The sequence below is a fragment of the Ischnura elegans genome, chromosome 4 (assembly GCF_921293095.1).
Source record: "Ischnura elegans chromosome 4, ioIscEleg1.1, whole genome shotgun sequence".
In the NCBI taxonomy this organism is placed as follows: domain Eukaryota; kingdom Metazoa; phylum Arthropoda; class Insecta; order Odonata; family Coenagrionidae; genus Ischnura; species Ischnura elegans.
The window spans coordinates 26,037,450-26,099,211 of NC_060249.1; the positions used below are offsets into that span (position 1 = coordinate 26,037,450).

The 61,762-nt window shown below is 37.4% G+C and overlaps 1 protein-coding gene across 2 annotated transcripts; it reads left to right on the forward strand.

Moving 5' to 3' along the window:
• The first annotated feature begins 17,489 nt into the window (after nt 1–17,489).
• On the forward strand, nt 17,490–60,343 carry LOC124157164 (carbohydrate sulfotransferase 11-like). Of its 2 annotated transcripts, none has more exons than XM_046531683.1 (6): nt 17,490–17,630; nt 36,915–37,194; nt 44,805–44,953; nt 48,284–48,455; nt 53,928–54,266; nt 59,611–60,343. In XM_046531683.1, the coding sequence occupies exons 2-6, from the start codon at nt 36,961–36,963 to the stop codon at nt 59,854–59,856; spliced, it is 1,140 nt and encodes a 379-aa protein (XP_046387639.1). In that variant the 5' UTR covers nt 17,490–17,630; nt 36,915–36,960; the 3' UTR covers nt 59,857–60,343. The 2 variants fall into 2 exon arrangements, with proteins under 2 accessions (XP_046387639.1, XP_046387638.1); XM_046531682.1 differs by lacking the exon at nt 17,490–17,630 and adding an exon at nt 27,780–27,942.
• The last annotated feature ends 1,419 nt before the right edge of the window (nt 60,344–61,762 follow it).

The following is a 61,762-nucleotide window of genomic DNA, read 5'->3' on the forward strand; positions in this document are numbered from 1 at the left end:
AAATTATAATTAGATAAAAATTGGTACTTACGACAAAAAATAGAGCGAAATAATAAAAAATATAAATGAACATACATGTAAAAACTTATTTGCCTTGTAAATAACATTCTAAATGGAATTACTTAAAAATGCTTCCATTGATGTTCTCAATTTTTAATTATCACGCTTCTGCTAACACAAACACACTATCACACTACAAAAACAAATGAGTATCAAAAATTATTGTATAGTCAAATGGTTGGTTGGAGTAAACGTAGTTTATCGGGACAGCCTCCCTAAGCGTCAATTAATAAGAAAGAGGCGCATCTCTCCCGTTTTCGGCCTTCACTGCCCCCTGACGAAACTACATAAATTCGCACTCAATGCAAAAAAAATAGACGGCTTTGGTTAATAGAGTGATATCTTTGTAGAAATTTTACAGACATGAAGGAAACTTCAGGCCCATTTCTGCATTATATTTCAGGACAATAATAAAAACCCGTCTAGTTTCACATATATTAAACATAATTTAACTACGTAAAAAACGAAACCGATGTTAAGTATATTATCACTCGACCGACTTATCAATCACGATGTAAATTGAAAATTTGTAATCTAAATAAGACATGATACGTTATTGATATCTACTCGTCCCTCCACAATTATCTTCATCGGGCCACCATGTCACAAGATAGCACATATTGGGTTGTTTTGTTTTCTCAAGGTTTTCTTAAGGCTTCTCTTTTCTCCTACTCTTCTTAGGATGTTCTCATTAATTACTTGGACGATCCATTAGATCGTCGTTTTTCATCTGTAGCACCACATCTCAATTTCTTTGCTGCTTTTCCATTACTCTCTTCAATGGAGAAGCACACTCTACATATTAAGTCTGTAAAATTGTTTACTCACTTCCACGCTTAAACTTCCCGCTGGAAAACATCTTTCTTTTGGTGGAATGCTCCTGAGATATTCTATTAATAATATCTATAGCATCCCCTCTATAAACTTAACTGCCGGTTAGTATCCCACATGGAATGTCGCTGAAATTCCCTAACTTTCATTCTACAAAATTAGCACCATTAAATTTCATAGAAGTGAAAATGGGGAGGGGGTAAGTTCTCTGGCCTCGCTTCGATGACGACATTAGTCTCTCGTACGACTCCACTGATATAGATTGCGATTCGGATCGTGGGACGAGCACGGTCTGTCCTCTGAACGAACAAATGAGCTACTCAGCAGAGGCGAGGTCGAATGAACTTGGAGAAGAGGGGTCCAAGTAGCCCTTTCTGCAACTTTCTCACATCGGATGAATGTTGTGTCCTTTGGATAAGTGCTCGTGAAGAGATCATGTATTCGTCTCCCTGCCAGATCTTCCACAACGGTAAAACCTGAATTTTAATCAAGAGGAAGCAATACTCCTCAACCGATCGTATGTTACCACTTTCTTTATCGTTTCGGGTATTTTCCACATTGTTTCAATTTGGTGGACAACAGTTTCGCCTGACTTCCAGCTGGCGTCGCGTCGCCAGGATCTGAATGGAATGAAAAGCGTTTCCTTACTGAAAGTGGATTGAATTTGAGTTGCAGACATTTCCCGAAAGTAAAAACAAATAACGAAACAGAAAAGAAATTAGTATGGATCAATGACCGAATTTTCTTCGGGTTTTCTCCCCGTTGATGGCGAATTTCCCCGTTGACCTCATCCAGTTACATGAGGTTCTATGTATTTCCTATGCTTTTTCACTTCTTCCAGTTATAATTTTGTCATTTGTTAAGTATGTATATTGTATTTTAAATGCATAAAAGATCTGAGAGAAGATAATTTTATAAAAATTTGTACTTGAATGAAAAAAATAAAATATCAAGAAAAGAAAAAAGGATATACTATTAGAAATGAAAACCTATTTATACGTAAATAACTTTATGAATGCAATTGCTACAAAAATGCTTCAATTAATTCTCTCAATGTTTTATATGTAAGCTTCTGCTAACACAAACAACACACTACTCACACAACATGGACAAAGGGGAATAAAAATGTATTGCATTTTCAACTGGCTGGTTTGGGTGAATATGGTTTTCCAGGACAGCATCTGTACGCGCCTGTGACCCAACAATTAATGAGAAAGAGATTTCATTCAGGAATTCAACTACTCCAGCTGAAAGGCAGCCGAAACTGTTCTCTCCCCCAAAAATGAATCAATGATTTTTTTAAACCGATTCGATAAAAACTTGGTAAGAAGGATTATTGCGTCCCCTTGTTTAAAATCATATTTTACCACCGTGGAAGATCACGCAGAGAGTCGTAAACGGGATCTCTTCTTGATCACTGACCCAGCAATCACCCGCTGACACATTACAAAGCGAGAAAGGTGCAAAACAAGCCACTTGGACTCCCTGTTGTCCGAGTTCATTCGACCTCGCCCCTGCTGAATAGCTCGTTTGTTCGTTCAGCGGACAAACTCTGCTCGTCACACGATCCGTGGCCCGATCTGAATCGCTGGAGTCGGCCGAGAGACTAATGCCATCATCCGAAGCAAGGCCATGCGGAAGAGAACCGCGCGTGAACATGCGCTACCGTAAATTAGGATTTGTAAAAAGATGTCTCTCGATAAACGCCATAGAGAGATGAAAGAGATAAGTTACCTGACTCTAGTAAGGCCTCCACTTGGAATATGCTGCTAGCTTGTGTGCCCCTCATGAAGAGTAGGACTGAGAGCTGAAATCAATAGATAACATCGCAGGGCAGCCAAATTCGTGTTGATTAGTTACGATCAAAATTGCAGCGTTTCCAAATGTTGGGAGAGTTAGGATGGGAATATTTACAGGGACGTAAAGTATAGGCTAAATTTTTCTTCGTAAATTCGCATAAGATATCTTCTTCGTCGACCGGAAACATATCCTTCGTTTACCGTCGTACTATGGTGGACATGATCACGAAAATTAATGAAATAAGATAGACAGCAAACAGAGAGATTTAAAACGTCATTATTCCCTCGTATTGAGCAAAGGTGCCAAGATTAATTAAATAAATGGCGTCACTCGCTGGGACGACTCATTTCATATTTTTATTCTTCAATTGCTCTAGCCTTGCACGCATTTGCTGTGGGAATTAATAACAGTTGGCAAGTTTTACATTTGCATGAATGTGCACGTATTTGTTTTATTTTGCGTATTTTTTAATTGCCGTACGGTTTGCATGAGGGGTTTGCCTCGCATGCTTCATGAAGGTGATTGGTCACCCCTGCCAAATATCTTAGAGGTGGCTCGTAGGATATTATGTACATGTAGATGTATCAAGACTACTGGACCCACAGATATATAAACTAGATTGGCAGTACCTATGTTTTCCTCACAGTGGCGCTGAAGCCGGCCAGCAGAAACATTTTGCGCAGAAAGCCATCTTGCCTCTACCGATCGCTACTCGTGTGCCATTAGCACCCGTGTATTAGAGAGGCTACTTTTCCTGCTTTTGGAGCTTTTTAAAAGAAGAATGGTGAACCACTGCGTTGTATGGGGGTGCACTTTTAAGTACACTTCGAGGAAAAAAGTACCTGGGGGTGAAAATGTGTCTCTACTCGCGCAAGTAATAGATATAAGGAAAGTATGGTTTGCGTTAAGTAATGTCTCCGCTTCCATCTCACACCGCATGAAAATTTTTTCCAATGCCTCTTTTTCAACGTATCGCCACGAAATTTATATCACGTGAAGTGCAGGTTATGGTCTACCTTTTCAAATTTATTGTTGGCAAAATTCACATAGTAGTAGAAAAAGTACCATGACACCTAATTTTTGCCGAAATACAAAATGTTCTCGAAAACAAATTCAAAATGTGTTTGACGGAAGCGGATATTTACCGGAGTTTCTGAAAGCTATATCATTTCAAATGCGATTGCTTCATATCTCTAGCATCGTTAATTAATAACATGTGCTATCTCGGTCTCTATCTTCGTGTTTTGATGACGGAATCCTCATGATGATTATTCAGTTGTGTTTTTTTGTGATTAGTGCAGTGACTATATTGATCAACAGTTCATTTAATTGTTGATATTTTGTGATGCCTGCCTCTCTGACTTTCTGAAAAACCGTCATTAACTTTGCGATTTTGCAGTGACTATATTGATCAACAGTTTATTCAACTGTTTACATTTTGGCTGTGTAAAATTTAGAATTTTGGTTTTCCCATTGCTGTAATTTCACGTTCTACTGAATCTGTTCTCACACTTTGTTCATCATTATGTCATTAAAATGTACAATGTATGAATCATATTTCTTCTAATTTTCCCGTTTTTCACATACTATTGTCTTTTTATAATTAGTTGTTTCAGGCGTGAATTTATGGAATCCCTTTGACATAATGAAAAGTAAAGAAAACTTTGTAATTCCACGTAAGCATTAAATGAACGACCTAGGTTTTGCCATGGCATATCATCGTCTGATACCTTTCATTATTTTGTGTTTTTATTTAATGTTTCTAAGAGTTAGAAAAACAATCTTTTGAATACTTCTTTTTCTTAAGATCTCATGTCAGTAGTGCGTAGTTAAAATTTAATAAATGTGGCCTTCAAAATCTTTTTGGAGTATGAACTGCCTTCTGAGGTACCTAACGTCCTTCTCCCAAACTTAAATCATCTGTTGCCAATTGGAAATCCACAGGATAATGGTAAAATGAATGGCTACCTTGTAGGAACTGGTTGAGAACTGAGTGAAATTTGAATTGGCAAGGGGGTGAGGCTTACAAAGGAAACCTCTTCATTGAACTGTTGATATTGGACAACATTTGGTGAAGTCTGTTTGTTTTTTGTGAAGCTTCCATGCCAGACTTCATATGCATCGATATCAATTCCAGTTGACCAAGATTTTATAACATGTTTTTATATTTTGTGCTGACCCTTTTTTGAACAGTTTGAACGCGTATTGTCACTTTTAGTCTCCTCCAAGGTCAAAATTATTGTGTGTGGGGAATTCATCATTGATATGTTAAAGGGAGTGAACTCGTGGACTTGAGACAACCTTGTGATATCTGTTAACATGCATTGTGCCAACTCTAAACCTACCAGAATTATGTCCTGTATGTATATTATCTTTTTACTAATTATGAATCGTCACTTAATGGCATAGAATTAATAGACCACGTAGTACATGACACGATTCACCTGGCGATAGAATTCTAGGTTAAGGGAATAGCCAAACTCATGAGGAATAAATATAGAACAGATACCTCTCAGGTCAGACCTATAACACTGCATAGGTTCTAGAATTGCAAGTGCTTGGTGGCAAGGATGGATTGGAAGTACATCCTTCAGTGTTCTGAGGTAAGTTATCCCTTCACAGCATTCTTTGAAACGTTTGGGAACATTATTGGATACTGTATTCCTAAAAAGTTCATGAATGTTCAGCCTACTAAAAGATTTAGAAACCCTTGGTTTAGTGATGACCTTCTGCGGATATAGGGGGCATTACTCCTCTAGTCCCAGTCTTACAGTTTGAATAACAGTGAGGTGGATAAGGAGATGGTGAGGAAATGGTGAGGATGATAAGGAAAGCTAAGGGTGAACAATACCATGTATTCGCGATTGTAGGCAAGCTTCCTAGACTAGCAGACGACGTAGTTTTCCATTTTCCCCATCTGCTACGCCCATTCTATATTTGCGAACAATATTTTTTTCGAGATAACTCATGCATTTGGATTCAAATTCCAGAATATTGAGCAGGAACCGAATTAGTAATCTTAGCTCAGCTTGTATTACCTATTTCATAACTTCGTCACGGTTATGTTCCGCTCAAAGATCGGTTAATTTACCACGTAAGTGTCACGATCGTTCCCTCAATTTTTAATTGGATGTATCTTAAACGAAAATGACAACGCTTTCTATAGTTCATAGCCTTAATCAAACCGCCATTATCTTTCACAATGTAATTTTCCTCCAGTTCCTTACGTACGCAAACTCATATGTGGGTGAAGGCAACATGACCGCCAGCAGAACGTCACGGCTTCACCCCACCTCCCGCCACTGCCAATCTAGTTTATATATCTGTGACTGGACCATCAATTGAAATCGAACTTCCATTGGTCGCCACGGGTTCGTTGACTCATACTCTTAAGAGCTATTTATGATATTGTAGAAAACTGTTAAGAAGTTATCGATGAAGGACATGGGGAAGGGAAGAATCTCAAAGGTAGGCCTCGTATTAGACATGTACATAGATTGATGTGTCGACCACTATCTGGGCAAGAGATGCCAGGGCACCTAGACCTGACGGTCCACCCACCAGTGAATATGATCATCCTTAGATTCCGAAGTTCTTGAACCTTTTACAGGAGCACCGTGCAACGTGTAAAGCTTCGTAATTAATCGCTAGCATTTGCGCGCTAGTTTAAATTCCTGTATTTCCTTTCTTTTAATTGGAAACGACAGCAATTTCACTGGTTGAAATGCATTAAAGGGGTAGGTGTTGATTAAAAAGCATTAAGTCTGAGTCACACGATCATTTGTCCCATCGCTCAGAGTGATAGCTAGAGCGATAGCTTTTCCGGGCCCAAAAAAGAAATCGCTCAACTCATCATTTTCTGATAAACGCGGTCATTCCGCCGTCCCATTTTCAATCACTTTTTCCATGTTGACAACTATTATTCCATTAAAAGATTAATGTGGCAATACGATAGCGGTCGTGCGATATGATAGGCTAAAAGATGATATCCCTAACTGTTTACGCGACGGAAAAAGGGATGTGCCGAAAGATGGAATAAGGGATGGAATATCAATACATATTTCCATCGTTAGTTCATCCTTTGTTCTTTAATAAAATTGATACTCGAAACTTTTTTCTACATAAGAGGATTCCCGTGTGTATCCCGTAGACGCTCCATTTACATTGTTAGTTGATGCACGATTTAAAGGGTATTCAAAAGCGCTCGTATCCCGACGATGAGAAAAGATTGATGTATTTGTAATCATTACAATATATTTCATTCAATGCATTATCTGCAATCGTGAGAAATAGCGTGAAAAGGAAATGAATTTGATATACGGAACATAAATTTCGGTTAACATCCCTAAAGTTTGCTTATTTCCCCGTGATTTTGCATCGCTTGGCCACTTTTTTAAAGCCGTATAAATTCTTGTTGAGTGGCAGCTGAATGGAGAATCTTCTATGAAGTTTATTTTCCCATCCCTTACATATGAACTCACCGAAGCTTTCCCGTTTAAAAAAAATGGGCCGAGGTCCGTTTAGTACATAGTCCCCTTGCTATGTCCAATGAATGACAATACTCCACCTGATGCGAAATATGGCGATAGTTAATCCATTCTATGGATTTATGAGCTCTCGTCTTAACTTATGCTTCTAATTTTGAGTCAACTCTATCGTATGCCGCGTGGATGGCTGGTATTTTATCCCTCGCTTCATATTGTATTTGGCCATGCTCTCGAAGGGATGAATTAGTCTGGATTCCGTAGGAAGGCATCATGAATAACCGCCAGCATTTATACGTGCGTTTAACACGACGCATCACTCTCGATCAACCGGTAGTATTTGCTGTAATGCCTACTACCAATAATGCTGTGAACTGTGGTCAAGAACTAACCCTAGGAAGAGGTCGTGTCTTTAGGCCTTCGGCATGACGCAATTCAGAGCTGAGGGTGGAGAAAATTTCGGATCGGTGCAAAGCCACTCAGAGTATAGTTCAGTTGCTGGATAACCATGTGATGAGAGTATTGAATTTTTTTCCGAGTGGCGAGCCTTTTCCGTCTAGTGAAGTAATTATTCCCGATTTCCAGTATCATGAAGGAAGTGGTTTATATATCTCAAATATGTGCGCATTTTGAATATGTGCATCGGTCAATGTAGAGCAAGAAAAAATCTAAAATGGGAAATCATTGGATCAGTGCACGGCATAGTATTGAATGTGTTCGATGGTGTATCTGTGGAAGCATCTTGTGGTGATTGTGTTGCACAGTGTCGCTTGTTGTGATACCAAGAGAGTGAAAGAAGATGAATAACATCTAACGATACTCGGATACTCTAAGTACTTTGCTTCATTCTCGAGGAAAGAGTCCAATGGCTCCAAATCCAAGGAAACAACCAAGTAACGATAATTTTCATCTTTAAAAATGATTTTTTTATATCTCTACAAATTCTCGCGAGAAAACAACTACATTGGCTTTATTTATAACAGTCAGTGTATTTAAAATTCCTTGCCTTTACGGTGCCGCGTTAGTACAGTACCAGACAAAAAAAAACGGGGCAGTCGTGGGACTGGCCGACAGAAGTGAAAACTGAAATCATTATTATCCATTTATTAGCTATGCTGCGCATATATAAAGCTGCAAAACCACATTTTCATCCAAATTCGCAGCCCAAACTGTGATAGGTGTGGATATTTGGCTTATTGGACGTAAAATTTAAAAAAAATTCTTCGGGAGGAAAATATCTGAAAACCTTAAATTTTTTGGTTGATTTTTTGGTACGGTTGTCATGGCGACCAATTGATATTTAGTATTTTTTATTACGCTTGAACGTTTCCAATGCTTTTCTTATGGGCTAACTTTGGGAATTTTTTTGACCAACTTGCAATAATCGTAGGACAATTTCCTTGACTTATTTGGTGGAGTGTTTTGGTCAATTTTTTGGCTATCTTGGAATTTTCATGTGTCGAAACAATTCCGAGTAATAAACGATTTTGATTTTACACTGTCGTGATGGGCGAATTTTCGAAATCGGTTTTTGGCCTTGAAACATGTGCCATATGAAAATTTGGAATCTTCAGGAAAAACCGTAGTAAACTTCGTAGTAAACATCGCAGCGATGAACATGACTGGAGGCGAAGTACAAATCGTGCGAACGATTCCAGAAGCAGGGGCACCTGCAAACGTTAACTGGAGAAACACCACCGTCACAGCAAAGGCAGCCTACTCACTGTCAACAGCAGATATCGGCGCAGCGTACTTCTGTGGTTTCCAACTTCACAAACCAGTGGGTGAAGGAGCGAACGCAACAAAGAGAAGCAGACGACTCCGTGCGTGTAATTCATTATTTAAAAATGTTTTACACAAGAATTGTATGGGATTCAAGTATTCGGAAATCGATATTTAATGAAGGTCGCGTAAGGCGTCGCAATAAATGAATACCATAGCCCAAAACTGAATATTTCCGGCGATGATAATTTGCTGTGAATGTGTAATGATTATGAAAATATCTTGCGCTTCCGTTTGAGAAAACCGCCTATTTCTGAATTGCGTTCGTGGCGCCATCTATACGGTAACAATAAAAACATGTTTTAAATACTTCCACTTAAATTTCACTCCACTACGTACGTATCTGCGGCTATGTGAATGTTCCACATACTTACACTCTTTCAAGTCTTCCTCTACTTTCGTAGGGATGAATAAAAGTAACATAGCTAATCTCAGGTCGAACACAAGCGGTGAGTTATTCCGTTTATAAAACAATAGAGTTGAGTTCTGAAGGCAATAGAAATACTGGCAGAAAAGAAACGAGAGTACTGGATATAATTAACAGGGACGATCAATTATCCACAACAAAGAGCACTAGGTTATCATTAGTAATCAAGTGTCGTAGATTTCGGTATAACATCGCATATTCAGAGGCTTTTCGAGTCAGCCATCCTCAGAAATCAAATTCTCCAATTTAAATAATGATACCGTATGAAGTTTCACTCTTTCTAAAAAGTGAATGAATTGTTCAGACGGACGGACAATGAAAAAATAATATTTATATAAAGAAAGCATTATTTTTCATAGCCTATTTGAACCAAGAGTACGTTCTCTTCCCTAGGGTCTAGCATTGGAAAGAATTTCCGCGAACAAATTCTAATACGATTTAATTGACTCTTGTGTCATCTATGGGTCTATAGGAGAATGTAGTACTCATTAGTCAGCATGTTCACATACCATAATTTATACATTTTTCAATCTAATGAAATTCAAATTAAAATGTTATCACCAGCACATTAATTGTGTCATACATATTACCACCATGTAGCAGCGAAAATGTAGTTTTTCGATCTCCATGCTCCAAAGGGTGTGTTCTACATTCGTACTTAAATAAGTATAAAATATCTACTTCTACAAGCTCTTGAAAAACTTGTGAATTACTCCTTGCGTACGTGAAATTTACTTTTTTATTTTTATTACAAGATAAGTTTTGGCGTGCATATAAATGTTATATGAGATTTCTCACCACTTATTTCCAGAACAACTTCGGTTAGAAAACCGCCTCACGATACCAGTCCTGAGAATGTTATTTTATACGTCATTCGCTCTTACAATGGAAGCTCCATTACATAAAATTAAATGATTGAAATTATTTTCATGAACTCTTTGTTAACCTCGCATTCGCTTAGCTTCTTTCATTTTAGAAAATACAAATATATACCATTGTGATGGTCCAAATGTTCAGAAGCTAAATTACATTACTTTTCGCATTTTTTCATATCCCATGTTGATATATGCTAGGACGTAATCATTTAAATCAAATGCACTATAGTATCTTAAATTAATTTCCACTAGGTTGTTTCAAGGGTCACAACTAGTTGTGTTTTACACTGATACGTTTCCATACTATTGTTGAGTAAATGCCATGTTGTTTTTCCTTTAGGGGGAGCAAGGCAGCTAGCGATCATGGCCATGAATCTCCAGCATTAGGAATAAAATGAACGTGGGGTGCGTGTGCATTGACTTAGTGAAGTGACAAAGAAACTCAATATATATAAGAATGGAACAGAATATAGAGTGACTCTGAAGAGCCTAAGCCAGAGAGTTGAAGACACAAGAGGAACTAATTGAAGATTAAAGAGATGAAGAATAGCGATCTGCAGTGTGAAGAGCTTGGTTTTGCTTTGTGTTTGTATTTTGTGTATATTTCAAATGTATATGCCATTTTGTATTTATTTGATGACTTTGATTGCGTGTGAATGATAACATGTGATTGGTGTGATTGGGACGGTGTAATTTAGTATGAATGAAAGAATGCAATTTAGTTTGAATGAGATTACAATTTTTATTGTGATTTGGTGTGGCTGAGGGAATGTGTGAATGAGAATTTTGTACAGTGTATATAAGAGTACGTAATTTAGTATGAATGAGTTTATTCTATTAGCTGTGTATATCGTTCTGTGATTTGTGTGAATGAGATAAGGTGCGTTGCTTTGTGTGAATGGGGTGTGTTATTCAGAGTGAATGAGTGTATGTAATTTGGTTTGAATGAGTGTATGCAATTTGGTATGAATGATAGCATGTAATTTTTCGTGAATAAGGGTACATCATTTTGTGTGAATGAAGTTATGCTAATTGCTGTGTAGTATTGGTCCCTGATTAGTATGAATGATAATAAGTGCGTTACTTTGTGTAAGGATGTTACTTGTAGTGTGAATGAGAGTATGATGTTTAGTATGATTTGGTGCGCCTGGGGGGTTATGATTTGTGTGAATGGAAAAATGTGAATTAAAGTGAATATTTGAATGTGAATTAGTATGATTGGGAATAATTTAGTGTGAATGAGAATTTTGTTAATATATAAGGATATCTAATGTAGTATGAATGAAGTTATGATATTTGCTGCGTGAATGAGACAAGTTGCGTTTTTTAGTATGAATGACGTTATTTCATTTAGTGTGTGAGATTATAGTTGTAATATTTTGTGTGAATGATGGTACGTTATTTAGTGCGAATTTTATTTTTAGTATGAATGATTGTTGTTTTTTTGTGTGAATGAGTATATGGAATTTGGTATGAATGATTGCATGTGAATTTGTGTGAATCAAAGTACATCATTAAGTGTGAATGAGGTTATGTAATTAAGTGTAAATGATAGTGATTATAGTATTTTGTATGAATGAACGTGGTATTTAGTGCGAATATAAATGTTTAATTTAGAGTGAATGAAGTATTTTAGTGTGAGTGAGGGTACGTTATATAGTGTGAATGTGTGATATATATTGTGAACGAGTATGTAATTTGGTGTGAATGAAAGTTATTTAGTGCTCATTTAGGTATGTTTGTATATGATCGAGGGAGACTAACTTGGAGTATGTGATTGAGTGTGAATGGGGCATTTGCTTGCGAGTGATTTTAGCACTGTAAGTGTGAATAAGATAATATGATTGGAATGTGAATTTTAAAAGTAGTGCTTCATTCTATCGTAGAACTCTGGTAGTGTATTGTAGATAGTAGAGTACTGCATGTCCCCCTCAAATCCAACTGCGTCCTCAACGTGGAGAGGTGGTGTAACAGCGAACAGTCATCTTTCACCTAGGTTCTGAAAAAAATTCACATGAAACAATATGCCTCATTTTTGGGCGCTTTTTAAAATATTTTTCAATGTATTAACGCAGTATTTCATTCAAACTGCGTCAATTTTTTCAAAATACAAAAACTAGTGAACTAAATTCCACACATGACTTTCCGCTGGCTAATGCGGTTGGTAAGGTGCTTGCAGTATTTGGAATGTGCACGAATTTATTTCCAATTGCCAAAACTTTAAGTGCCTCAGTTTATTAAATCTCAAGTGGTTTCTATTTATATAGTCATCAATTATGCAATTCTTGTACTGAAAACAGCCAATAAATATTATTTGTCAATTCTAACATCAATAGTTTTTATTTGTTGTGTATGCACCTGTTATTTTTAATAAAATTGCATGATGTAACAACAGTAAACTTGAAGTATCTTCTTCATTTATGGGCTATTGCGAGAAATTTAAAATACCCTAATGACATCACTCACGCCTTGAATAAAATTGCATCTTTATTTTTCTATTGAAGTGTGCTTCTGCTGAAGTGCTGTTATTTTCAAAACAATTCACATACAACCATTTTAAACTCCAATGCTTGTCTAATTAATTCATGTACATAATGAACAAAAGATAATAATAAATTGCCTGTTTTTATTACCTTTGCCTGCCAATACTGTCCATACTGCTGTATTTTTATATATTTTGTATTTTCGGATTGCTTGAGATTTATTAGTCATTAGAAATAAAATTCAAAGATACGCCTTGACTTTGTTTCAATAACCTAAATATTCCAATAACTGTTTTAACTATCTGGGCCAAGTGGGAACATTTTTCTTCATTTTTCTCTGTGAGTTAGTTAAGTTATTTTTTATGATATTATAGGACACACCCACGGTTAACTTTAAATAGCTAATTTGCTACTGTGAGAAATAAGAATTAAAAATAAATCATGTTTTTTTATTTTAATAATCCGGTTACATTGTTTTTTATATTATTTTGAGTACAGTTCTTGTTACTTTCTATGTATACAACTTTTTATGTCTATATAGTTTCGATATTACTGTGAGAAATAAAACCTGTAAATTGATTATTTTTATTGTTTATATAAACCTGCCAAAGTCAATGAAAACGTTTTTGTGAATTGGATGTTATTTAATTTACTTAGAAGGTTGTAATTTAGGGCAAGTACGAATTCAATATAGTGTGATGAATATTTATTGCTTAGTGTGATCAGTGTGCCTAAATTAACATGAAAATGGCTCTGTAATTTAAGGTATTTAGAATATATTCTTTAGAGGGAATGAGAGAATTTACTTATGTGTGAATTAGGGGATTAAATTTAGAGTGGTGAGAGCATTTACTTTAGTGTGATGAGTGCATGTTGTTTAGTTTGAATGAGAGCATGTAATTTCGTGTGATAGGAAAGTGTTCTTTAATGTGAATGTTCTTTGCGTGAATGTGGGTACATTATTTGAATGAAGGTATGATATTTGCAGTGAATGTGGTATTTCATTAAGTGTGAATGAGAAATGGTGCGTTATTTAGTATGAATGACGTTATGTAATTTAGTGTGTGTGAGAGAATAGTCATAGTATTTTGTGTGAATGACGGAATGATTTTTCGTACGAATATTATTATTTTATATGGTATAGGTGACATTGTTTTTTGTTTGAATGAGTATATGGAATTAAGTTCGATTATTTCATGTAATTTAGTGTCATGAAAGTGATTAAGCATCATCATTGGTATATAACTACGATATAAGAGGCTTTTTATGTGAATGACCGTACCTAATTTGGTGTGTGTGTGCATGTAATTTAGTGAGATATAAGCATGTTGGTAAGTGTTATTGAAGGCATCTTGTCGTTATGGAGAATCTTGGGAACGCGTAGTGTCTTAGTAATTTCTAGTGCGCATTTCTCAAACCCTGAATCATGAGATATTACATCTCGAGATGATAAATAACGTTGTTAATGATACGGAATTGAGCAGTAATACCCGGAAGCGACATCGATACGGCTAAGAAACGACTCAAATAATAATACTTTGAGTGCGGAAGTTTGTTGTAATACGATATCACATGATGTCAAAAATTAACAATTTTACAGTCTTGTTTCACACCCAAGCGAATACTCTATTCGAGAGATTTCCCTTCCAAGAGCTAATTTTAATTATTAAGACATGATTTTTTAAATAGCCTGGTTTTTTAAATATTTTGGAAAGGAAATTTGAATTATATATCTTTTACCCATATAAAAATCGAAATTATTCTTTTCACTAGTTACTTTTAAGTGGGGACTACTGTTAATACATTGAGACAGAAAGACTGAAAATATGCTCAGCATAAATCAAATGCTGCATTGGATGACCCGTAATGGATGAATAGAGATATTTCAACATGTTATTTATATCGAAGATTATCTTGGACCTCTTCCAAAGTTTAAGCAAGGAAATTCAAAGAGTATGACTTCAATTGGTTTTCTATTAATAATAACCGTCCTCATGTTTGCAGAAAGATTTTTTTCCTACATTTAAATGTAAATCACTTCCATTGAATAAGCAGATCCTGCCAAAGACTTGATTCATTGTAACGCGATAGTATACAGTGAATGCCTCAGGCATACGAGTTAGTATAAACTCGAGATTCCCACTTTTCAACCCTGTTAGATTGTGAAAGACAACACTTTTACGGATTCTAATGATAAAACACCTAGCTATGATGTTATCGACAGAACCGTCACGGCTAACGATCGTTTTGTACCCGTATCAATCAGAGCGCATAGCTTTCCAAATTGTCATCACTACCGGCTCAGAACCACAGCCAACAACAACGGCATTAGGATGGCCCATGTTCCTCGTTATTGCATGTACACTGCCATCTCTTTTTCTACAGTTGGCAGCGCCCTATTGAAATAATAATCAAAGTCCCCATTAAACACTTAAAGTAAGGATTAGTAGAGTGGGTAGCTAGCATCCTCTTCAATAAACATAACGTCATATGCCTCACGTGACATGGGAAATTTACATGTGATTGAGCCTGATAAAAAAAATTAAGCACATAACATTATGGGGTACAATACGCTATAGCATTTTTACCTTTAGTCACCTACGAAAGATCACTGAGATTCTCCTGAATATTTTTTCTCGATAATTAAATGCACAGCATTTTTTGTACCATTCATAAATCGTATGCGTCATGTGACTCAATACCACGTTACCATAGAGGCGCACCAAGTATTTTGGGGCCTAAGTAGTGGCGTCACCCGCCCTCTACTAATACTAACTCTAAGATTACGTAATTGAAGTACTCATTTTATTTACTCAATGATTGCCATGAGAAAAACTTTCCATGGACCTGAATCGATTCAGGGACCTTCGGTAACCCATTTCAGTAATGCGTGTCGGGTAGTGGTCTGTGCAGAGGCCCGGAAAGGCAAAGGTCCGTGATTCGCTTCCCGGTCCAGAGGAATTTTCTCATGAATATTTTACCACCGGCAGGCTAGAAATATTACATGTTTCACTCTCATCGCATTGCTTTTCGTAAGGTCACTATTAAAAGCTTTTTTTGCCTTGCTTGAAGGATGCGTGTTAGCTTAGTACATAAGGAGCTTTTTACTCGTGAAAGACGAATTCCGGGGTCGAAGTCCCGGCTGAAGTTTCCTGAAATTCCCAAATAAAACTATCCTGTAAGCAGTGGCGTAGCCAGGGGGAGGGTTTGGGGGGTCCGGACCTTCCCACCCCCCCACCCTCGAAATATGTAAAAAAAACAATCATTTTCCTTCGTAAAAGAAAACAAAATGTTGAAAAATATTTCTTTAACAAATGAAGCTTTTTCGATTGTGAAAAGTGTTAAAATTAGTTTAAAATCCATTAGTTAGTACCCTGTTTTTCAAACATTTCCCCCCCTGGTTTTGGACCCCCCCCCCCCCGAACGAAATTCCTGGCTACGCCACTGCCTCTAAGAGCGAGGTAGCCGAGGAAAAAGAAGCAGAATGTGCAAACTGATGTGTTGTGTTCACTGCATAATATTATGGCAAAGTCAGAGGTAAAATTCGTGCGCGCTTCGAGCTTCACTTTTAGGTTTCGTACTTCTCAATTCCTAGCTTTTCAGATGTCTCTTAAGGATTTCTACTTTGAGGACTTTTGGTTGCTGGTAAAAAAAATCACGGGTTAGTCATGACACAGTCAACGTAATGGTTTTATGGAGAAGGGATATGAATGGTAGTGTGATGACAGAAGTGTTGAAAAGTGCAATTGGGCTCAATTTCCATCATTCTGTCATATGTATTTGTAATTAATTACAAGTACAATTAAGTTTTGTTTCTCTCCTGTACATGATGCAATCGCTGTCAATATTTTCTCTGGCAGGAAATGGTCACATACTGTTATGTAAACTTTTATTTAGCCTACATTTCAATTATAATTTAATACCGTTCCAAAAACCAACAATTAAATTCTTGATTTACGCACTTAAGGCATAAATAAATGTGCTCTACCAAACTTTACTCCGGTATATGAGGATAACGTAGTTGAAACTGTCTTTCGATATACGAGCGTAAAATTCAAATTTTTATTCATGATTACTAAAATGTCGGTCACAGTGTTCGCCAATTGTAGCGTGTGCATGGCGCGAGTGAACAAATTGCTGATGTTGATTGCCAACATGGAGCAAATTCGTTTTTACTTAGAAACTTTCCTTAAAGCCGCTATACACGGCGAATGATCATTCGCATGATCATTCACCGTGTATAACGGAACAATTCGCGAATGAACCTTCATGCGCATGATCATTCAGTGAAAATTAGAACATGTTCTATTTTGCTCACATGATCCTGTGAATGATCACGTGATTCAGCATGATCATTCACATGATCCTTCACCGTGCATAGCGGCCTTAAGGGAAACGATAGAATAATATTCCACTTTAACTAGGTAAATTCGGTTCGGTGGCTAGAGTGTTGACTTCATACTATATTGACGAAGAAAAGTTTTATTTGAAGAATTGATCGCTCATCATGGTATGCCTACTTTTAATCGATAAAGCCAACAGAATCGCTCCGAGTGACCACACAAATCTGTCCACTGAATATTTAAATAAACTATGAAGTCAAGATAGCAGTTAGCTGCCAAGGTGATAAATTTTTTTTAACGCTTCCGAGTAAGAGAGGTGCGCTGCTCATGCGGGCATACCACTACTGATAAGCCAGAGCGTGCTATCTTATCAGTAAAACAACTGAAGGGAGTACTGCTTTCAGAATGCAGTGTGGGCCGTGAATCGAGCCAAATGGGGAGTTCGATGAGGATAAATCAGTATTGTTACCTGTGCTGAATGTCTTCTTCCTTACGGCATAATGTGATCACTGACCTGCACAGCCAAAAATCCGATACATCAAGAGGTAAGTAGTTGTCCTATTTTCCCGCTTGGTGAAAAGTGAAACACCGAGGAATTCTACGACACTTCCTGACATACATTGGTGTTGATGCGCAGAGGATGAGGCTAATATAGTGTAATAATAGCTTACGTCATTGGTGCTTAAATATTTTTTGTTAAGTTATCTTAAAAAAATTTAAATTTTTTTTTATAATAATCGCAAAATATATAATCTAAATCTTGAAAGAGAACAAACAATCATCATCCAAGGGGAAATTAATTATAAATGCAGCTTGAGATTAACCTTACATCCAACTTTTTACTTAGGAAAAATAAGGTTTTAGAATCACAACCGCCTTTCATTTGGGGTACAACGCTGTCGCGGTGGAAAGACTTGCGCGTTCCTACGACCCATAGAGCTGCACTGGTGGGATTAATTCTCAATTATTCCCTACAGGGCCACCCATGCTAAATAGGTCGAAGGGTAGTAGCGATAGAAGAAAGGTGGTGCACTTTGTGTCACGTAAAAAAGCAGTTTGAATGGAAGTGGGATACTCTACCAACTCTCTCTTCCATGAAAATATTGAGAACAACTAAATGAGCCTCGGAAACTAATCGAACGGGATCCGTCCGCAAAGGGCGGGTGACTTTCACAGCAGCGAGGTCGGAAAGGTCCTCGAGGTTTCAACATGAGAAACCATTGAAGACACTGATAATCATCAGCAGCATCCGAAAAAAAGAAAAGAATACCGAGAAAATTGAGAGGAAGGCAGTAACAAATGAAGGGACAAGGAATGTGAGGACAATGATAAGGGTGGGAAAGCTGTGAAAAATTAAAAGGTAAATGGAGAAGGGTAGGATAGATACTTAGGGTGATGGGACGTGAGCTGGAAGGATTGTGGGGACTACTGGAGTATTGGATACAGGGTTATCTATAGTGGAGGGGAGGATAGTCAAATAGTGGGAGCTATGGAAATTTACAGGATAATATGATGAAATGGCGGACGTAGTTGACGTCTGTGTCAAAGGTAACTTCCTGGAGCACAATGGGGACCATTAGTCGAAGAAAATGGTAACCTGATTAGTAGATATATTTAAATTTTGTGATCAATTTTCGATGCATTTACATTTTTTTAAACATTGTCATTTTAGCTTAAACAATCAATGATATTTTTTTCTTTCTCATCATTCAAATTATTGACGCATAAATTCTGACTGAAGATTTTTAATTCAATGGAAATATTTGGAGAGAAAAAAAAACAGCACCTAGTAACGACTATGAGTAGGCAACCATAGCCACCAACTTCGGCTTGCTCCGATTACGAGTAAGTGAGCACCCTTTACGGTCCGGGCCCGTGGGAAATTAAATTCCAAAACAAGGTCGTCCGCTTTCTTTCTCCTTTTATTTTTTCCATGACGTTAGCCTGGTCGCGAAGCGTCGCTTAGCTAACTTCCCACATTAGTGCGGATCGCAATCAAGCGTCCGAGATTTCCCTCGCTCCGCTTCCTCGCTCATTGTCCTCTCCTCCTGCCATTATTACTCCACGTGTGGGCGTGGGTGGGCGTGGTCCTTCATGCGTGGAGCTCGCCCAAGCGGCAAGCCGGGTTCGCTGCACGCTTCCCAGTGCACGCGTGGCTCGGATCGCGGGTGAACTCCTTACCGCCGCGCGCATTTAGTACGGAGTACGCACCGTTCGACGAGCATCCACATGACTTTAACCGAGGAGTTCGAAAATATACTCGAGGCTAGTGCTTGGCACGGAGTGGATGTTTACGGAGTGAGTTTCCGCCACGCTCTCAATCGCGGAACTACCGATTACTCATGATTGAAGCTGGCCCAAAATAAATCTTGCCTCGGAAAAAAAAATATTATTTGAGTTTTTTCTGAATCGATACTCACTTTCCGGACAAGTCACGTATATTTGGCGAACCCGTAATAGCATTTAAAATTATCTCAAATGTAAAAAGAAAATATCCATGAAAATTTTAGGTAAAATTCTAACACTTGTAATGTAGGCACGGATTGACCCTACTCCGTACATACTGAAAATTTCGATAGGAAAATTCAAGGATTCCAAGTGGGTAATAGAAATGAATTTTAGAGAAACGTCGCTAATAAGTTGTTAATGTTTTTTTGGTGTGCCCCGAGTACTTATTGGTTTTTTTCAAGATGTTTCGTGGCAAAAAATTAAAATCATGGTTTCCTCGGAAAAACTATCCTTATTCCCTCAGGAAAAGTGACCAACAACGGCCACGAAACGCCAGGTAACATACCCAATTATTACGTTAGGCACAACCACGAAAAACATCATCAGCACCTATAATGCTGCGCGAAAGCTTTAACATAGAAATCGCTAATACGGACTTGCTGAGTGAGAGAGATTCATTCGGCTCCTCGTTAATTTGATCCAAATACAGTAAACGCAATAAGAGTATTATTAAATTGTAATTTATTTGGTAAAGAAACACATAGAGGAAAAATAAACAACAATTCTGAATATATATACTCAATGAAAAATATTCATCGGCAACCTCGCACCGAAAACAACAAGATTACACTTTCAATGGTACTCAGATAAAACTAACAAGATGAGATTTACAAATAAACCTGAGATAAAAGCCTTCAATTCATAAAACATATTGCTTAACCAGGTTCTTTTCAGCTAATACAACAGCGAAGACGTGTTTTAAAAAGTTGTCACTTTAACCAGAAATAATCTTCGTGTCTATGGATCCCACATTGAACCATTATGCCATGAAGCATCGGTAGAATGCTGTGTCACTTATACTAGGTGTATTGAGCGGAAAAGCCCAGTCGTTTGTTACGACAAAGTTAACGGAATATCTTTTCAGGGACGAGCGAAATCCATAAAAATGGGTGAGTGGAGGAAAAAAACATAAGATAAGCATAAAAGGACAATGGCATTCTTACGAACAACAGAATTATAGCCAACTCGGCATCATTGAGGTAGATGCGTTTCCGTTGGCAAAAGGGCGATTACCACACTACTAATGAATGTGTTTGTTTTTTTCTTAACTAATCACAGGTTTCAATGGCCGAAAAACAAACGTTTTGTGGATAATACTGTAAAATTCGCATAAATCTCGCAGCATTTAATGCCATTGTACTAATTTATCTTCCTTCACTTTTTCTATTATCTATTTCCACGAATTTCCGGACAAGCACAACTTTTCAATGCTCCCTTTGTCAATCTTTATTCTAAGCCCGTTTTACACGGGGCATGTACTTTCATGTACGTGCGAGAGGGCATTTCAAATTGCGTCGTATGAGGCGGTGATTGCTAGAACGTCTGCGAGAATGCATGAAACCGAGATAGCGAAGTAGTCCCTGTTCTAATTTAGTTCGAGCATTCGCGCAATAGGGTAGTTTCCTTCATCAAAGAAAACGAAAGGCATAGATTGCGATTCGTTACCCACCATTAGTGTATTCATAATATACAAATTATTTGGTTTTAGAAATACCGGTTTAGACGAATGGCAAGGGTCAATTTTATCCTCATTTTAAAAAGGCCAGAATGGCGCCCATGCGATGCCACTCCACGTGACATCACAGGGACCTAGTTTCTATGCGAGTAAATAGGAGTTTTACATCGTCTGAGGTTACCAATGTATGCATGAGGCACAGAGCTCAGGGAAACATCTCTTAATAATCACCTCTTAAAACTGGCTAAGGTCGGAAAGTTTTCTTCCTTTGATAAGATATTAATAAACCAAGCGCTGCCAGCTAGCATGGTACTCACCTACCCGCTAGCAGCCTGCGTCGCATCAGCGCTCAATGCCTCGCCCCAAGGTCACCTCACTTGCGGCAGCGGTAACCAGAACGTCGTCACACGGAGTTTTCCCATCATTCATACTTAGCCGTCGCGTTTTCGCGCGCTTGAAATTTTTCACTTTTCGTGTAATCGCGAAAAATAGATATCGTCATTTAAAAATCTAAAAGCGTGAAATACGTAGGTACTCCAGGAGTAATAATCTTTCGATTTAGTCAATAAAAAAATAATAGGAAACCACCGTATTGCACGCCTGATTGAGGATAAAATCAGTTCTGAGTTGTGCATCGACATGCCCGGTGTAAATTAGATTTAAAGAACGACATTCTACCCCGAAAGCCGCATCAATTGGCGTGTGGAGGGGGGTGTTCGGACACCACCCATTGGCGAATAAAAAGGAAATGCTCCAGAAAAGTTTCGCCTAGCAAGTCCTTTATGGTTCGTGGGAAAACGAATTCTCATACCTATCCGTTCGGTAGAAATATCTCTCTTAATAAATCCCCTCCTCCGGACCTGGAAAGGTAGGTGGATTCTAATAAGAAGTTCTCCGTGTCACCCTGAAAGATACCTTTTCTCAAAGGGTTAAACAATCCAAGCCTAGCGCGCAGCCTCCGCGTCTATAACGGCTCTCATCCTAATTCGTTTAACATCTGTACAACGCTTCCTGTACGCCCGTAGCAGTTTTTGACGATTCGCACGGCTTTCCTTTGTATTTAATTAAGTCACGGATTAAGTCTTTCTCCTCTGGATCTCTACTCGTCCACCCACACCTTGAATATGATCGCTGCCAAAAATCTTCCCACGACAATCATGACTCCGCCCAGATTTTTCAGGGCTCTGCCGCAAATATATCTTGGATGTATTACCCACGATAGGATTGGGATTATCATAAATCCGAGATATATCTCTTCATAAGTCACTTGTATGTTAGTACCACCCACAACATATATGCATATGGGAATAGTTGGACGATCTACGCTGAAAATGCACCACCCCACAAATGGTCCGATTAGGTTCTAGTCCCTACTCTTGGCTCTCTAGTAGGGATCTGTGATACAGATTTGCGTATAAAAACGGGACATTTTCAACTATTTGCTAAAGACACAAAATAAAATTTCAAAAATATCTTATAACTTTTTTATCCCAGTGTTTCTTACAAGAAAAACCAATTTAGAAGATTTTCCATTTGAAACTCAACTTATTCCTCACTCAAAACGGGAAATTTTCAAATATTCGCAAATGAAACGAAGAAAAACTTTTAAGGATATCTTTTGCCCTTTTAAAATCCCGTTTTGCTTTTAAGACGCTTGACGAATCCCAGCTCTCTCAGGGAAAGAAGTAAAGAAAGTGCCATGATCGAACCTGAAATCTTTTGTTCCGTAGTCAGATACGTTATCCAGTGCGCCGTAGAAAAAGGTACCTAATGATTCGCGACAAGGAAGGATCTAATTTCAGGAAACCGAGCAGGTAATCTTAGCACCGGTACTAATTATTCCTGGCACGCTGGACTGCGTAAACGGCAAAGAGCATTTTACATCCATTTAACTGCCTGAAATAAGACGGTATTTATAGGACCTATCACATCCACTTAAACGGTATTTTTCTCTGACGTACAGCTCGTTTAAAAATTGAGTGATTATAATGAATTTCTCACAGTCATATAGAGATCTTTTTCGACGTTTGTCTGAATCTCAAATATGAAGATTTCACCTCAGTTTTTCCCTGAAGGTAAATTTTTATGTTTAAGCTAAACACTGTCAAGGTTTTCTCCTATATCCTCTCCAGTCCTGAGGTCCACTTATGAGAAAACCATTCGGCAATTTTGATCTTGAATAAGATTAGGGAAATATTGCCGATAGATATAAGATATCGTTTTATCGACGTAAAATAAGGGACCATAGTATTTGCGATAGTTAAGCTCTAGTATAGCTTCACTCAGGCTAGGCAAAATAGGCTCTATGTTTAACTAATAACTTACAAGCTTTTTAAAAACTATCGGAATGAATTTTTTGGCATGTTCTAACTCGTAAATGCATCAATTACCACGATAACATGTCTTTTTTCAATTACTAACTCGTAGTTTTATTTTTACGGTAGCATGTTCGTGTTCCTCACACTCTCTTAGTTCCTGGTATGACCGCGTGTCGTTGTCCTGAGTGTTTGGTCTACTAATCGCAGGACTGAATAGGTAATACTCTTTAACTTTTTACGATGACAGCGTTAAGTTTTAAAAGAGTGATACGTAACGGAAAGAGACAAAAAACGATCGGTCGAGTAGGAGTGCTGCATCTTCTTAATAATCCTCCACAAAGTACGCCAAGTAAAAGGATGAATTGAAAGAGAAAACTTCGTCAACTTCAAAGATCGCAAGGGACCCATCCGAACGTTTGCAAGATCATGTCGAACCCGTCCGATTCTCCCTTCTAAAATCTGAGACAATGAAGTGTGAGGCGTCCAAGGTAGGCGTGGCTATCTGTTGTCAGTGGAGATGGTTGTTGGGGGGGAGAGGGGGAGTGGGGAGTGCGGGAGGGTCACTGGCCTTCGCCGTCCTCAGCCAAAGAGGGGAATAATCTACCTCCACCTCCTACTCCTCCACCGTCTTCCAGAGCTGTTCCGTTCATGAGTGAATCGTTCGCCATGAACGATTCATAGCATTGAACCCAATGAATTCAAGTTTTCCTGAATATCACACAATTGCTTATACCAACTATTTTTTACAGAGCGCGACCCGGTTTGCAATGGTGTATAAGTGGGACAGACAGGAAGAAGTTTTGAAATCAGGGAGAAAGAACATTTAAGTGCTTACAAAAATAAAAATGATAAAAAAAGTAATTTTGCTAAACACTTAAAATGCAACTGCCATAGGAGCGATTTTAGAATGAATATTTTTAAATTTTGCAATGACCGCCGTGAATTGGACTCCAGGGAGCAGTTAGAAATTTTAAAAATTATTGAAAGTCAGGACAGTAGTCTTATAAATGAATATCTCTACCCATCCTTTTCCACTATGGTGTACCCCCTTTTCTGGCGTCCATTTTAAAATACATCAAGTAACTAGGAAACAATAATAAGATAAACAAATCATAATTTGCGCCTGAAGATGATGATAATTCATTGAAACCCGGGTCGCACTCTGTAAAAAATAAGTGGTGTAAGAAATTGTGTGATATGCAGGAATACTTATAATGGAATACCACAATGTCAATCAAGAGTTGGTGAATTTTGCCAATGAATTCAATCTCGGTGGTCATTTGTTCGAAGCATGCCGCATTAACAGCGGTGAAATTCACATACATCGCAGTCGTAGGAAATAAAATCCCCTGGCCCAGGAATTGAACTGCGGATCTTTGGCCTAAGCATATAATTCCGTGAACATCGGTAAAATTTTGGTGGGAATTACGCTTAATAGTCATGAACCGAACAAATTTAATCACGTTTGTGATATTTTTGACGCCTGCCCCGTGATTAGCGTGAAGTTCACACAAATCGTCCAAGGAAAAAAATTCCCTGAAGCGTGAATCGAACCAGACCTTAGACATAACACATAGCCCCGTTAACATATAGCCCCGTTAAACATATAGCCCCGTGAACCTCAGTAAAATTGTAGTGGGATATAACCTGTGCAGTGGCCAGAAAAGTTAAAGGTCTTTGGTTCGATTCCTAGTCCAAAGGAAGTTTTCTTAAGGCAATTTAAGTTCGTCACGTTCGTTATAAATGGTGCATAATGAATCATATATTGTGTGTGGTTCATGATTCATGTCAATAATGCTATTCATGTGTGTTGTGTGATTCAAGCTTCTTATGCTGTTTATAAAGAATGATCGCATGAAGGAAACGGAATCATAAGTAAAAGAAGTCGCCCCCTGGAAATAAGTATTCTTAGCCTAACGCGCTCAAACTTAAAAAATAATTGCAGATGTAATAATGGCATAAGGAAATTTTCAAGCACATTGAAAAAAAGGTTAGCTAGAACTATCAACTTCTGATGAAATTTATCAAACTTTTCGTTTCATTAGAACACTGAAAAATTCGGTAACAATTACCAAACCAGTTCGATGAAAACTTCTACAGTCAAAAAGGAAATAAAACCGAAATAGCGTGCACATATGAAAAATTTTCAGTCCAGAAAAGCATTGATTGATTGAAAATCATACAATTTAACGTAAGTTACTGCAAAAGAAATACAAAAAAAGTGGAGAAAAATACGACCACAGGAAGCACTGAATGCCCCCCCCCCCCCCTCTCCCCCCCCCCCTCCGCCCGCGTGGTAGCAACGATCTCTAACAACTAAAGTAACCCGTTTGCCATTTAAAATACAATTACTCAACCTTTGTTTTGAAGTCTGAATAAGGTGTTACTACAGTTTCTCTTCGTCCTTGATGCACACAATTGCATTACGTAGGTACTCAATATCAATATCTAGTACAGATGCGCAAGAAGACTTTTTTACAGGCTTTTTACATAGATGTAGGTTGACTATAACGTGCTCGGTGAGATCCTTGGCATGAATTGGGTCTAATATGGCGAATTTTATTGCATTACAGCTTTAATATCCATGATAATACGCAATTAAATCATCTTGTAATATGACAAACTTTGATGAACAAGATATTACTATAGTCATGATTCTGAAGATGTTAAAGCTAAATAACGTAGTCACTCAATGAAGCGTGATCTTCGTAATGTAAAAATTGAAAATGAAATGCCCATAATTGCACTTATCCTACTTATCTCTAGCATTTATTGTCTTTGATGCTTAGATTAAGGATAACATTGCACATTAAAATAGAAATAAACAGATATATGAACATAAACAAAATTAAAACGTTCTCGCCATTAAAAATAAGGGAAATAAAATAATTTCTACCAACCTATCTTTTAAGAAAGGTCTGTTTAGTAATCTTTCAACTGCAATTGTGTATTGTTATAAACAAAACAGGAACGACAGTCCGTTCAATATATTACGCAACACGATTAGTAAATTCTATCAAACCAAACAATAGAGTTTCATAATTGTTACCAAAGAAGCAAGCACTTTCGTAAAATCATAACTTTGGTGAAAGTTTTTTTTCCGTGCATGATATGGGATAAAAAGGAGAATTAAAATATTTTTAAGGCGAATTTTGACATAGAAAATTGAGCTGAAATGTTAAAAAACAACAGAGAGGAAGGGTTCGACATGTGGGTGTGGAGAAGAATGAAGAAGGTGAAGTGGACGGAGATGAGGAGGAACGACGAAGTGCTGGACATGGTGGTTGAGGAGAGGCAGCTTGTAGATGAGATACGGAGGAGACAAAAATATGGATGGGGGGGTACCTACTGAGCGGGGAGGGGATGTTGAAAACATTGTTGGAGGATTGAATGCTTTATAAACTAGGGAGAGAAAGGAAGAGAATAGGATTTTTAGATATAACGAAAAAGAGTAGTCCTTATTAGGAATAAAGAGTCCATGAAGCGAGGAAAGACTGCCAGAACACTTCTTAAATGCGACATGGAAACCTACCTTAATCGGAATAATGCTTTAATAATAATAATTAATTTTTTTAAATAACATTGGCAACAATATACACTTTTCCCTATCGTCGATGTAGTTTTTAATAAAAGTCGTATAAATTCGCAGCGGTTGTACTTTGGTGAGTTCCGGATATTTAGATTGGCTATCAGCGCAGTCGGAATTCGTAATACTTGAAAATTTTCATTTCAACGACGATTTGACCTCCTTGAGAGTTGCAGGGGTGACATTTTCCAAAAACAACAAATCCAGATAGCCTAAACCAATCGGAATCAACTAAATTCCGATCGGTTTTGATTCCGCAGTATTTTTTTTTTATTGTACTATAGAAAGATTCCACGAAGTTATATCTACACCATACGATTTTAATATCATGGTTTACACTAAAGTTGCATACTATTATTTGAATTCGGCCTTCGAACAAATGGATTGAGGGCTCAAGGGGAACCCTCCAGGGATACAACACACCGGGTCCGGGAACCAAGTCAGAGAATTATACGCCCAATCACCCGGAGAGGGGCTGGTGAGGAAGGAAAAAGGAAAGAAGCGCCGCCGCGATAGGAGCACGTCGACACCTCTGGGGTAGGATAGGTTCGGAAGGGATGGGACGGAGAAAAACACCTCAACGCTATAGAAGCGAAGAGGGCCCAACTGAATAGGGCCTTCGAACAATTCGAAAGAACGATTCACCCGCATGAACCGAATCATATGAACTGAATGATATGACTCGAATCTCGGAAATGAGCCGAAAAGCCCGCCTCTACTGTCTTCGCCTCCACCATCTCCCCTTTCCCCCCGCCGTGTCCCTCTTCCCCCCACCCTCCGACTCGCACATCGCCTCCCCTCCCGTTGAAGTCTCCCGCCAGCGACGCGCACCACGCACAGTCGTGCCTTCGCTCTCGTTCCGCTCCTCCATCGGAATCTTTCGCTTTCGCCTGCGCGGTGGAGTTCTTTAAACCACTCTGTTGACAACTGCCCGAAACATGGGAAAACGGCCGTGGGGGACCAAGGACAGCACCGAGGAGAGCCAAGAGGTGAGCTCCAGTTTTATCTCTTGCAGAGGTTAATTTTGAGGAGCCGTAAACGAATTAGACCATCCGCGCGAGAATTAGTGAGAAGGTGACTTTGAAACGCTCTTCATAGAGCCATACAATTTCTCTAACATACGACGCAACAGAGTAAAGTTTTTTTCCTGGCAATCACTCATGGGCTGTAGAGTCAGGATTTTCTTTTTTAGCCACTTAATTTGCATTATATCAAGGCCGTAGCCAGGGGATTGATTCCCCCCCCCCCCCCCCGAAATAGAAAAAATTAAATAGATACTTTATGCTCGCTTGGTGCTCACACGACGATATTATATAGTGGTGCATGGACATCTGGTTGTCCAATGTGACTTAAGTCAATAATTATCTAAGCGAATTTGTAGCAGCAGTGTGTGTAGTTGTAGTGCAGTGTGTGAAATAATAGTGCTGTTAATTAGTAGAGAGGTGAGTGAATTATGAGCCTCCTGAGGGACCGCAGAATTGACATCGGCACCGAGGAGTTAATTCATTTGGTCGCTGCAAAAAAAGATAGAAGGCTAAATTCAATTTTATAATAATATTTTTATATTTTCCTTTAAGGGTTTATAATAAATATGTATATTTAACCGTATACGCTATTTTATTTATCTTATAAAAATAATTTTATGTTTGTCCACTATTCCATAACCCCCCCCCCCCCCCCGAAAATATTTTCTGGCTACGGCCTTGCATTATATCCACAATGTAAAATGCCGTTATTCACAGGGAATTTTATGCAAGATGTGAGATTTTAAAAGGATTAGTTGTGAATAGACAGTGACTTAAGAGATTATAACCTTAAAAACATCATAAGTTTTTAACGTTAGGCTATCTTTTTCAATTCTCAAAACCCAACAATTAAACCACCTTTTTATCAACAAACTCTTCACAACCAGAAAAATATCCCATGCATGGATTTATATTTGAAAAATACCGGAAATTAAAACAAGATACCAAATAAATTAACATAAATGTGAAAAAATTTTATGCACTAGCTATATCGGTGATGTACCCAAATACCTATATTAAATTGTGCTAAAACTATGAATCTTATATTTCATATCCCATTGCTCCTCGAAGAACTGCCATATCCAACCCGTTCTCGCGCCAGGAGAAATTAAGTGAATATAAAGCCACCTTTAAAAGAAATACCGGAGTTTACCCCAGAATATTAGTAAGAAAATCGTGTAAGTCCGATTCTTAATTGGCATAGATCGAAGCGTGAATAACCTACATGACTACCAGACCCGACCCGACTAATAAGACGAGTGGATCTCTCTCATTGTAAAAATCGTCAATCCATGCAGTCTTCTCTTCACCTTAACAAGTCTCCTTGGGCGGAACCCAACCGTGAACTTTCTGAGAAGATAGTGTAGAAAATGGTCGTAGAACTAGATTCCGCCTAATTAAATATAGGCACCCCCACCAAAAAAATCTACGACTTCTATGAGCTTCCTATTATTTTGAGCAGTTTCACATGAGATAGGCAAAACAACTCACACACAACGGTTTTTAATTAACTCTTAACCTTCTCCTACAATCAGTCCTACTTTTATAAAAAGGCCATATTTCTTCCCAGAAGAGTTATTAATTAGTTTTAATTAATCATTCCCATAAGGGGTTCTTATTTCTTCCGCTGGCGACACTATTTAATATAACACACATGATGCATTGGAAATTATATCTCTGTTTTAAGGACGCTGATATAGCAAAGCTCAAAGGAGTCTATCGGCACCGGTATCCTCCGTGTGGTCCATTGTGGACCCCGGTAGCGTAACACTCTCCTTTTAAATTAGATCGGCTTCATCGCATGGGAGAATTCAATGATGGGAACAGTAATGAAAAAACCAAATGGAGCACAATTACAATTAAACTGTCAAATTTGTAATAAATTTCAGTCAGATATTACCCTTGGAATAAGTAATCGGAAGGATTAAAAATACGGTTAAAAGTTACTTTTAATTTGTCTCCTTCACATTATGCAATCGAGGTCAATACTTTCTCAAACGGAGAGTACTAACATGAAGGCCAGCATTATAGTTATAATTGATAATCCGCGCGTGGCATGTTATTCTATGCATGTAAACCAGAATTTAAATTATAATTTAATAAATAAAATGATAGTTTAAATGTTTCATTTAGACACTTTAGGCATACAGAAATATGCTCAACCAATATCTTAAACCTGCGGATCAGGTTAGTGTAGCTGGAACTGCATTCGATCCGCGTGCGTGGAATTCAAATTTGCACCTTTGATCACTAAAATGTAACGATTTACTCGCAAGAGTTTCCGAGCGGAGTACAAGTTAAAGTTGATTTTTAGACATGTATCGGTAGCTAGTAAAAATCACCAAAGACGTAATGATCAGCAGTAATTCAATTACTTCAACTTCGTTACACCTCATCAGTGGGAGTATTAACAATCAATTACTATCCTCAACTCCTTTCACTTTAGCCGTGATTTTTCACTCATTATTTTCCGCACCGCGTGATTTTGCGTGCGATCACCTTTTCTCTCGAACTGGTTTTGATCTTCTAAGGGTACTACCGACCGGCCGACCGGCCGACCGGATCCCATCCACCCCCTCCCGTTTTAAAATCCACAAGTTGAGTGGGCAACCCAGAGGCAGATCATTCGCTCAAGGTCTTCCCCACCGTGGGTGTCTCCAGCGTCGTCGGGCGCAACCAAAAAAATAAAGGTAGCGAAACGCAGCTTTTTGGCCACTGTACCGGAGTAAATTGATGCGAGAATAAAAAGCAGGGAGAAACCGAAGAAGGCGTAACCAGTTAACGGCTAAAAGATCCCACCCAGCTGATGGTCCGCATGCTTTTAGAGTTAGATTGAAGGGAGATTGCTTCTGCAATAACCAGTTTAAATCCTCTTTATGATTATAGTGACGTCAAATTATTATGTGAAGAGGCTCTTTCCCGGCGTATGCGAGAACAGAATGTTTCTTCCACTTCTGCTCGGGTTTAAAAACTCCTTCGTCGCCTACGTTTCAAAGATCGTCTTCAGGCCAGTATGTCAGGACAGGCAGCTTCATTGACTGAGTATAACATGGCGATGGATTTATTAACCTGAGCGGAAGCCCGAAAAACATTCTGTGCGTTAATTTGCCACCTTATAATGTTAGTAACTTGAGGTATAAACGTGTAAACTAGAATAATGTTTCGTCAAGAGAAACAAAAAGGAAATATAATGAGTTTTTAATAATATATTTTCCATTCGTTTTCAACAAGACCACTGTACAGACTCTCAGGCATCCCATAGGGTTATGCGCTCAATATCTATCAACGTTTCGATGAAATACTTTTTCAACTTCCTTAGGATTTATCAACATTGGTTAGTCATCAACCAGCCATAAGGACAAAGAAAAGGTATTTTGCCGAAATGTCGGAAGAAATAGAGTGCCTAACCCGGTGGGAATCCCGAGAGACGTTCACAGCCACCATTCGCCGGGAAAAAATTAAGTCCTTTTCAATATGAGTACTCCTAATGAACCCATTTCATGGGCTTGAATTGCACTCTTTGCATTATTCAATACTTTGGCACGTAATTAATCTGGAAGGCATGGAGATTAATCCAACGGAGAAAATAATTCTAAACAACCTCCAACACAAAATATTACGGTTTTCGAAATCCAACGTTCTCGCCCGTTCAACTCTTTATCAAATCAATGATAGGAAGACATCGCTGAGCACTAAATACTCAGGCCCTGCAGCTTTTTTTTTCTGATTATTTTACTTTTCTAATACTCACTACAAAGTATGGAAAGGATTTGAAGGTATATTAACCTGTAAGGAACTAGATACCACTTGATTGACCAAATTTGACTCAGTTAAAATTGTTGCAAAACTTAACACATCCAAAACCATCTGCAAATCGGCCATTGCCGATCCTAACATCAACTATGACCGATTCGACGATGCCAAGATTTTGACAAGATCCCAGGTCCGGAACTATGGCTGGGCAGAGTGGGCAAGTGCCCCGGTCGGCAAATTTCTGGGGGCGGCAAAATTTTAATTTTTAATTTTTAAAAAAATGTTTGATTTCTCTAATTAAATTATTTAGCAATAATTATTAATTTATAAATTATTAAACAATAATAGTAATAAAAAGTCTTAATAGCTAACATACGATGTGTGATTTCAACTACCGCATCTCATTAAGATAGCTTACGATCTACGGATGAATTATATTTTAGTGGAGGGGTAGGAAGGGAGCTAAGGGGGATCAAGGGGGGGCGGCAAACTGATCCTCCCCCCTCCAGACAATACTCCTAGTTCCGGCCCTGCAAGATCTTCAATACAAACCACACTCGAGGAAAAAAAAACCCTCCATGAATTCACTTCAAATTAGATGAGGAGGAGGCATTTCATTATAAAGAGCGAAAGATCGGGAATAGTCGTTTGAATCGTTTGTTATTAATACGTCCAACCGTAGAATCGACTATCATCTCTAACAACGTACCCTTCATCTTTAAAAATGTTTTGTTAAATTTAAGTCACTAGATATGGTATTTTATTGATAACCAAGCGTGAACCTTAAAAAGTCTAGCGATGACAGCTTTAAAGTCCCTTGCTGTGTATTACGTTAGGTTGTTGAATCTCTGTACAAGTCGTTGCATACTATGATACTATATATCCCCAGGACTTTTTCATGCAGATTTCTCGATATCGATTATCGATATATTTACCATAAAAACCTAATGTTTGTTTGGGGACAAAATTTTCTTGGAATAAAGAATAGCACAAAAAAACAATAAACAACAACCCAATCATATAACCCTATAAAAAAATAGAAAAATACATTATTCTCTCTTCTCTCCACAAAATGCTCATCGCTATGAAAAAATTGTACCCGCACGCGATAGTTCCAAAATCTAACTATGATTGTCTTGTATTGTGATTGTTTGAATATGACATTAGCGCAATTATTTCAGACATTATCTAAACTTGGGCGAATTCTGGTACATACAGGATTCCCTCTTGAGATAGCAAAGGGTTACTACGAAAAAATTTGCTCGTTCGGGGTTAGCCGTTAAGGAAGTAGTAGCGATGACCATCATACGATATCTTCAAGTGATCGAATATTTAAAATAATATTTGAAAAAAATAGCCGCACATCCACTGTTTGTAGTGGTTGATGACGCATGACTTGTTGAAGTATGGCTGGCTTTAGGAGTTTTGATCGATACTAGGTTTTTTTTATCCCGGCATGCTTTTTTTTCGTGCGTGATTTGTAACTTTCTTTATGAACTTATTATATAATATTATTACTTCTTTTACAGTAAATATGACTCCTCAGTTGGATCCTTATTCAGAAGTCTAGAGCAGAGTGATGCAGATACAGGAAAGTGAGAGTATTTTAAAAATAGCGGAGTTGGAAGAAGGGGTGGAATATCCGAAGGAGAGATTCAAAATTTTGAGGAAGGGAGTGTTTTTAAACATAAAATATATACCCGCGAGATAGGAAAGGTTCGTCTTCCGAAATTCATAAAATTAACAGAAGAAGGGGTGATGCCATTAAATAAAAATGTATGAGGTTTGGATTAAAATATTTTTAGCAAAAAAAAATATATAAAATTAAATTTGTTAAATAAATTGTTAAACTAAGTTACTATTTCAAGTAAAAAAACACGTTATTTTAAAAACGATGGTGTTGGGCTAATTATATTTTCAATGAGATACGATATTTTCCACCCAATCACATATTATAAAACTCCTTCACTTCTTAACCTCTCACAAAGATGGAGTAACAAGCGTTTGCTACTTTCCAAGTTCTTCTCTTAGAATAAACAATTTCACCCCACTTACAACTCATGTGAGGTGGGAGGCATCTTCAGCGGTTTTTTTATATTTTAAAATAATGATAGAATGGCTACATGAGGCAGTTTTTTCTCTTTGATCGAGTTAATAAGCTTCAGGATTTTGTATTTGCAGCATCAAAGCAATAATTAAATAAGAACCACCAAATAATGTGTTTTTTAACGAACATTTGGCTCATATTGTCCCCATAGGCGTGAAAGGGGAATTGTGAAAACACCAGTCGTAGACCAATAAAAAGGAAATGATTTAATGAAGTTCCTCCTGGAATATATTAAAATCCTTCATCGAGTAGGCGAAAAACGAATTCCCATACCTATCCTTTCAGCGAAACATTTATCGTTTCCGTCGGAACTGGAAATTCAGTAGGTTTCTAATATGATGTTCTCTGTATCGCCCTTAAATATACCCATTCTCAATTGTGTAAGCAATTTAAGCCTAGCTGAACGGCTCCCAATCAAATTCTTTTAAAATCTATGTAACGCTTTCTGTACAACAGTGGCAGTTTGAGTAGTCGCTCCTTTTGCTAGTCGCTTTCCTTTGCATTTGCTTTGTGATAGGTAGATCAGTCGACTTTCAATTTGTAGTCGCTCTCGGGTTGCTTACTAGTCTTCGATTATAATTCATACATCCTGGAGAGCAATATAAACGCCGAAAAATCAGGAGAACATGCCTCTCAGGGTTGCAGTAATTCGCGTGCTTTGGTCATGGATGGGACCGATACAGGTCGTAACAATTCTTAGGTTATAATAATTTGTGTTTAAGGACTTTTTGAACCATGTATTCCCGATTAATTGGCCTTGCATACAAGATTGAATAGACGCCACTGCATTGATTGACGAGAGAGGTGAGATTTAGAGCAATGGGTTTATTACGAGTTAACTAATAAAAAATCAACCAACTTACAATTTGTTGACAAATAAATCAACTTACAACTCTTTCCCTATCTTCATCCAAATTTTTGAAGCTTTAGAGCTAGCTTGCAAAGAGACTACGGAAGCCCAGGCGAAACAGTATATAAATAGGTTTCCGAAGAATTCGAGCTATTGCGAGCTGACTTCGACTTACGACTTTCCAAGACATAACTGAGTGGCAGTATGTTTGCCCATTGTCTACTTTGATAATTGGTGTGGAAGGTAATTGGTTAGTTTTAAAATAATTTATGACTTTTTGTGCTGGGTGTGTCATTGACAGTTGGCATTGTATTTAGAGAACACCAATGATGAGGATTTCATGTTAGAATTTGACACTTAAGGCCGCTATACACGTTGAATGATCATGCGAATGAACACGCCGAATGATCATGCGAATGAAATCATTCGCCGTGTATAACGGAAAAATTCGCGAATCAACCGTCATGCGCATGCTCATTCAGTGAAAATACGAACATGTTCTATTTTGCTCGCATGATTCTATGAATGATCATTCAGCATGATCATTCACCGTGTATAGCGGCCTTTATGAGATGTGTAATGTTAAAAAACCTATTCTTTTGCAATTTCCCGAAATAGTCGTGTAAGATTTTAAATCATCAAACAGTTTATTCGATTACCTATAATATTCTGAATCAGAGGATACATTTATCGTTAACCCGGCTAATTGCCAGCTTATCATTGATTTATGCGTCAATATGGCCGCATCGAGACTTTGGTGTTGTTTGGTTTTGTTTCGTGCAGGTGATGCTCTTATTACGGTAAGCAGCAGCGGTCTATAGAAAGATTCATGCTAGGGGTATTGGGAAAATACACCGTGCTGTAAACGTTACCAGTAGTCATACGTGATGCGAATATGAGGACGATTGCAGAACGACCAAGACTTCGCTTGCATCAGAAACACGTCCTATATAACACTCTTCGGCATTATATCATGGCTACTCTCTCCGGAGCGCGTTTCGCCACCAGATCAGCTAGCAAGTAATCACCCAAGTTTTTTTCTATCATTTACGCATAACTTTAGCCATCAAATAATTGCATGAGTCATTCAATCAAGCAATAATTGCTGAAATTATTCAAGCAAAATTTTTGTCAAAGTGATTGGAAATTTTTCGTGTAATTTCTAGAAATCGTTACTTTTGTTATAATTGCGAATTGCTAGTAATCGACGATTACTTTACTAATTTCACTGATTTACCTAGGACTTCGAATCCCTGAATACCATAATTTGCTTGCTTAGGTTCAGCCATCCTTATGTTATAATCTATTTATGATGGGTACAAAATAAGGCATCTCTTGTGTCTGATGCACAAAGGTTAAGAAAAGACTTAGCTGTTTCACAAAATAAAATATATTTGCGACCGGTTTCGATACAGCGTATCATCATCTGGCAATTACGATGATACGCTGTATCGAAACCGGTCGCAAATATATTTTATTTTGTGAAACAGCTAAGTCTTTTCTTAACCTTTGTGCATCATGAAGGAGTTTCACCATGTTACGCCAACCACCATTGCATTTATCTCTTGTGTCGTTACAGCTGTTATAAAAGTATTTATCGCTAGTGAAAATGCAACTTTATGAATTTCTATGACTCAATTCTTCTACATTTTTACTGCACTATTCGACAGTTGCCAGGCAGTCTCTGGAGTGGATGATCTCAGTAGAAGTATTTTTAGCTATAATTTCACTGGTTACTTATTTTTAATCAGTAATTTGTACTAGTACTTGATTACGTTTGCTGCGTAGTAACCGTAACTGCTCCTATCTTTCCACTTCTTTTTTTTTCCTCTTCTAATAAAATCCGAAGACTCAGGCGTGGCGTGGAATTTTTTCATATTGAAATAAATACTCGCGTTTCCATAATAAGAATCGAGGAAACTTGCATGTTTTTATTCCAAAAAATTTCTCATTCCATTCAGAAATACCACGATGGTATTTGTTTATCTTGATGTTCATTTTAATTTCTCGACCGCTTTGCACAGAATTTTACCTTTCTTCATTTCTTTTTTCTTCTTTCTAGTGTCTTCAAATCATATTCCGCCAAAGCAAAAACTCGTTTTATTCCCAATGCTCTTTCTTTTCTTCGCCATGATAAGGTTTTCTTATTGTTCATTTTAATTTTTAGAGTATTGTTCACTGGATTTTAATTCGCTTCCTTCTGTTTTTTTGTCTTTTCTAACGTAGGATAGTGTGGACCGATGAGTCGACGACCTGTTTTCATAGCGGCCGGATGTTATTTCGCAAGTTGAGGATGGGCCTGGGCAGGGACCTGGGTGTCCTCGTGTGCTGGGGTCGGCATCGCAGGGCCGGCAGGGGCTTCTGCACCCTGCTCGCCGCCGCCTCCACCACCGCCTGCCTCCTGCTCTACCTCACGGCCATCTCGGCGCCCTCGGCGTGGGACAAGCAGGCCGAGGATGCCGTTGGGAGCAACGGGTGGAACGAGGAGGAAACGCGACACAGGATGGTGAGCACAATTAGCGGATCCTCCCAAATTTAGAGCCCTCGCGCAAAGTGTGTTTAGAATATTTTAGCGTGGGTTGCACGGGTGCTCATGAGAGCCCTATCAATTGAGGACATGAGAAGCCAAGGGGTACAAGTGATATTTTTCTAAATTTCAGAAATTGATTGAAGAAATATACAAAAACTTGGGGGCCAAGAGGTAAGAGTGAGTCTTTATTCTGCGCTGGTATCAAGTAGAAAATCAAATGCAGCACAAAATTTCTAATTGATCAGTTTACGATTCCTGTACTTATTAAAAAATCACTTGTACCCCATTGCTTCTCAATTATTGTACAAGAAAACACTATAATTATCATAGTATCGAATTAAAATTGGAAATAATAAGATAATCTCTAATCGGGTACACTGATCCATCCATCCATCGGCCCCAACCCCGCCGTTATGTACAGTAAAACAAGCACCTTGGATCTTCGCTGAGTCTATCAAGGTAATTAAAGTTAGCGTAAAATTTTATTATTGTAGTATTCGAATGACATTCATAAAAATTTTTGCTGACCATGATCGAGGTTAAACAGCACCATGGAAAAAAGAAAAATTCGACATGAGTAACTTATCCAAAATATTCACACCGTTATCTATGCATGCTTTGCAGAAGAATTCACATTCGGAGATATGTTCATCTTTATAAGACCCGTGATTATTTTACGATACGGTTAATAGCAATTGAGGAACATCATCTGTAGTAGCCACGGGTTATGGGGCCCACGCAGCTACTTTGCTCGAGTTAATTGCAGTCCCTGTCATGGACGGCTGCCGCGTTTAATTAAGAAATATCTTCACAGAACCTTGAAGCTCTTCAGAAAATGTATAACGGAAAAAATATTTTCCCTTCCGCCATTCGCTTATCCGGAGCGCCGGAATAGCGTAGCAGGGTAGTGCAATTAGTGACCCCATCCACATTCTACCATGGCTGAACATGCCAGTTAGTGTCTTGATCGGATGTTGCATAGAATACAGTCTTCGCATTATTGCATTATTTAATAGATGGCTTCGCAATTTGGAGGACAATTACAATAACAAACGTTATATTCGCGGACTCGCAAAGTTTAAAAGACTTTAAAGAGATAAACATTCATCTACCAACTATAAAACGATAAGAAATAATAAATACCAAATAACTACAATAGAAATATTACATTCAGCAGAAAATAAAAAGTGTCTTCCGCATAGAAGCAGTAACTCAATTCAAAACTAGACATGAAGCATAAAACAGTGTTGATCTGGAACAGAATAAAATTTTGGAAAATAATAGGAAAAGTTGGCAAAGTACAAAAGAAAATTTACTGCAACGAGAAATATGGAAGTATACACTAAAGATACACCACTCCTGGTTACAATTTACAGTAATTCTACATTTACACTCATACAGGAAGAATTTACAGCTCATATTAATTTCACAGAATAAAAAAAGCTGAATTTACGACTCCTTCCACTTATGAATACATATACCTAGGAAGGCTATCCATTTTTCAAAAATTAATGGTTGAATAATTTTCATTTTGGAACTAGTTACTGATTGACTAGTTAATTTCATGTCTTTCGGGAGTGTTTCCTAATATCTAGATTGTAGCTAAGTAGAATTTATGATAGATTTCAGTTTTGTGCTGGGGATTCTCTACATAAATATGCTGGAAGCGTGTCAATCGACTTATAATGTTCTTTTTAAATGTGAAAGAGTTGATAATATGCTGAGCTTAATTTGAAAGTGTAAAAGGCAGAGACTATGGACAATAGGAGTGTTCGCTCCGATGGCAAGAATATGAAGTAATTAAAATCACGTCGAATTTAACGAAGGGCTAGATTCCTGCTCATTTCATCTTATTCGGATTAAAAGAACTTGCTCAAGCCCAAAATAATACTATCTTTAGTTATCAATTTTTTTCGTTGACCAAGCACGTAAAAAAAGTTGTCATCCTGATTCAATCTCCTGTCACCGCTTGACTTTGAAATCATCTCGATCGTCTTATCAACAAGTCGTTAAATTATGTGATGAATTTATTTCACACTTTCGTTGTGATAGGTTATCTTGGAAGTTAAATTTAAAATATTATCTCCGCCAAAGTGTGGAAAGACTGCTTGTACTTGTTTTTTTTTTAGTTTAGAGCTGTGTAGGATATTTAAGACATGCTAATACGATAATATTCAATATTAATTCGTATTAGCAATATATTCGTAATATTTTATCGTATATACAATATTATGTTCTTCATCACGCCACTCGCAAACAATTTCCTTCTTCTGAGCCGTAATATAATTAATTTGAAATGTGTAAATGTTTTCAGTAATTTAAATTCCTCCCATCATGTAGTTTATAGTGATCGCTGAATACTAAAAATGGTCATAATTTGACCTAAAAAATTTCCTACCAAACATTACCGAGATTTCATTAAGATGTGCCATTATCAGACTTTTTAAATAAAGACACTAGACTTCATGAAACAGATTAAGCTTTAAAAATAGACTAAAAGTGTTTTAAAACATCTCTTTCGCAAGTAAAATATATGGAAAATGAAAGAATAAACTTTTTAGGTCCCCCAATGTAATTGAAAAAAATCATGACCTGGGTTTCATCACATAGTTACATCATCTGGTCAATATGTAAATGATAAGGTATGTTATAAAACCAGGGTCGTGCTTTTATAAATACATTAGTGAACTTAACAAAGTTTATTCTTTGAAATTAATAGTTTGAGGCGTGAAATCGTGAAAGTACTTCATCTTGAATTTTAAAAAATCTTGTATATTTCACATAAATAATTTAAATATCTACCAGTTTCGTCGCTGTACGATATCGTAAGGTAATACCTCCGAATAAGTATGATAAAGGTGATACCTGACGATGTCAAACAGCGACGAAATCGGTGGATATCAAAATTATTTATGCGAAAACTATGAAAGACTTTTTTATTCAACATTTATTCTTTGATTTTCCATCATGGAAAGGTTTCACGCAGCTGAGCCTGAAATCATCTGTTACATTAAAATGCATATTTTATACTTGAATTGAAGGCTTGGTTGAGCATATTTTTAATAATAAAACCCAAATTTGAGACATAGCCACTCCAAATGACGATACTTAATTTCATCATAATTACCCTTATTTCGGGGGAGCCAGGAATCGTTCCACCCCCCTCAAGTATTTTCGCCCCCGCGTAAATAGAAAAGGTCAGGTGATACGAGATCTGCATCAAAAACTAACTCAGCATTGTCAACTCACGACAACGATGGCAGTTAAGCTGGTCGTTAAGTTTACGGTCGAGTGAGTCAGAGCTTCGAATTCACTTTCAACTGACAATGAGTTGAAGGATTATGCCATGGTCAGAAAGAAAGTTGCTCATCGAAGTGGCAATGAATGCATCCGAATATGTTTTCACGATGCATATCTCTAGTCTGAATACAAGAGTCACGCAGGAGTGACAGAAAAAGTGAAAATGTGAAAGCATTATATGAGCGCAGTGAAATGGGTATTAAGAGAGGCTTGATGCAACTTATTTTTATCATTGTTATCTCACAGCGGAAATTTTGAAATTTTATGCGTATTAAAATGAAATATCTTTAAAGATATTTTATAGCAATTTTCATCATTGTCTACTGATATTTTATATAAAAAAGCAAATGTTTAAGGCGCATGTGATACAGATAATTATGAACCGTAAAACACTGTAAAATTTTCAGTTATCCGATAAAAATGAACAATATTCGCTGAAGAAAGATGCGCAAATTGTTATTTGAATTGAGATATCTTTTTAAATAGTAAACTTTAGAATGTTCCGGCCATCGAGGAAGAAGTATTTCAATTCGATAAAGTGGGCGCATCAATCATTCATCTGCAGTGCATCTCGTCGCAGTGGCAAGGAATGTATCAGAATATGTTTTCACGATGCATATCTCTAGACTGAATACAAGAGTTACGTACGAGTGATTACATTTTGTATATACTCGTAAAAGGCAGATTTTAAGGCAGATGCGATACAGAAGATACAGATAATAACAGAACAATATACAATTTTCGCAGCATCGAAATAAAATTATATACTTGCTAAAGAGTTACGAGTTTTTAAAAGGAATAATAGCTTTAAAAAGGCCAGAAAATATACTCAGGCTCTGAAAAAATAATAATTTTTCTTACCTGGAAATTGAAAACCTAGCTCCTTTTTTTATTATTATACCGTATTCTGTCAAAATTGAAGGTGAATTGCAAAGTAAGTTTCATTTTAGAGAGACTGCGGCTCTTAAATGAAATCATTTGCATACTTAGGGAGTTCTATGAACTCGCATATGATGCATTCTCAATAGCGCCACAAACACTTTCCTGTATGACCAGATAAGCATGGTCAATTACGTTGGGGTAGGTTCCCTGATATTCGATAAAATATTAAGCCATGGATGTGGATAAGAATTAGTAACTTTGGGTACTACAAGCAACTATAATGGCACAAAAGTAAATACATTTTTTTCAAAATCATCTCGAAAAGAGAGGGAAAATTGAATCTTATAATGCCGAGTATAAAATCAATTCAAACCCTAGTAACAAATACTCGCCATATGTACTTGATAAATAGTTACCATTGCGAGTGAACGATAGTTTTAAAAAGACCGGAAAATATGTTAACTCAGGCTCTGAAAGAATTAAACTTGCGACGCAGGAAACTGAAAACCTATCCGCTTTCTCTATTATTAAACCGTATCGTATCCCAAATGGAAGGTGAATTGCGAATTGTGTTCTATTTTAGCTATTGCGACTCGTAAATAAAATCATCAGCAAGCCTAGGGAGTTTATTCAACTCTCATTGGCGCTTAACTACATAAGCATGGTGTTTTATGTAGGGGTAGGTTCCCTGAAATTTAATAAAATATTAAACTATTGATGTGGGTAAGAACGATTAACGTTGGGTACTACAAGGAACTATTATGGCACAGAAGTAAATACATAGTTTTCAGAATCATCCCGAAAAAAGAGGACAAAATTAAAGCTAATTGGCTGAAAATAAAATCATTTATCATCAATAAAATCAAACCATGGCAATACTTTATAAAGAGCCAGCCGTTACCAGTGAACGATTGTTTTAAACATGCCGGAAAATATGCAAAAACACTGGCTTTGGAAAAAATTTAATTTGCGCCCCAGGAAATTGAAAACCTAGCCGCTTTTTTCTATTATTAAACCGCATCCTATCCGAAATGGAAGGTGAATTGCGAAGGGAGTTTTATTTTAGAGAGAGACTGCGGTTCTCGACCTCGAACTGGGTCACTCCGTTTCCGGGTTGGGGACACGCGGAACAATGAAATCCAGATAAGGATAAACGTTCTTCTTTTTTTATATAATGCGGAGTAATCTAAACCGTGAAAAGCGCATGACGCACCCACCAAAAGGAATCGCGGGGCGTTCGCCTATCGATTTTTCACCAATAAATTTAAATCCGACTTATCGCGGCGACAAATCCTTTCCCTCTCGAATCGAATCGCAGGGACCAACGCTCACTTCCGGTCACTTTCTTTCCGTCGCCGACTTCCGGATAAAGTAGGGCGACAACATGACAGCAACAAAGGGTGATTGTCCAATTCTCAGTTGTCGAATAGACCAAATACGTAGCCATGCTCAGTGCGTATAGGGTAATTGAGTCTTCATTACGATTTTCACAGCCTCCAAGCCACCAAGTCTTAGGCTCCATTAGCCCTACATCTAGAGGTTTACGTAAATATTAATGGGTTATTTTCAATCCATACTTGAAATTTAATTACTAAAATTGGGTTGGAACTGAAGAAAAATTGATCTGCGTCTACATATTGATGCAATGGTTTGAAAAGTTTCTCATATTTTCATCAAAGAATGCATGTGATATAACCACGAATTAATTGAAATTTGAAGCACGATTTGATTGAACTTGAATTGGCATAACCTCCATTTGAATTACGATTTAATTATTTGATGTGTAAAACAAAAGGGCTACTAATATATTGACACCAAATTCACTTAATTTCGTCATTAAGAGAACAACAGTACATGGTCAAAATCATTTCTCTCAAAACTGACATGGTTGCAGTAGCCAAACCAATAAAGCGAATCTTATGCTGTAGGGTATGGCATGGGCATTAACAATTATAAAAAAAATTTCATTTAGTAGAGAATCAATATCTACAGTTTTTTCCTTATTTATTTTTTGCCTTAGCGCACTTCCTGACTTTTACTTTCCTTTATCATCGGTAATAATCGCAATTTCTAACCCCTTTGCAATTTAACTTATTCGTTGACTAGTTAGTCCCTTTTGCCGGTAAAGGAATTCACTCCCATTTCATTTATACAGTCAGTAAAAACGTTCATTCGAGGGCGGAGCAAATGGAAAATTAGATGCAAATTACTCATTCTTATCATAAATCACCTACCTTCAGTAACATTTCTGCCTCCATGTGAAGACATATTATGTAATGCACTACATATGATGTGATCAGAATCATAGCTCTAAACTTCTATATGGTCATGCAGGTTGCCCTGGTGGTTGTGATTGGAATCAGAAACCAAAGCAGGAATGATCATCGTTTGATCGCTGTAACAAGGTCTTCTTGTCGATTCTTGGTATATGCAAATAACAATCACATTCCCTTGCAAAGGCATTCGGGGATCTCACACAAAGATAGGTAAAGAGAGTGATAGAGTTTAGGCAACGGTGATTGACTTCGTGAGCTATACCAAATTTTTTAATCGGATCTTAGCTGAACATTCTTCACAACATATTAAATATTTCGCCGGTTTGCTACGTGCAAAGCACCTACTCATACTTGGAGCAAGTAATCGGAGAGAAAAATGAGAAATAGAAATTTTGTTTCCTTGGTGACTAAATGCCTCACTCTGATATCTCTGACTTTATTTCTTTTACTGACTTTACTAATACTATCACCTAATATTTTTACAATTTAATTATTATTTACCCCTTATCCAAACCATTTTGTGTTAATTTTTTCATTTAATTTATTTAAATATTTATTTAAACTATTTTGTATTTTATTTATCAATTTTACATTTATAGTTATTTTATCTATTCTGTATGCTTATTTTCCAGGCTTCACCAAATACTTATACAATATTTGGTGATCCAAACTATTTTTTATGATGAAACATAGATGTAGATGATAATTAATATTGACTATTTTTTCAAATAGAGGAGGTAGATAACTCTTTATTTTGAAAAAAAATTATAATATGTACTTGAATGACTATCTATTATATATTTCCAGATTGAAAACAAATTATCGATTCGTTGTTATTGCGGTGTATTCACGTTATCCTATTCTTCATTTATTTTGCCAGGGCTATGAGGGTTCCTTTTTATGTTACTAGGAGATAAAATTTCATGGTACTGCTGTATTTGCTTATTTGCATTCTATTTTAAGATTATGGAACTGCATGTCATCAATGTACCCACCTCGCTTTTCCAAAGGCGTGAAAATTTAGCCATGAATGAAATTAATGAAAATGAGTATCTAATAAGATGCCTAATTTCATTTTTATTCCCGTCTTTCCTCTCACCCTGCCATGTAACACTTCTATTCCATCAGCGAGATGCAAGACTGGACAATGACAAGCGCCTCAGGCAGATCGAGCAGGTCTGCAGGAGACACAACCTAGGACTCTATCGTCAGTCGGCGAAGGCCTCAAGCATCAAACACCCACCAACACCGCAGTACTCAGTGTTTTACATTGACAAGTCAGTATTGAATATTTTCAGCACTTATGAAACTATTTTTATGAATAAAATGTGAGATATTTGCTCTTGTAGTTATCCACTGTTCTATTTTCCTCGTTAAAGATAATCTTTCGGCAGAGTAAGTTAATTTTAAATCGGTACCAGAGGATTCACATCAAATTGCACATGAAGCTGTGGGAAGTATGCAGGGTAAATTGGGGAGACACGCCGCTTGCGGGATAGACTGCGCACCCCCCTTAGTTTCGGCCTTTCCTGACAGATTGCGGGCAAATGCCTGATACAGAGACAGAATAGATGCCAGGGAATATGCGAGGATGTCCCACTTGTTTTTCATTGTTTTTTTTTCAGATTTTAAGGCGCAAATAGGCGCGATAGGTCTGGCAATTCACCTTCAAATATTTTCTCGATTTGCACTAAATTCGTATCGGACGTTGAACTACTGCTAAATTACGATTTTTTTAAGGCTTGTGGCAACAGTAAGTTCTCTTCGGAATGTTTTCAGTCTAGTCACGCCGTATTGGCCTTAAAAGCCATAGAGCCACAAGGTGCTGCGTCTCATCCGCAGAGAAGAGAGAGACGCCGCACTGAACTTACTAGGTACACATGCCGCGTTTTTCTCATGTGGGATATAATCCGCACGGAATGCAAAATTATTTCAAATGAATTATAACACGTTTTAGCAACGTTATAACCGTTTAGTGTGTACACCAAAACCAAAAATTGTTTTTGTGTTTTGTGGTATTCATTAATTTATACGCATATTTTGAACGTTACTATGCTAAGTTTGCAGGCAACAGCAAGTTTTGACTTAATCAAGGTATAACTTAAATTAATTGCCTTAATTTATTTTTCAATTTGTTTTTTGAAATTCTAAAAAAAACTCCTAAATAAAGTCTTGGTAAACTGAATTAATTAACTTCAAAGTTCAACTTATATTTTACAATAAAAATTAGATAAATATAGCCCAGTTAGTTATTTTTTTACATAGGTATGTTTATAATATAAAAACATAATCATAGCTCTAGTTTTACAACCTGCGTTTCAGTTGCATTAAAATCTCAGACATGTACTATTGATTAGGAAAATAGTAAATGCATATCAAAAGTGTTTGCATATTTTATTTTCCTCAAAACTTCAATAATGCGACAATTTTTCGTTTTTAATGAAGCTGCAGAATGCAGAAATGAGTTTCAGTCGGTTTTAATAACGTGCGGCGTATCCCCCTTAAGGATGCGGCGAGTCACCCGCAACATACAGGATAGACGCCGCGAGGTAATGTTTTACAAAAATTATTCTTACAGCTACTAGAAGAATGATCTAAGTACATATATTTTTGTGTACGTCAGAAACGAGACTATTCACCATATTTAATTCTTAGTTTAATCAAAATAGCAAAATAAGACAAAATATAGTAACTTTACAAAATGTGCGGATTCTCTCCTTGATTGACCCTAACTATAACCACAACTACGTACTACCCCGTAATCCTCCTAAATAGGCGTGTGGCAGGAGTTATTAGGACAGCAGCCGTTGAAAAATAAAAAGGAAATTCTCAAATAAAATTCCACCAAGAATTTATTAATTCCTTTTGTTATTCCGGGGAAAACGATTCCCATACCTTTCCGTTCGGCAGACAATCTCTCTTAATTTATCGTGTCTGTCGTACCTGGATATATAGCGGGGTTCTAATGTGATGTTCTCCGTGTCGCTCTGAAATATATCTATCACATTCGCCAGTCCACGTTCTACCGCAGTATTTTTTTTCTCGAGACAGATGCACGGCCTACCTAAATATATCGCACCCTTTAAACCTTTTTTCTTCCTTTCATTTCCGTCCGTAACTTTCCTTCAATTACACAGGCCAACAAAAAAAATTTGTTTGAAAACTTTTTTTATTTTAATAGCTGATCTTTATAGATTTTTATGTGCCGAATCCAAACCTGGCCTTAGTTTTTTGTATCACCCATAGTTTCCAAGCAATATGTATTTAATATTTTGTCTAATAACCCTATACGGTAAACAGGGAAATCAATGAAACACTTTTACATCATAAAATTGTTTGTATTTACTACAGCGCGATAATACAGCGTTCACTTGTCAACTAGAATTGGTCTACATTTTCTTTCCCTTTTTTCCTTGAAGCTTCTTGTGTAGCTTTTTCTGCGATGAATCGCTTGCTGAACTTCTCGGTGAAGTACCAACAGTAATCCCCCATTATCTTCGTTCTTTAGACCTACCTTTTCAATTTTATTATACTGATAAAACTGCTGTTAAATTCTAAGAATATTGCTTGATTTCATAAATTTAACTGTAAAATGTGAATAAATGGTGGGTGATACAACTTAAAAACCATCATATTTGGATTCAGCAACTTTAAAAACATAAGAATAAGGTATTTTCAGTAAAAAAAAGTTATTTCATTGTTGGCCTGTGTTATTGATTTAAAATATCCACCATCCTGATGGTATCCGTTATGATATTAAGATATATAATCCCACTCGACTCAATCAATAAAATTATTACTATGCCGTCACTTTCCGCTCTTACCCTTATCTCAATCACTCATTACAAGCACCTATCTCCGCCGCACCACCCATCCAATTCCTCGGCTCTTCTTTGTCTCATACATCCACACTCGTACAGAATCTCCTCATTTAAGTCTTGCTGAACACCGAGTATACCTCTGTGGACGCTTATCATAATCATAAGCCAAAAATCCTAAGATTGGTTCGACTTTGGCTCTCCATTCCGCTCTCCTATCCGCTAGATTTTTCTTAAGACTTATTTCTTCTCTTTTACAAGCTTCATAACCAATGCTCTTATTCATGTAGTGATTGCTCTTAGCCGGTGTAATGAGCTATTACTTTAGTAATTTACTATTGATTTTGACAATTTTGTTTTGCAACAACGAAGCGCAACTTCCGAAAATTATGTGAGAGATAAACTGAAGATTTTGACTGAAAATTGTCTATTTCCTAAGGCAGTCTTTTTAAGACAACGAATTTATTCTAATAAATAGCATGACAATGTAAACTTAAATACTGCCATGAGGATCCCATAAGAATAGTGTTCAGCATCACAATGAAATCAGAAACTTGCTAATTCCATCAAATAGAATAGTATTCGTGTTATTTGTGGATATTGTCCGCTTCATCGAGATAAATTTTTGCGTTATTGATGATGAGTTTTAGAAAGCTAAGGGTGCAATGCAACTGTGTATCAATAAAAATTCATTATTTTATATAACTGGAGAATTAGAGTAACATCCTATCCTCCGAACTAATATATGAAAGCTTTGCGTAAATAATTCTCGAATCTTTCTGTTGACAGGCCTCACAAGCTGGCTTGGTGCCCTATCTACAAAGCAGCTTCTTCAACGTGGCTGTACAATTTCCTCATCTTGGGTGGGGTCTCGGAAGAATCGCTGAAGACACCAAAGGAGCAGTTGAGCGTACTCGCTCGCCGAATATATCCGGAACCTGAATACTCAGAAGCTGAAGAGGTAAGACTTAGCAAGCATACATACTTTTGTGAATTCAGAGAGGCCGTGAATTTTAACGGACATGGAAAATCATTTCCTCCATAACACCTTAAAACTTCACTCGACATCCACGGCGTGAATGTAAACAGTCGATAACAGGCAGCGAGTTTACCAGCTATAAGCCGACTAATTCAGTATCTGCCTATCCATTAATAAATAATTCGCCAAGAACAAATCTTAGCTCAATGTCTCCGCTGGATAAAAACCAGCTTCAGCTTGTTCACTGATTTCATAGTCGATTTGACCACTTCACTTCAATGTACTCCTGATTTCCCGAATTATATGACTTTTTTGAGTTAAATTCTCCTTTGTATATCCAAATTCATGAACACTCTGTTATCTATGAAGAATTTTACGAAACAAAGAACTCGATACGTGAAGTGATTCATGAAATGCATACATCCTAGAAGTTTGAAAGGAATTAGACTTGGCATTCGGTCAAAATAGGTATTTTTCGTTTCTACAATAGCGGAGTGTGATATGAAATTTTAAATTAATTTCTCAAAATCCCATTCTGAAATGTTCACTCGACAAAGGGAATTCCAACATTGCCACGTCAGTTTTAATAAATCTGGCCTCCTTTCCGAGATGGCGTGACTACTGACCGGTTTATTTATTGACCGAAGACTAAAAAATGAATTGCTTTCAAAGGTGAAGCGGAGAAAGCATGAAATCCATTCTCTCTTCACCCCTCGGAACGATTTAATATAGTCTAATTACTCTTATTAGTACGATCCAATCAAAAAAATCGCAGCTACGACAGAATGTCATATAAATTCAGTAATAACTGCGGCTATTGATAGCAAGTACAAGTAACTCAGACGGGGATTCATTACATAACCTTGTTTGACTGGAATAAAATATACACACGGCACTTGATAATTCGATGAGGCATTTGATGAACTTAAAATCACAGAGAAAAACCCATGCGACGGAGTGACAAACACAAAAAGTCGAATAACTATTATGATAATTTTTATTGTGCGATGATTTTTAATTGCATTTTGGCTTACATTGCCACCTGTATTTTTATGGGTTAGTGCAACAGCTTTAGCGATACGTTTTTATCAAAAATCTTAGAAAGCATGACAAGCATCTGGTAAAAAAATTACATGTGGTAGAGATCCACTGAAAATGGAGCACTGTGCACTAGGGTGGTCCTTATTTTTAAAGTTTTCAAATTTCTTTTGAGACGTCCCCGCATTTGTTCCATTTTGTCAGAAAATAAATGTTGAAAAATATTTTTGGAATCGTTTACTTGAAAAACGTGCCGTATCGCACTTAAAGTTTTGAAAATTTAGTATTTTTGTGTTTTTCAACACAAAAATACTAAACAACAATCAAATCGTTAGATACGCATTTTGAAGAATCTCACGTTAGATAAGAGGGAGGGGGAGGGGTCGAGCCAAATATCACGTTATCTCATTGAAGGGAGATTGGGGATACAAAAATCGCCAAAACCACCCCATTGGACACCCCCTGTAGGCAGTTTTACACGGTACATGTCATTGCGTAGGTTCGTACTGTAAACATTTCTGAAATTGTGAGAATGCGAGCTCGGAATTAGAGGCTGTTTTGCCATCTCACGTCCATGCATTCTCGCATCCGTTCCAGCAATTCACCGCTATACACGACGCAATTTAGACTGCGCCTGCGTACATTCGTCAGATTACGCAATGACATGCACCGTATAAAACAGCCTTGTGAGACTTTGGTTAGGTTTTAATGAGGATTGCATAGCATTTCATCTAAATCATCTTAAAAACTGAATTACTTCTACATAATACCCTGCGAACCACCTAAAGGGTGTTTAGTAGCTGGTGAGTATACACCAACATGCAGCATGCAATACGCTGCGTCTTCGTAGTAATCGAAAAAAAGGCCATAGCACATGCACATGCCAGCAGACGGTGTGAGATGTCACGGATCGAACAAAATTATAAAGGGGATTATGAAGGGATAGGTACACACTAAATTTTCTATCTATTTCAGTGTTGCCAATTGCCTCAATTTCTCTATATTTTGGACGCACTTGGTGGTCAAAAAATCGATATTTCAAAAACGTCATTTTTCGAACCACTTGATACGTCGAAAAAACAATTTACAGAACGATCGGAGCACATTAAATATTGGCTTATTCGTGAAATTTCACTCCTTCGAGTATTATTCACTCAATAACGGAGGGAGATACGATGTAGCGTGTGGGGTAGGGCGGATCGGAAAAATCGATTTTTTTCAAATCCATCTGGCCCAATGAAAAAAAGTTGTGGGACCGATCAAAAATAAGGCCTGAAAATTATGAGACCTCTAGGTGAACCCCTGACCCTCGCTCAAATGCAATTTAGGGGGGGAGGGTCGAAATTCGAAAAATATAGTATTTTATGGTCATTCCATATTGATTTTGCCGAGTTACTGCCCTTCTAGGGCAAATATTTCGTGCATTTTGACGTATCTGCCACCGTTTAGCCACAAAACGCCTAATTTGAGTCCGCGTCCGCGAAGAAAATATTCCAACGCCCACGCAGCGTCGCGGATACAAGAGCCGCAGGCCGATCCCTTCCCCTCCAAAATTCACACCAAATGCGTCTTTCTTCGTAAGTCTAACTAATATTTAATGTTTCAGTATCGTCTGTGGAGGAACAATCACGAAAGAATTACTCAATTATCTGCTTTCCAATCTTATTTCTTATGTCAGTGTCATTCATCGTCTTTTTCTGTTGTCAACAAAGTTTTGGTGAATTTCTCCACGAATCTATCGTCCGTATGTATAACAAAAAGAAATATTTAACTTCAAATTTGAACACTCATCAATAGATTTTTGAAAATCCACAGCACTAAGGTCAGATATAGCCGCAGGTACTGTGGTCTCTCTTTAATATGTCATCAGCGGGTAGTCCTTAAAGTCGATATTAAAATCCAGCAGTTAAAAAAATCTCGGATTGGCCGCCAAACGCATCATTGCAGCAACGCAAAATCGGTCCCTAGATTGCTCTCCCAATGTTTATGTCGCAAATCCAAGTCAACTTAGTGCAATTAGCAAACAGACCTCAGTAAGGGATGAAATATGATTTGATGCTTTCCCGGCGAATGATGTGGGTAAACTCTTCTCGGGATTCAACAAAATTTATCCCTGATGATGAGCCCCGAGTCGGAGCTTGAAAGGTTTGCCATTATGGAAAAATTAACTCGGTGGGAATCCCGAGAAGAGTTTACTCACACAGCAAGGGATGTTGGAATTATGCTTGTAGCAGAGGCATGATGCCTTCTTGTAGGGCGGTATTCGCTTAGTACCATCGCATTCAAATCCTTTTCAATTTTGTGTATCTAATTTTCACTCGGAAAGGAATCGAGAATCGCAGATTTTATAACTTTTGCTAATCCTCCGACGGGGGAGGCTAACCCCCAAAAGTGGGACCCTGGTTCTTTAACTAACACCAAACATTCCCCTCTAAACTTGGATTGATAAGTCCTCTTGACTTTTTTCATCAGACAAAAGTATAGTCTTTCATTCCATCAAAATGTAGCCCTTTTATGACACCCTTAGATACCTCTCTTTTCGATTTCACAATAATTAGCATCTTTTTCTGTCCACGTAAGTAATTCTGGTACACTACCTTGGATGTATCTTACGAAGTTATGATTTATGCGTCAGTTAAAGTAGCGGGGACGATCATTGCTGTTTCTTGTTTCTTGCATATACCTCTATCACATTTGGCAGACGCATTTTCCCCGCAGAAGTTCCAGTTTGAGTTTAGTCCAGAATGTTTATTTCAAGAGGAACGTAGAGATAAAAATCGGATGATTTCTCTTCAGTTTAATTTTCTTCGGATGAATTGATGAAGAAAATTTTTGATACTATTTTCACATGCAAGAATTGACGATGTCGACTCGACGCTCTCCGACGATTCACTTTTTTTCCCTCAGTTGTCGAGTTTCTTTAGGACTCAATCCAGCAGTTATCATCTTTAGTTTCGTCCGCTGGTCTCTCAAGATACTTCTTCATTAGGGGGAACCTTATGCTCCTTCTTGCACTTACACGCAAAATTATCGCATAATTTCAAATGTTCCTTCAAAAGTGCTTGAGTTTTGTACTTCAACAAAAACCCTACTTTTGGCCTATTCGCATTTTCCGTAAGTTTTAGTACTTCCTGTGGTACCTACCGTTAAATCCATTTAGTCACACACATAATGGAAAGGAAGCGTCACTATAGTTCGCACACCTTTATAGCCACTCGAGAGGACTTTTCATAGATCGTAGGCTCCTTTCCTGCGTTCTCGGATCTAAAAATATTTCATCACTTCTCTAAAAGTTGGTAACATCGATTTGTTTAACGTCGACGAGGCGCCTAATAAGGGACAAGTCGTCTCACTACGCTTCCTTTATTACCTTCTACCATTTTCCGATTTATATTATAAAAGACAAACGACCTCCTAGCAGTATACGCGGGATGAATTTTGCTGTATTGGAGGCGTGGGAGGGGGAGAAGCGAGCGTGGAGGGGAAGGGATCGGCCAGCGGCTCTTGTATCCGCGACGCTGCGTGGGCGTTGGAATATTTTCTTCACGGACGTGGACTCAAATTAGGCGTTTTGTGGCTAAACGGTGGCAGATACGTCAAAATGCACGAAATATTTGTCCTAGAAGAGCAGTAACTCGGCAAAATCCATATGGAATGACCATAAAATACTATATTTTTCGAATTTCGACCCTCCCCCCTAAATTGCATTTGAGCGAGGGTCAGGGGTTCACCTAGAGGTCTCAAAATTTTCAGGCCTTATTTTTGATCGGTCCCACAACTTTTTTTCATTGGGCCAGATGGATTTGAAAAAAATCGATTTTTCCGATCCGCCCTAGTGTGGGGGTAGCAACGGACGGAGATACGGTGTGAATGGGACGGTGATACGGTGAAAATAGTAATAATGGTTATTTCTCCATATTATTTACTAACAAAGACATAAACTAAATATTAGGCGGACCAGTGTTTAGATTACCATGATTATATAACACTCTTACTTGCTTTGGTTTAAATGGTGGAAAAATCGTATGCACCAACATTACCGAACAATAAAAAATCTTTGATTAAATGTTTTATTATATCATAAAATTTGAATTAACATAGTGTTTCTTCGATTGTACGATACGTAAACAGCCAATCTTTAACACTTATTCGAAAAATGTGAAGATTTACCGCCCTTTTGTACCCAGATGGTAATGAGTTGTAGACTTTTTGTTTTGTCATAGGGTTCAACAAAAATTGTAAGAACTAGCAGAGTGACCAGAAAAGGCCGCAGACTTTTTCAGGGGGACATCATCAGGTCTATTAGATATTTTAATGAATTTTGAGATCTCGGGTGTGAGTGAACGATTTCAATGTTTTCTCTCTTTAGCCCCATGGGTCGAAGACTGATTCCACCTTCCTTTTTATTTCACGCAGGCTTTTCGAACCAACTTCGTGTTCATGGTGGTCCGCCACCCATTCGAGAGGCTGCTATCGGCTTACAGGGATAAACTGGAGAACTCCAAGGTGGGGTTGGAACACGGAGTGCTGCACTTTTACGAGAAATACGGGAGACGGATAGTCTCCAAGTACAGGTTCAACCGCACCCTGGGAAGGGACGCCGTCATGGATTTGAAGGAGGAGAGGATCGAACCCACGTTCCAAGAGTTCGTCCGCTATCTCATCGACGAGGACTTGACCCGCGCCGACGATCACTGGATACCGTACTACCTCTTCTGCACCCCGTGTCTACTACGCTACGACTTCATTGCCAAGGTTAGTGAAAGATTGTATTGGAAAGATTGTAGTGGAAGAAAGGTTGGTGTATTGGTTAGAACTATTAATGGACTCCCACCACGGGGGCCCCAGGTCAGTGGCGTAAATGGGCGTACCCAGCGGGAGGCAGAAGGGGCCAGGGGCGCAGCTAGGAATAGGGTGGTTTCCTATTATTTTTTTATTGCCTAAATCTATATAATATACGTAATCTATATAATATAATAAACGTAACTCCTGGAGTACGCATTTCACGCTTTTAGATTTTTAATGACGATACCTATTTTTCGCGATTAAATGAAAAGTGAAAATTTTCAAGCGCGCGAAAACGCGACGGCTAAGTAGGAATGATGGGAAAAGCCCGTGTGACATCATTCTGGTTCCCGCTGCGCTAAGTGAGGTGACCTTGGGGCGAGGCATTGAGCGCTGATGCGACGCAGGCTGCTAGCGGGTAGGTGAGTACCATGCTAGCTGGCAGCGCTTGGTTTATTAATATCTTATCAAAGGAAGAAAACTTTCCGACCTTAGCCAGTTTTAAGAGGTGATTATTAAGAGATGTTTCCCTGAGCTCTGTGCCTCATGCATACATTGGTAACCTCAGACTAACTCCTATTTACTCGCATAGAAACTAGGTCCCTGTGATGTCACGTGGAGTGGCATCGCATGGGCGCCAATCTGGCCTTTTTTAAATGAGGATAAAATTGACCATTGCCATTCGTCTAAACCGGTATTTCAAAAACCAAATAATTTGTATATAATGAATACTCTAATGGTGGGTAACGAATCGCAATCAATGCCTTTCGTTTTCTTAGATGAAGGAAACTACCCAATTAAGGCTGGGAGGGGTTTTAGGCGCAACTAACACTGGGATGTCTGGGGGTATGGCATACCCGCCAGGGTAATCGATGGTGCGGGGGCCCTCCCCAGAAAATTTTTAAGATAAATAGTGAGTTTTGCAGTTTTCTGAGGGATATTTTATAAATCCTCAGAATATTCTATAAGTAATATTAATGCAATTAAGTAAAATGGATTTAACTTAAAAATTTCTCTGAGCTCTGGGGGGGGGGGGTTTATCCCCCAAAACCTCCCCCTCGCTGCGCCACTGGAAGGGGCTGCTAGAAGCCCCCTAGAAGCAAAAGTAAATTTGGTTCAAAGCGAAAGTTTTGATCAAATTTTTTTTTTATCCAAGAAAAGTGATATTAGTGTAAAACATGTAATTAAAATAAAAATATTTTTTCAAGCAAATAATTTCAAAAAATAGTAAAGCGCTGATACATTTTTTTAATAATGGTATCCTTAACCTTATCTGTGTTACAACGTGAACGACCACGACTTGCCCCCATCTAGAGTTGATCCTGGGTGCTCCATTGGTAGCGTAACCAGGAATTTCGTTCGGGGGTGGGGGTCCAAAACCAGGGGGAAAATTTTTGAAAAACAGGGTACTAAGTAATCGGTTTAAACTAATTTTAACACTCTTCATCATCGAAAAAGCTTCATCTGTTAAAATAATTAAAAGTAGCGGGCGTAACTTTGTGGAAATCCTTTATCGTAGGAATAGAAGAAATAGAAACTTGGCCAATTCCACATGGCAATTTATAGTGACCAACCATGGTTTCGCTACAGCGTAACATTATCAAGGTAAACCTTAAATAGCTTACCATGTGAAATAGCCAAGTTTTCATTTATTCTATTCCTACTTCAATTGTTAATTAAATATTTTGTAAATTCATGATTTATCAATATTTTGTTTTCTTATACGAAGGAAAATAATTGTGATTTCATATTTCTAGGGGGGGGGGGCCGGACCCTCCACGGTTCAAATTACGGCAATGAATAAAATGTTTCATAAGTCTTTCCAACAGGCTACGAGCGTACAGAAAAAGTTCGACAGATGTTAAACGGATTTTAATTTATCTGATTATAATGTGCAATGTGGATTTTTATTCGTGAATCATTAAAAGCATCTTTAAATCAAAAGGATAAGAGAAAAGAAACTTTTTAATTGGAAAGGGAAAGAGGAGGGCGAATATAATGCACGATCTTAACTCCAGACGTAACGATACCAGTCAAAATTTCGCTAACGCCAATAACCTGAGGAAATCATACTACTCACATCTCCAAAGGAATAATAATCAGTACCTCAGGTTTTATCCAATTGAATATTTTTACACCCGTAGAAACAAGGCAGAAGTAATTTGAACCAACCAATCGTCGGATCCAAGTGGGGTTCGATCCCAGAACCATTTGACAACTCAGCAGCTTTCCATAACTCATCACGTTTGGAAAAATATCTTTACGGAGAATGGACCACGTACTTAACAAGTACATCTAAGATCCCCAGAGAGAAAAAAAGCCCCACAGACTGCACATTCGCATTATAAGTTCATGGTGGTTCACTATTACATGTACATAATGATATTAACACTACGTTGAGATACTATCTAAAAGGGCATCCATCCATCCAAAAAATCCATGAGTTGAACGAAACCCAAGAATTATATAAATAAGGCTTACCATGGGTTTTGGGCAAAGGACTACATAAGATTGAACGTTCGCCTTTTAAGTAGGTGAGTGATGATACACCCTCAATTACAATAATTCATAAAAATTTCTTTGACGAAGAATGGTTCAGATTTAAAATACTACCTATCTTCCACGTACCTAAACAATTCCTATATGTATTGCTTATGATATATGTAGCTAGGTTAAAGCCACTTCACTCGGATAGCAGCAATGCTGAAATATAATTTGAACTGCGGAAACAATGCTATTATATACAATATACAGACGACTATAGCTCCGGTTGTTTGAAGTCAATAGTTCGGATTTTCACCGTCATTAAGAGAATAGTGTCTAAAGCAACACACTAGCCATCGAAAGGTATTGAAACATAAAATAGTTTAAAAAAACAAAAATGTACTCACTGTTGGAATAGCAAAGGTGTTACAGTAGTGACAATAGTCCACTTGACTTTTTGCATCAGAGGAAAAACACTGTGTAAGCCTTCAAGTTAACTGATTTTGTTTAACGACTGATTTCATTTGTTGCAGCAATCTTGTAACGCTTAAAAATACCTCATGAACGTAAATTAGGAAAAAAACGAAATGTATTATTCTTGCTTAAAGAACTACACCACTTATTGAGGTCCTTTTCAAATGGTACACTCACAAGCGCTTTTAGCTGTTTGATTGAAAATCTTGTTTGCAGAAGGCGTTGATAAAGTGCCCGGTAAAGATGACATCGGCAGCACCAGCAACCGTAGGCACCTACCTACCCTAAAGACGTTGAGCCTGAAATAAATTCTCATGGAGAAAAGTCCTTTAATTTTTTGCATTTCCTTCGATTGAAAATACTTTTACGACTCCGTTTGGTTTATTCTGCATTTCATAACCAAGACGGCCCCAACGCCCAAAAGCTATGATCACTGTCACTTATACTGAAAAGTATTAATTTTCTTATGGTTTCTTGCGAGTATAATTAATCTTTTTTTGTAATTTTATGATTTTATCAATTTGTCTGAAACGTTTTCTTGGATTTCAAACTTATCTTTCAGAAAAAAACATCTACGATAGATTCACTCTAATCTCCATCATAGATAGACTTTGAAGGAGGGCACGCTCGACGCTTAAAAATTAGAAAAAAATTTTAATACAGTTACCATTACATACATTCTTTTTGTTTAGTGTATTATGAAGCCTAGATCATTTCATTTCAAATTAATAATTTTCATATTAAAATAAAGTGAATATTTCATACCACAATTATTGTAAGTTGTTTTTAATCTCAAATATGAGAAGTACATTTGCCTGTCAGACCCTTGTGCCCCCCCCTCCCCCAGAAAATAACTAGGTATCTCCAGAATGCGAACAATACTGATTGTAATGCATTCTTCCTTAGTCAACTAAAACCCTTGTAACAAAGGCGCCACATTTTTTCACTTACTTTACACATACTTTTCACCACCTCAATAGTTAAGCGGTAACAACCAGTATTTACTTACTGTATAACAATGGCAGAGCCTGAAGAAGCTGGAATTACTCAACCGTGTTGTAGAATGGTTTTCAGGTGTAAAGTGAAAGATAAGTGGGTCTTCGCACTGGTCAGGTGGCACCTTGGATACGTGACGAGTAAATCAGATCCGATGTCGAACAACTTATTATCTGAACTTAATCAAATACTAAAGAAAGCTGCTCCATTAGCCAAAAACAGCCATGAAGGGTGTTGTGCAGCTTTTACACAGATTAGTTTGGGAGCCTCTAGATACTCGAAAGCCATGTGTTATGATAGTGAAAAGTAAAGAATACTTTGTTATTCCATGTAAATATTTAATATAAAACCTAGGTTTCGACGTAGCATGTCATCATCTGGCGATGACACCAGTGGCCATCATCTGCACTGATGATGTGCCTTGTTGAAACCTAGGTCGTATATATATATGTGTTATTACAAGGTTTTCTTTACTTTTCACTACGTTAAGTAGATCCCATAAAGTCACACCTGAAACAGCTAATTACCTATGACTTAAGCTTATTGCTTGAGTCATGAACAGACATCTTTCAAAGGGTCACTGAGAACATCATTTTTAAAACTCACTACAATTCTATAGCTTTGACTGAAATAATATAATAAGATAGATATTTTTTCCAGATAGATAGGTATAGGTATTCTTCTTTCTCCACAAAATAATGTACTTTAATAAAAGCACCTATCTTAGTATCATCTATCTCACTACGCTCATTTCTTTTTCCTTTTTTTGCAAACAATTCCCACCACACACCTATTGCGGTGGGATAGTACCTATATATAATACCTATCTTAAAAATCTTCAGTGAGGAAAACAGGTGGGAAAAAATAGAAAAGAGATTATCATATATTGAAATTGTTAGAAATTCCAATACCATAACACTAATTCAATGCATTCCTCAGGCTGGAATGGAGAGAGTCACTCTGCAAGGGCTCCAACATGTTTCCTAGGAAATACTTTTTAAAATCTTAAATAAAAACTTTTGGTGCGGGCTTAAATACTTTCGCTTTCACATCACAAACTTTATCATCAGGAGGTGCTAAAATTTTGTCTTTGCATTATCCTTGCATCTACTATTACTTTGGACCAATTTTTCCCTGAATCCATAATTTTTTTTATCATTATTATTTACTGAGCAAAAATAAAATTTGATGGTAGCCAAATTCATTGCTATATTTTCTAGAAATTTATTCTGGGATAACGAGATTTTAATAAATTTATTTTGTTTTCTGAAATAAAAAATTTATCTTGCAATAGATTTTGACATTGACATCATTTTGTTGAGACCGATGGGACCTAAATATTTGCCCACTCAATCCTCAGGTGGAAACGATGCAGCGAGACCAGGAGTATGTGATACGTTCATCTGGCCTGCTTGGTGAGAAGGGAATCCAACCTCGATGGAGACACCAAACTCGTGGCGGTAGAAGTGTGGGTGACACAGCAAAACTCTACTTCTCACAGCTAACAGTGAAAGAGATTATGGCTCTATACAACAAATATAGCCTTGACTTTGAACTCTTTGGCTACAATCCAGCAGAGTATTTGCACTATGCTAAGGATGGTTGAACTTCACGTGGATATTTAGAAAAATGCAATGTGTAAATAAGTAGGAATTGGGATTTGCCTATGGTCATCTACATTGGAAGACATGTTCCAACCACAGTAAATTCCCTCTCAACTCAGGTAAATATTTCCATTTTACAATTGAAATGGCCGAAGAGGACATTCCCAGAATTTTCCAACAGAAAGATTATCAATATTTTGATGATGATTTGCATGAACCTCAAGAGTGAAAATTTCTTCAGCAAACTATAGGTAAGCAGCGAAAGTGCATTCTGAGCTTGATTACCTACCTTTCATACACCTTACCTACTGGACAAATGGTTCTCTCCATTGAGATAAAATATTGCATGATATGTGCCGATGAAAAAATTACATTCAATGGACTGTGATAATATTCTTAATGTCTTTATAAAAATTAGCACCTAAGTTCTTGAAATATTATTGTACATATTTTTAATTCATTGAGTAAATAAATTATATGCATATAGCATAGGTATCTTTCAATTATTATGTCCTAAAACTCCATGTATTTTTAAGTTAGCATTTCAATGCAATGTTCAGACCTTAACAATCATAGTTGCATAGTAATTTTTATGTATTTTATTTATAACTTATGTCATTATGCATATTCAACCATAGAGATCAAATTTCACAGGACGTCTACAGCCACAAGAGCTACTATAGCTAATTGCAAACATCAATCATCTATCTTTACTCTATACAGTGCTGTAACCATTCTAGATTGTTAATTTTGATTTTTATATTGATATTGATTGTTAAATTTAATATGATTGAATCAGTGATTGTTAATGAGATTTCTTATACTAACTGGATAAATGGAAATCTTAATATAACACTCTTAAAAGACATGATTCCAAAAGAAACTTATAAAATGAACCAGAAGTATAAAAAGTGCAAGGAATACTTCCAACCTAATACCAAAGTTAAAGGATTAATTCAGGAATTGGTATTTGAGGCAGTGAATAAGGCATTTGATTTGGCCAAAAACTACACCTAAAACATAACTTAAAGCGACTAAACAACAAGAACTACACCCAGGGGTGGTCTGGTCAGGTCGGCTGGTAAGTGATTGCTGATGGCCCCGAGCTTTATGGGGTCCCCACAACGCCAGCGTCTAACGTGAAGCATATATGAAAGGTGTAATTAATTAATAATCAGATATCAAATGAATCAAATTTTTTTTGCAAATATATAATTCTAAGTTTTCATTGATTCGAATTATTTACAACATTGATGTACTTAAGGGGAGGATGAGGGGATAGAACGCTCCCCCCAAACCCTCAGAGGAAAAAAGAAGTATTTACACATATTGTCTAGTTATGACATGTAATAACTACACCTGCTTAAAGTTAAATATTTAGTGCCAAAATTATGCAAAAATGTATTTCCAGGCATGTCATTTTTCAAAAATTTGCGGTTTATCCCCAACTGCACCAATCCTAGAGTATGGTAAATTTTTGCAGTTTCACCACCTTATTTGGACTGTAAAAGCATATGGTAACAAAACCCCTAAAAACTAGAGGATTTGGTGAAAACAGAACAGAGGAACTCGTTCTCGGCAGCAGCATCTCACAGATTCACAGCCATTACACCAAGTCAACTCCCAACAAAGTTAGAATGAAGCATGAGCATACCCAGAGAGGGGCAGGAGGGGACAGCTGCCCCCCCTAGAAGCAATAATAGATTTTTTTTTTAACGAAAGTTTTGAACAAATTTTCCTTTGAAGAAAAATATTATCAGTATAAGACGGGGACTTAAAATAAAAATCATAATATATCCATGCAAATAATAATGAAAATCAAGAAATTGCTGTCATTATTTACTTAAAATTTAAAATAAAATATGTCCTTGGAATGAAGTCCAAATTTCAACACCTACTACACATAGA

Bases quoted from the DNA above. Each gene is read 5' to 3' on its own strand.
- LOC124157164 (XM_046531683.1), top strand. From the start codon at position 36,961: ATGTTATTTCGCAAGTTGAGGATGGGCCTGGGCAGGGACCTGGGTGTC. The intron at 44,954-48,283 runs GTCAGTATTGAA...TTCTGTTGACAG, and splicing joins TCAGTGTTTTACATTGACAA to GCCTCACAAGCTGGCTTGGT. The intron at 48,456-53,927 runs GTAAGACTTAGC...TATTTCACGCAG, and splicing joins AATACTCAGAAGCTGAAGAG to GCTTTTCGAACCAACTTCGT.